The 72,089-nt window shown below is 40.5% G+C and overlaps 1 protein-coding gene and 1 pseudogene across 2 annotated transcripts; both read right to left on the bottom strand.

Annotated features, from left to right (window-relative positions):
* Window positions 1-16,793: 16,793 nt before the first annotated feature.
* LOC306652166 (PR domain zinc finger protein 8-like) lies at window positions 16,794-19,821 on the bottom strand. Its single transcript, XM_079125198.1, has one exon. It carries the CDS (start codon window positions 19,568-19,570, stop codon window positions 17,510-17,512), a length of 2,061 nt encoding a protein of 686 aa, XP_078981324.1. The 5' UTR covers window positions 19,571-19,821; the 3' UTR covers window positions 16,794-17,509.
* Window positions 19,822-39,349: 19,528 nt separating this feature from the next.
* LOC306652167 (olfactory receptor 2T33-like) lies at window positions 39,350-40,316 on the bottom strand (annotated as a pseudogene). The gene has a single exon. The product of its transcript is annotated as an olfactory receptor 2T33-like (transcript).
* Between the last annotated feature and the right edge of the window lie 31,773 nt (window positions 40,317-72,089).

The following is a 72,089-nucleotide window of genomic DNA, read 5'->3' as shown; positions in this document are numbered from 1 at the left end:
CCCACTGGGTGGATGCCGACATTCACAGGGCGTGAATGCTGGGGCTGCTGTTTCCACTCTGCTCTTCCCTGCACTTAAGTATTACCTCTTGTTAAGAGGGTGGAGGGTCAAGGCCAGGGTCAGGGCCTGTCACTCAGGAGATGGGACTGTTCCCTGTGCTTCCTGCATTTCAGTGCTGAATAGGCACTTCCTCTGGGACTCAGTACCTTTCTCTTTATTCCCAAATTCCTATCTCAGAACCAAGTACGGATAGGTTTCCTGATGTTAAATAAAACTCATAAGGCCACCAATTTGCCTGAGCTCCTGTACTAGGCCCAGAGGGCCTGACCAAAATGGTAAAAGTTTCAGGACAAATGCCAAAACTAAATTGTTTAGAGAAATCAAGGGAGAGGATATCCAATGCCAGACAGGCAGTTTTAGCCTGCAGGATAAGGAAGTCCTTCACTATGCCTTTGCAAGGAGGCAGCTTTGGTGTGACCAGACTGGCCTGCTCCTGTTCTGTTCCCACTTCCCCCAGCCCCTGCCTATCTGTAAATCCTGTGCCCAGACCAGGGTTCTCTGAACCTCTTCTGGTTCCAAGGGTTGCCTGATTCATGAATTCTCCCTTGCTCAGATACACCTTTAAAACTGATTTTGTCTCAAGTTTTTATCTCTTCTTTAGGTTGGGGGAAGAGGGGAGCCCTTGCTGGCAATGTCTCAGCTGAGCTGAATCTCAAGAGGATGTGGGAGAGCAGGAGAGGCTGTGTGGCAGGCCAGAACCAGGGGTGGCTCTGTGACCAAGCCCCAAGCTGCCTGCTGATGCTGAGGCCTCAGTCCCTGTGACTCCAATAGAGCAGGGCCTTTCAAATGCCCAATGTTGGAAAATGAATCCAGGGCTGGGGATGTGGCCCAGGTAGAGCACTTGAACAGCATGCTGGGTTTCATCCCCAACACCACTGCACTGGAGAATTCAGTGTAGGATACTTTATTGGAAAGGATTACTGATTATTGCAAGGGAGATGGGGGAAGTGTACTGCAATGGAAAAACCCTCTGAATTTGAGGTCTGTAACTGCCTCTGGTTAGACAGAAGGCTAGCTCTTACAGGAGGGGCAAAGGCCTGGGAGCAACCAGGTGTGGGAAGTGCATGAGGATGGCTGGTTGGGATAGATTAGACAGCTCTAGCTGGGGGGGCTTACCTGTGAAGGGCTTTGGAACGGGCCGTATCCTGCTCACAGGAGGCCGGGTTGAACTCAGACCTGCAGGAAGGAGGTGAATGTGATGGGAAATTCCATTGACAAGTGCCTTGTGTCCATTTATCAGTGGGCACCACAGTTCCGTTAATCACATATGAGACCCATGGGAATCTGGAGAGTCACAAGATAACAGGTGGGGCATCCATGGTTTCCTCTAAGTCAAGCCATCAAAACTGTACTCAAAGCCCACAGAGGGTGCAGTGGTGTTTCTTGACCACCTCCCCTTTCAGGGGGTGGGAGTCTGGTAAAATCCAACAGGGCCTGGGTCCCTTTTTGTTCAAGAGGGTGTTGAGCAACTCAAAGGAAGCCCAAGTCTCCTGAGAGGGAAAAGCAGTGCAACGCTGGGTTTCAGAAAGTCCAAGAGCAGGCTCACACTCCTCTCAGCAACTGTGAAATTCATTCAGGTCTCACTGACCCAGGCTGCAAGGTGAAGTACAGAACCAACCAATTATATTTTGAGTTTCAGCTATTTTTTAGTATAGACATTCTTCATGCAATATTTAAGATTCAATCTACAAAAATCGTTGTTCATTTGAAATTCAAATTGAACCATGTGTCTTGTACTTGTATCTGCAAAATGTGACAGCCCTGCCTTGACTGGATTTCCAAGTTACCCTAAAAGGCCTTCTTTAGCCTTCTCTCTCCTGAATTCCCTCCCTTCACCAAAGCTTCTCTCCACCCCACTTTTCTTCAAAACCACCAGGCCTGGCTCCTTCCTTCTGTCCTTGGGACCCTCCTTTCCAGCCCCCATCCCAGGTCCACCAGGCAGACCAGAGCTTCCTTCCATGGAGAGGCTTGTGTATGCTGGGATCAAACACAGGGCTGAGCCATGTGGCCAAAGCCTTATGGCAAAGATTCTAAGGAACAGCCCTGGAGTGTTGCTTTCTGTGCTGCAGAGACTGAAGCCGGGCCTTGCACTTGCTAGGCGAGCATCTACCACTGAGCCACACCCCAGCTCTTGCTTTCATAAATGCCCTGTGCCTCCTTTGGAAGCATCACTAAAATTTTCTCATATGCAGTTCTCACAGTAACTGCAGAGGGTGAACATGAAGCCCATCTCACCAATGAGGAAATGGAGACTCAGGTCTGGTGACCTAGAGTTCCTCACCCAGGCCTGCAGCAAAATTAAGATTTGAACTTTGAATAGAATATCCAAGTCTATCACAATCTGATAAAAATGCAGCTCACATGCATTGGTGCTGCCCACAGCATTCCCAAGGGTGGTCAGTGGCAAGGGCCTTTGACAAGTCCCTCCACCTTTCCTGGAAAAGTAGCTGCCTGCGTGAGCTCCATGACAACTGGCCTCCTTCCTTCCAGGATATAATTAGACACATCTAATCTATTATCTTGTTTGTGCTAGAAGTGTCACGCCAGTGACAGGGCTGTACTTCCCATGAGAAGCTGCATCTGGCCTTCCAGGTAGCAATGCCCTTTCTGGAAGGCCAGGCGGAGCAGTGGTCTGGGTGATTTAGATGGTCCTCAGTTCACTGTCTCTGAGATCACCAGTGATAAAAGGTGCTTAGGAAACAGTCTGGCTTTCTGTTGTTCTGAGTCTCTCAATACTGTGCAGACAGGAGTCAACTGCAGCCTTGGTAATCACATCGCATGAGGGCAAATACAGACTAACATTTAAAGGTCAGACTTTTCCCCTTGAACAAAAGGGAAGAGATTTCCCCACCTGGCCCCCACCCCTCTTCTTCCAGAACTTCCCTTCTGGGAAAAAAAAAAGAGTTAATAAAAAGTCCACACTTTTTTTTTAGTGACTGAACAAGTCTCTCCCAGACCCATAGCTCATGGCTCACTATCTTTCCTCCAGGATCCCAGAACCACCTCTTGGAACCCTTATTGCCCAGGAAGCCAGACCTTTCCTGGGATATGGGCCTGACTTCGGCCATCCCCTGACCACTTCCTCTGAGACCACCCAGCAGGCGATTTCCCTCCACCTCTGCCAGCTCATTAGCAGGCTGCTGTGATGCTGCTGCATGCTGGTTTAGTGTGCATTTTGTGCGATTGTTTTCCTTCCCCCTTATCTTCCTAGAGGGGCTTTCTGGGCTGGGAGGAGGTTTTAAGTATACTTCCCCAACAGGAGACTGGTTTTATTCAGTAATCAGCAAGGTCTATGGAGGCTCCTCATTGCATCTGGCTGCACCTACGTCAACAAGAGGCTTCATAGATCCAACCAAGCATAGTACAGAGCCCAGGTGACCAGACTACATGGGATCCTGACCTCTGACACTCCTGTTGGGAAACTTCCCTTATTCTGGAAGCACCAGTGAGTCCATCAACAAGGCCAGTAGCCAGGATGGTACGTGGCCTACATCTGGGAAATGACAGGGCTGCCCTCACTGAGTTGGCCTGGAGTGGATACAAATGGGACTCTCAGGCCTGAGGCCTAAAGAACTGCTCCTTGGTAAGATGCCCAGGAGACTCTTGAACATCAGACCAAGAATGAAACAAGACGGGCCTTCTGAATAGAGAGGTAACCAAGGCAGTTATGTTGCCTGGTCAAAATGAGGGACAATAAAGATTGGTCTAAGCCAGGCTGTAACAGGGCCCTTCCTACCTGGTCTAATTTATAGCTTCCTTCTGACAAGAGATTGGCAAGATCCCTAAGTTTTCAGGGAAACCAGTTACCCACCCAGCCAGCTGGCTGTTAGAGCTTTTAGCTGGTCATTCTTTATGTATTTAGCTTGATAAGTCAAACTTTTAATTTTCCTATAAAAAATCTCCACTGAAACATAAGCTTCTGAATTGGTCCACTCAAGACTGACAAAACTATTTTTGGTTCTGGGGGTGAAACCCAGGGCCTTGCATGTGCCAGGCCAGCCTCTACCACTGAGCTCCATCCCCAAGTCTTTCTATTTTTTATTCTGAGACAAGGTCTTGTTGAGTTGCCCAGGCTGGCCTTGAACCTGCAATCCTCCTGCCTCGGCATCCCAAGTAGCTGGGATTACAGGGTGCTTACTGTGCCTGGCTGAAACAAGACTTTTAACACAAACTCATAATTAAGGTGGCTGGGAAGTCTCTTTTCATGCCTCAAAGAAAAAAGTGAAATGGACAGATTACTTAATGTGATTGACTTGGTACAGAGCCATGCAAAGGCCTGGGAAAAATTAGCAAGAAGTTCAAAGTTCAAATTAGCCCAGCTGAAGAAAAAAACAAAACAGAAGGGGAAAACAAGAGGAAACGAAGCGTGGAGTCCCTGACGCAGGGGTGGGGGAGGTCTGCAATGTATAACGCAAGCACTAAATGCAGACTGCGACAGATTTCAACAGGAAGTTAAGTCACAGGATGGTGGCACTGGGGCCTGGGGAGGGGAGAAGGGTGCTCAGGACAGCTCTGTCCAAACCCATAGGAAAGAAGCTGGCAGGCATGAATGAAGATGAGTGAAGAAGAGCCCTATATGCCCTATACCAGAGGCTGAGCTGCGTGGAAAAATAAAAAGCAGTGCCAAGCTGGGGGACGTGAAGCCTTATCTCCTTATAAACTCTTCTTTTTATCTTCCCCATCAATTTTCAAAAGGGCAAAGTTTTTTGGAACAAAGATGGTGTGTTCATCAGCAAAGGTACCTGGGAGGGGCCTTTGGATTTGTGGGGCTTTGCCTGTGACATTTTAAAAATATTTTTAATTGTAGATGGACACAATGCCTTTATTTATGTGGTACTGAGAATTGAGCCCGGTGCCTCATACATGCTAGGCAAGTGCTGTACCACTGAGCCACAACCCCAGACCCATGACTGTCTTGATAAGAGATGGCAACCAAGTTTGCCGGCAGCCTCATGTTGGAACTATGACTAGAGAAATATCCAAGGTGGGGACAGCCCTGCGCAGAAGGCAGGAAGGGCAGCGAGCCCTTGGGGGAGTCAGCCGTGGAACCTGGGCCTTGGTTCAGCTAAAGGAGGACTGCTGTCAGAAGGAATTTGGAGTCTTTCTTTAATTCAACAAAACAACCTAAATGTTTTGCTGCTGGCAGCTGCAGCCTCACGGCCTCACATAACCATTACATAACTTCCCACAGCTGACAGTCCATGGATGTGCGACTTCCAATGACTTACGGGTCTACTGTAATTACATTTGCAATAGCAGAACCCGTTTTCTGCTGTAGCTGTGTAATTGATCCAGAAAAATAAAAACAGAACCAATAATGATTTTTTGTGAGCCATGAAAAGCCCAAACAGGCTTCTGCTTGTGAGGATTGTAGAAGGCGATTTTTATAGTCCTGTTAGCAACTTAAATAACAATTTAAAGGGAAGAAACAAATCTACTCTTTGTTGAAAAACTAAGTGCACACAGGGTGGCCACCCTCAAGGAGATGGTGCAGAGGAGGAAGCAGCCCAGGACAGGGCAACAGGACCAAGCCAGGCATCAGGCGAGGCCCCTTCCCTGGGGACAGGAGGTCTCTTGTCTTCGTGGACATAGTTAAGGGACAGGTCTTCATGAGGAGGCAGGCTGTGTAGGGAGCTGTTGCCTATCATATCCACAGGACCATTCCCATGTCACTTATCTTCTGGACCCAGTGAACTCCTACAGCTGCCCCAAGAGAGATAGTGCTCCCCATGGTGGGATCTGGGGGCCCTCTCAATTGGCATGCCTGTTAGCACAGGAATTACTTCCAATTCACTATTGTATTAGGGGAAGAAAAGCCCTGCCAAGGTGGGCACAGAGGAGTCTGAGCTCCTGATGCTCCCTGAGGAAGAGCCCAGGCTTCCCCTTCCTGCACATAAGGCCCTGAAGACCCCACCAAGATGCCCCACAGAACCCTCTGGTTCTCCTGTTCCAGCTCCGCTTACCTGCAGCCCCCTCTGCATGGGGGGCTCCTCCTGCCACCTCATAAATTACTCTCTGACTTAAGATCTTGCTAAGTGTCATCTCCCCAACTGTTTCCTGGCCACCTCACCTAAAATGGCAAACCTGACTCCTTCCCAGCGTAGTGGTTTTCTTTTCTCCACAAATTACGAATTATTTCCTATCTTCCTGTGCTGGGAGAGATGTTCCCTGAGGGTGGAGAGTTGGTTTTTCTCCACTGTAGTCTAATGCAGCTGGCAGTAAGTGCTCAATTACACATTTGTTTAATCCATCAGAAAGCTGTTAAGCAGGCCCAGAGGGCATACAGCACTCTACTTAAGTGACACTTCCAGAACCGCCATTTTCTCCCACGTGCAACAGTCCTCTCTTGATGCACAACCACCAGCAATCTAAGCCACAGCGGCTCTGTGAAAACTCTGCTGTCTTGATATATACCTTTGGAGTATGAGCAATGTTGGTTGGCCTGAGATACAGGCAAGTCCTTAATATGCTGGTGTGTGCTGTGCTGGATTCCTCACCAGAGACACTTTCCCTGTGAGTAATCCACCAGTTGGCACTGTGAGTGTTCTGCAGGGACAGAATCATTACAGCATGCTCCTGTCCCCAAGTGCCTGAGCAGAAGGCAGCTGTTCCAGGGCATGATCAACACTTCCTGAGAACTGTGCATAACTGGGGCCAATGGATGGATTCCTAAGCAAGAGCCCCATCTTGCAGATAAATCTTTGGTATAACTTTCTGGTGAAAAAAAAATGTCTTGGCTTAAAAATAAATAAATAAATAAAAAACAACCCAACTTGTGTACTTTGTTTCCAGAGAGCAGTCTGGTATAGGATTCACACCCCCTAGTGGACAGAGAGAAGCTCACAGTCCTGATTACAACTGCTTTGGTTCAGGTTTTATACTTTTTTGAATTATAAACCCTGTTATGTCCCACAGTGATGTTTAATAGTTGAAAACATTTTTCTTTTTATTTATTTGTAACACTGGGTAATAAAACCAGGTGCACTAAGCTACACCCTCAATCCTTTTTAAATTTTATTTTGAGACAGGGTCTCACCAAGTTGCTGAGGCTGGCCTCGAACTTTCCATCCTCCTCCTCAGGCTCCCGAGTCACTGGAATTATGAGCATGTGCATCCAGGACACACTGCCACCCATTTTAAACATGTAAACTGATCCTCAGTCATGGCTAGGCCAGCAGGGGCAGAATCCATGAAGGAAAAGAAACTTATTGAGGAGTGGGAGATGGGTGGGAACCTTCCAGGTCACTGCTCTGGGTGTCTCAGGCCTCCCCCATTGGAGTCTGGACATCTCTCCCACAACCCACCAGGGGACAGAGCACACCAGGTCACAGGAGCCCATGACTACTCAAGAGAATTAATGAAGACAACAGTCAGGACCACAGAACAGTCACAGAGAAAGGCAGAGGAAGTTCAACACTAAGTCACCTTGGGGCAGCACCTGGGCGGAGGAGAACAGGACAGGAGGCAAAGGCCAGAAGCACCTGCAGGCATGGAGGCTTGTGGGGAGACCCAGGCTCAGCTCAGCTGTCTACCTCGGGTCAGTCATTCTGTTCTTGACCTTCTTCCTTGCTGTTGGCACTCTTGCACCCTAAGAAGTCCCAGCCCTAACAGAGGACTCACGGGATGCTAATGCTACCTGGAAGAAGCACTGGTGGTCCTGAATGGCTCCCCAGCACCAGCTGCTGGTTTCCTACAGCTGGTGAGTGAGCTGACATGCGCAGAGGATGAGCACCTTCAGGCAAACTGCCCAAAAAGACTGCACCAACTCCAGGAACACGCCTGTGTGTAGCCACAGCCATGACTTCACACTTCGAGATAGACAAGGCATGCCTGGAGCCACCAAGATCAATATTCTGCATGCAGGAAAAAGATCCCCCCACCAGAATAAGTCACTAACGGGCCGCCAAGATGGTCTATTCACACATCAACATGGGACTGCTGTTTCAGTAGGTATCACATCTCAAAGCACAACTTAGGTGCTCAGACCTCAGCTCTCTGCCTTGATGGCACATGGGCACCTTCCTGCTGATGACAGCACCTATCAAGACCTCAGGACTTTTCAACTGCAGCTGAGGAACTCAAACCTGGAGAACAGATGTGCTCTGAGCGCAGGAGACACAGCCCAGCGAGCAGGCCCAGGTCCCACCAGAAGGAGTCACACAACCTGCTCACCTCACTCCCTGGGAGAGTTGTCACCATCACCGTCCCCTTCTTAAGTAATCAAGGCACAGGCAAGTGACCTGCTGAGGTCACACAGCAGCTGGTGTGGAGCTGGGACTTGAAGTCCACATTCTACCTCAGTGCTGAGGTCCTTAGTAGGTCACCCAAACTAAAGTGTGGTTGTGTCCACAGGGGCTGCCTTGCTCTGCAGCACAGGTCCTTCAGGTTACTGACCAACTGCCATGAACCCACTGAAGGTTTACCTCATGGGACTGAAATTCTATTCCTGGCCTTGGGTGGACAGAGCCTCTAGGAGTTGAGGTGGACAAGACAGGAGCTAGCAGAGGACCATGAAGTCACTATTCAGAGCACGTCCATAAAAAGGAATGCAAGCAGACACCACAAGCCAGAGGTCCAGGACAAACCTTCTCCACTGCTACGTTGTCCCCCATGTGGGGACAGCATGTGGCCAGATGTCTACACTACATGCAAAACCAGAAACACGCAGCCAGATCATGGACTGGTGGAAGTGAGTGGTTCACATAACAGATGACCAAGCATTCTGATTCCAAGTGTCCCCCATCCCTACGACATTCCTCAGATGTGTGTGTGACTGGGGACAGGAAGGGAGGTGATGGTCGTGGTTCTGGTCTTGCTGGGGACTCCTGGGACAGGGGTGGAGAGGGGCAAAATGGTGGGGACAAGGGAGCTGCTCATGCCTACAGAAGGCTGGAAGTGCCCCAGGTGATATCCAGGTCCTGGTCAGCAAGCTAAAGCAAGAGGTCCATGTGGGTTGAAGGAACCTGAGGAACAGGGGCAGCAACCTTGGCCTGGCACAGCATTACCTGTCACCTTCCAGCAACTCCCACCGAAAGCGAGGCACTGACACCACCCAGGAGCACAGGGGCTGATGCCAGGGACCTTGGTTGTCTTCCTATGCACATCATCACCTCTCAACAGCTCATGTTCCTGGGGGAAGAAGTGTCCCGGTGCCCACCAATGGGTCCCAAGGACTTATGCAGGTGGTGAGTGCAAGTCACTCCCTGGAATAGCTAGAAATAGTGCCCAGTGTGCACCTCAGCCAGGCGCCCCTGTCCCATATGGTCACCCACAAGGAAACCACAAAGCGTGAAGAGACACCCTGGGGTCGCACTGTTTATTTAAACCCACAAGCAACAGTCATCAGCAGGTCGCCATTCACAACACACATGGCTAAGAACCAGACCAAACCAACCTGGAGGCCCTAAACCACAACAGCTCACACCAGCACAGAACCCACACGACCACAATCAGGTGTTCATCCAGCAAGCTGAGCTGGAAGAAAGGACACCTCGTCAGCTCTCATTCTACTTCGCCAAGTCTGAACACTTAATGCAGAAGGTGCCCTGGGGTTCTGCCCCATGAGGACCCTGCTTCCACCTGCCCGTCTCCTTCCAGGTCTACAGGTTCTGGCTGACCCAAGACTGGTCACCTACCACCCCATCATAGTGATAGTGGCATCCTGACCATCGCCCTCCAGGCTTTAACTGTGGCTCTTTCCTCAGAAACTTGCTGATCACAAAGTCACAACCAGCCTGAGTCTGCCTGGCAAAGTCCCTGCCACACATTCCCACCTCATTTTCCTTCCCCTCCGAGGCCATGCATTCTCCCAGCCCAGCACAAGCACTAGCTCCCCCACCTCCACACACGCTCTCACTTTCTGCCTTTGTTTCCTCAATTAAGAATGGCTTTGACCTCCTCCCAGTTCCCACTAAAAACACTCCTGCCTACTGTTCCACATACTTCCTGATGTCCACCTCGCCAGACTCCGAGCCCCTCAACCCAGGGCCGCCTGCACACCAAGCATGTGCTCCACCGCCAGGACCACTCTTTACTTTATACCCCCTCCAAGGCATGTGACACAATGCCATGCTGAAAATGTCACCTTGCAACCTGGGCTGACAACCAAACAGGCAGCCAGGGGAAGGATGAAACTGCTTCATGAAGGAGCAGGTGAAACTCCAGCCAAGAAAGAAAATACTAACAGTTCCACCAACAGTTACTGCCTATATTTCATATGCTAAAGGGAAAGCAAGAGGAAACCCCTGGAATTGGAAGTATCTCTGTCTATGAAGAGACAAGTTTCAGGAGATGCGAGAACACCTGTGTACTTGAAGCCCTAGTGAGGGTCACCATTCCCTGCCCAAGTGAGCTAGGCTACAGCAGCCATCAGGCATACTTTACACCAAAGGTAAGAAATCTGATCCCTCAGTCACACCAGCCTCACAGCAAATGCTTACTGGCCACGTGTGGCTAGTGGCTGCTCAAGACACCCTAGACAATGCCCATCATTGAAGAAAGCCCTGTTGAACAGCACTGCTCTGGACCCAGTGATCTTTTGAAAGTAAAGATTTACACACATCTTTCTTCTGTTTAAAACACATAATAGTATCCCTCTATTCTAAGGACAAAGACCAAAATCCTCACTGAGTCACCAGTCCCTGTGTGGTCTGGCTCTTCTGCACCTTTTTGGCTTTGCTTGCTTTCTGGGCTAAGATGGTCTTCTCCATTTCCTCCTCCAGTCACACTGGCTAGGCCAACTTGCCTTTGCACACACTTGCTTTCTGAGCAAAGTCCTATTTATGCAAAGTTCAGCTCAAGTCTCATCCTCAGAAATGCTTTCCAACCTCCATCAGGCTCCTTGGGATGCACTGTGCTTTCCTTCAGAACATTCACCTTAGCTTAAATTAACCATCTCTTTTTCTTCCACCTGGTACTGGGGAATGAACCCAGGGATGCTCTACCACTGAGCTACACCTGCAGCCTTTTTATCCTTTGAGACAAGATCTTCCTTAATTGCCCAGGCTGGGCTTGAACTTCCAATCTTCCAGCCTCAACTTCCCAGTAACTGGGATTACAAGTGTGTGCCATGGTGCCCCAGGAACTCCACCCTTCTAAGTGCGATAATTTAACTTCTTTTCCCCAATGGCCTGTAGCTCCCTGAGAAAAGCCTTGACTGTTTTATCTTCATATCCCCAACACTTCTCCATGGTGCCTGGTCAACATATCTGTAAACGGTTCAAAGAAACAAATGACAGCACAGCCCACGGTTTTGAAAACTACTTGCTCTCCCAAACAAGTTACAGCTTCCTCCCCTGGGCTAGGACTTCTTTTCAGTGTCATACATGATCATCAAGCTGCTGCTAGATTGGTCACACCTGTTGCTGCAAATTCAAACCCCAGGGAAGACTCCCCCTGGGAATTCACTCTAAGTCAGGGTGGGGCTGCCTTGTACCGGCTGCACAGACCACGGGGCAGGTGCAACCACACAGGCGCCTTTCCCCAGACCATCCCACTTCGGACACACTGTCCCCACGCTGCACGCACCTGCTTTACCCAAGCAGAGGTCACTTTTTGAAAACGCTCAGCAGAGGAGGGAAGACTCGCTGCATGCCTTCGCCTCACCGCCAGGGGCTGGATGTTTCTCACTTTCTGCGGAAACCCTGGGGAAGAGCAAAGCAAAGGTTGAGGAGGACGGTCGCGTGGATGCTCACACCCTCCAGCAGCCCGCTCCACCCCGTGCCCGCTTCCACCGCGCCATCCAGGTCCCAGGGGCTGGGGGGTGGGGGGCGCGGCCCCTCCGTTCTGGTCCCACGGGGAGCCGCGGGTGGCAGGGGCCCCGCGAGGAGGGCCTGGGGTCTCGGGGACCCCGGGCCAATGGCAGAGGGGGCCACAGCCATCAGGAGGCTAGAGCGGGTCCCTGCCAACCAGCCGCCGCAAGTGTCTCCACTTGCAAATCATGAAAATGAGGAGGAGAAGGAGGAGCCCCCAGAGCAGCGGGAGTGCGCAGGCAAGGTCAGCCTGGGGGTCTCTGTTGCTCTTCATGAAAGCTCTTTATCCCTGTTAGTGGAGTGGCTCAGGGGGGCCCAGAAGGGCTCTGGCAAAGCCCTGTGGTCCCAAGTGACTGAGTGTCCTCCCTCCCTCAGAGGCTGAGGGTTCAGTGGGGCAGCAAGCCCTAAATTCTGATGCAAAGCAAAGGAGTGCCTGCCTGGAGGTCACAGCTTGTGGTCGCCTCCTTTACCCTCAGAGCACCCTGCCAGTTAGCTGATCTTGCTCTTGCTTATCACTCATTATAGGCCAAAAGGCTAAGCGACCTGCTTGAGGTCACCCTGAAAACAAGGAATAGGTGAGGGTTTTAAGCTTCCAGCTCCCCAGCTGCCCCACCATATGCCTGACTCAGTGATGTCCTTCATGTCCCCTCAGAGGCCACACTCCAAATCAGCCATAGGTTCCTATCCTGATGCACCAGATTGGCCTCCCTCCCCTAAGTTCCCTTCACCTTGGGGCCCATCAGCTTGCTCAGGGTTTTGGCTGCCTGAAATGCTGGCCGGTTCCTGTAATGACCCATCCCAGTTACCCAGCCTGGTTGCCTGAGGCTGCTCTTCTGGGGTAGGGCTGTGGGGATGGTGTGTGGTTCTCCTTTTATCTTTTTAGATTATTACCCTAACATCTGAAACTCAAGGAAGTGAAAGTTCTTGCATTAAATTTGGCTTATTTACAGGGAACATTTACATGATTTTACACACATACTATTGATTTGCTAAATAAACTCTTTTCTGTCACTACAGAGAAGAGCGGCAAAAACCATTTGCATTCACATGTAGCAGACCTGTTTGCAGTTTTATTTGGGATTATGCTTTTTCTCCTGCCTTATATTAAAATATAGTGGAGAGATTTACAAATTACTTTGACACACCATGGAAAAGACAAACTAATTCAATGAAAATGGACTGGTTGGATTTGTTGAAAAGAAATATAAAAAAGAGGAGATTATAGCAGTGCTGGTAAATGATTGAAACTGGAGGACCTCATGCAGAGTGAGACAAGCCAGACACAGAAAGCCCAGAAAGCCAAGGCTCAAATGTTTTCTCTCCTATGAGAAAACTAGACCAAAAAAAGTGGAGAAAAAGGGGATGAGGTTCCATGAATATGGAAGGGAGATCAGTGCAATAGATAAATGGGAAAGAGGTGAGAGAGGATGAGCAGGAAAAGTGAGCAACTGCAGAATGAAATTGAACAAATTATGCTTTGTGCATGTTTGAGTACAACACAATGACACCTGTATATGTGTCTCTAAAGCACCAAAAATAACAATAAATGGAAGGGAGACTGGTAGAGTAAAAGAAAGGGAATGAGGGGAGGGAGGAGAGAAAGAGGAAACACTTGGCACTGAAATGGATTCAGGGGTGTATGATTATGTGATTATGTTAAAATGAACCCTACTATTACGTATAGCTATTAATGCACTAAGAAGACATTAAGTATTCATGAAACTTCAGTGTTTTTTTTTACCTATTTTTGAGGATAACTCATGACACTCTTTTTGTTGCTACTAAATTGAGAATATGTCAACATGTGAAATAAGCATAAAATCGTTTGGTTATTATTCAAAACACAAACTTTGAAATATTAAAAACAGAAAGTGTCTGGCACATTGGAAGCCTTCTAAAACACAAGTACTCCAGAGAGTGGCAGATGAACATTATCACAATCAAAGATTTATCAAAAACAGGTTATAGGAAGCTACATGCTAAAGGGTGATGGGATATTCAAAGTACAGGATGGATCATTGCACCTTGACTTCTAGTCAATGAATAAAAACTGAAAAACAGGAAAAAAATAGTATACATTTTGGGCTTGGGAGGTAGTGTTGCCTACACCTGGATTTTTGTTTTGAATCACATGGTAAGGCTACACACAAACTACTGCCTTTAAATTGAATCAAATAGGAAAATAAGTAGCAAAGGGATCACAAATAATCTCCATGCTATGTCAGCCCTGTAACTTGGATCACAGATTGCTAAAATCTATGGTATTAAAAGGTACTATTATTTGGGAATGGTGTCTTATGTCTTTTATCATACACCACAGTGGAAAACCAGAAGTCAAATACACACTCACATTGGGAAAAATATGCCTTTTGAAACATAAACCTTGCCATTCTACTGGATCTTGCCAGACACAGAAATCTCATCACAGGGCAACCAGTGTCAACATAGCCATAACTACAGTGATCAAGGTTCCCTCCTCTCACCAAGCCATCAGACTCAACAAATCTAGTACAATACATAGTAAATTGAATAGCCTGCATTCAGCATTGAATGAGCAAAATTGGAAAAATTGGGCAAACATGAGCAGGCAGTTCATGTCTTCATTTGTCTGCTGCTATTTCAACAGCATCCTTCACCTTTATCTCACATCTGGTACCACAAGGAGCAACCCAGCAAGAGAAGGAACATCCCTGAGTGCCCTTCACAGTAGGAGAGCAAGGTGAACACCAGGAAAGGTGACCTGTGACTCACACAAGGGGAGTCTATAGTGACAAGTGAGACAGTGCACTTTCAAAACTAATTTGGTTGTTTGCTGTGTAGGAAGAAGGCAGCTCAAGGATAGAGGTCATTGCCACTTGTGCACCAGCAGAAGTGCTTGGCTAACTGAAAGAAAAAAGATGGTAGCATGGGTAACAGAGGTCTGGTTTCGACACATGAAGAATTACATATTCAGTGGAGAGGAAGCAGGAAAACATTTTACTTCCTGTTAACACATAGTCTGAAAGGACAATAATGACCAAAAAACCCCAAAAATGGTTCTGTTGTCAATGTCCTCTACCCTGAAATCAACCTTGGCTATATTCACAGTGTGGACATATCAAGTGAGCAACCATTCTGGCAAAGATGCAGGCTATGTGTAGGCCAACAGCACACACTCCAACTCTCCAATGATGATGTGTTCATGCCTCTGGAGACCACCTGTCAGCACAGAGAGCAATGATGGCTTCTGTTGTGGAAACATCCTGTAAAGAGGCTGCCCAGCCACAATGGAGATGAATTAACTACATCAAATCTTATCAGCCATGGCAGAGCTAGATTCATTCTCAAGAGAACAAGCATAGATTCTGAGTATGGTGTGGCATTCCTTGGTTCACAGAGCATTGGATACATCAGTATACTGGATTGGAGACCCCTTCACAGTAAAGGAGATGCAGGAATGATATGAAATCTCAAGAGCTAATGGCTACATCAAATGATGAATTACCAAGAAACTGACATCTATAAAGCATATTAGAAGAATCTTTGAAAAGCAAAATAGGCATAGTTTAGAGACAATACCCAGAAATGAGAATAATCATCTAAGACAGTAAATCTTTTGAACCAAGATTTTGGTTATAACCCAGTGTCCTGAGAAGGAAGAATGCATGTGTCCAGAACACCATGGCCTCATTTGTCATCCCTCACCTTGGCCTTGTGGGAGACTGTGTTTCTTGCCAGACATATACAAATATGTTTATAGGGTCAGTTGATTTTCAGTGATTTTAACCACAGGCAGAATACTAAAAAATTCCAATATTTTTCTTTACTTCCACCCCACTCAACCATAGCATATTTCAAATTTTAAGAGTTTAACTATTTCATTTCCTGCATAACAACAGGCTATGTGCCCCACATGGCTTGGACATCATGACCATCAACAATGGCATCCTTACCCCATCTTGAGGATGTTCTTCCAGAGTAACTCTAAAAAACCTCTTTGTCTCAGGATCCTCAGAAACTGGAGCCTGACATAAAGCATGTTGTACAACTGCATTGAAGAGAACCATCTTAGTGAGCTGAAGTGGAAAAGGGGTTCAATCTGGTAGTTTGGGGCATTCCCAGCTAAGCACCACTAGGGGTGACTAATGGTGACATGGGACACTTTTGTGTAGGAACCTCCCCCTGGGAAGCATGAAGTGAGGAAGTTATCCACAGGTCTACTCTCCTGATAGTACGTTTCCCACTAGCATATGTCTGATCACCAACCGTGCCCAGTGTTTGAGGAAGCACAGAGAGGAAACATGGAGAGCACTTTGTAGGTAAGAGGTGAGGCTCTATCAATATAATTGCTTAATTACAGTAATCAGAGAAATAAAAATTAAAGTCACAAAGTAATTAGAAACACAGTCAATTTTAAATTTCTTTAAAACTCTGTAATGCCTTGAGTTATCTGAGAAGCAACTGTCATATCTCATAAGGGACAGTAGATGTCTAAATTGTTACAAACTCTTTATTTAGAAAAAATATGTAGGTGCTATGTTGTAATGTGCACAAATATATACCCCAAAATGAAATTTTAGTTTACAACCAGTAACAAATTTGTTGCATGTAGATCCTGGGAGATGATGAAGAGTCTTTCTGGGTTCATTAAATACCATCACTTTGCTTTCATGATGAGTTGTTACAGTGCTTCATATATTTCAGAAATGCATCCTGTGTTTTGTGTGGAAATAATTTATTTCCATTCAGAGATAGTCTTTCTGGCACTTCTAAAATTGTGCTAGACTGATAAGATGCAGGTGAGCCTCCTGTGCATTTGTTGACTTCAGAAGAAAACCACCCACCTTCCAACAATTCAATGTGAAATTAGCTGTGACCTCTCATATGAGACCTTCACTTTGTAGTGGTTGTGTCCATTCCTACACCTAATTTTTTGACAGTTTTTATAAAATAATGTTGAATTTTGCCAAATGCTTTTCTTTTTTTTCTTTTTTTTGCTTTGAAGAAAATAGTCATTTATTGTCAAAGCATCCAACATACCCGGATAAACTATAAAGTTTAATAAATCTTTTCAGGGATAAAAGAAACACATAACTATTCAAGACTCCATTTCACTGGCACAAAATTACACTTTGTATTAAAAGGAAATACATATTTACATAATTGATGACATTCTTCATTGAAGTCCATAATCATTTCATGATACATGCACTTCCCCCTGGAAACTAAAATTGAATGGTGACCCCCTTTTTATCTGTTTTGTTTATTTTTGTAAGAACACAAGCTGTCATCAGGAAATGCAGAAAGCATCTCACCCTCCTCCATTATTTATATCTAAAATAAATTTTGCGCTTACATATAATTATTACATCTAAACCGTAAGTGCTTAATAATTTAAGTAGAAACGTATGACAAATGCATCAATATGTTGCAATATATGACATTTTAAAAAATGTACTTTTGTTTTTGGGTAAGTGAAAATGCGTGCATTCAAAAGAAAACTCCCTCCATCAAAAATCCACCATCGTGTGTGTGTGTGTGTGTGTGTTGGGTAAACATTGAATGAGAAGGCTCCTGGGGTTGGGGCACGTGTGCGTGTGCCCCTGTATGTTGGTGCAGTGTTCTGGGGCACAAAGAAGTGGTGGATGTCCTCAGCGTGTACTCCTGCAGGTGGCTTGACTGTGCCTGCGGGCGCGGGGAAAGCCAGGGTCCTTTCCGTGTCAATTATGGGAGGTCATGTGCCTAGAGAGGTGGTGGCGCTCCCTGAAGGACTCATTGCAAATGGGGCACTTGAGTTTCTCCTCCCGCCGCCGCTTCACCAAGGGCTCCATCGCATACTCCTTTTTGTGGTGCGACCTCATGTGGTACACCAGGTCGGAGGTCATGCGGAAAGAGGCGTTGCACTTGGCGCACCAGTTCTGTGCGGGCAGACACAGCGAGGTGAAGGAGGGCGGCAGCAGCGTGAGAGCCGAGGGCAGCTGCAATTGCAGGGGCCCAGCGGCTGCTGCAGCAGCAGCTGCGGCCGCTGCCGAACTCTTGGGCCAGAAGGCTGTGGCGTAGAGGAAGGGGCTCTGCTTGGGCAGGCTGCCACCGCTACTCGGCAGGGCCCCGCAACCTCCGTTCAGGTCCGCGGCCCCCTGGAGCTTCACCGCCAGAGGGTCAGCGGCGGCCGGGTAGAGTCTGGTGGGACCCACACCGTCGCCGGGATGGCAAGGGTCGAGCGCGCCCAACTTCTGGCCCAATACCAGCGGGGACAGCTGTGAGAAGGAGCGCGCCGGCTGCGAGAAGGCGCTTTTGCGTTCGTCAGACGCGGCGCCCTGGCCACCTCCCGCACCACCTGAACCTGCTGACCCCGCGCCGCCCCCTGCGCCGTTGCCTCTCGAGCCGCCCAGCTGTGGCACCGAAGTGAAGGCGCTGCCCCGCGCAGGACTACCGCCCTCCAGCCGGCTGGGCAACGGGCCCCCGGGCCGCGGGGCCAGCAGCTTCTCGGAGCCCGCAGGAGACGCCGCCGCCGGCGTGGAAGAGCCGCCGCCGCCACCTGCGTCGTGATCCTCGGCAGTGGTGCTCCCGCCATCCACAGTCGCCTCCTCCTGCAGGCCAGCCCCACGGCCCGCCTTCTTCACCTCCACGAAGGCGCTGCGCTTCGCCTCGCCAGTCTCTGGGCTGGGTGGCGCGAAGAGGCGGCCGTTTTCTTCCAGGCCGAAGTAACTGCCAGAAGCGCGGTACTGCTGCGGCGTGCAGACCAAATCCTCCTTGGAGGCTGGCAGGGGCCTCTCGGCGAAGCGGGCCCGGCCCCCCACCAGCCCCGCACCGCTGCCTCCGCCGCCCTCCGCGGCCTCCTCCGGGAATTTCCTTTTCCCTTTGCAGACGCCGGTGGCGATGCCGTCGGGACTCAGCTCCGCCTCCTGGTGGCCCGCACTGCTGCTGCCGTTGCTGAGACTTTGGGCCGGGGAGCAGCTGCTGCCTCCCCGGGAGTTTTCCAGTTCCCGGGCCAGGTTGTGAAAGTCTGTGGAAGGCTTTGCGCTGCTGCCGCCGGCGGCGGCCGGTGGGTTGCTGCTGTCCGGAGAGGGGGCCGGGTAGTGGTGGATGGGGCCAGCCTTGCAGAACTTGGGACCCGGACCCAACGGCGTCTCCTGTTGCTGCTGTTGCTGGTCTTTGCCGCCGCCTCCGCCCCCGTGGTCTTTGGTGCCCACGCCGCCGCTTTGTTCATCGTGGGGACTCATATCGGCGCTGTGAAGTCTCTTGGGGCAGCGGAAACGCAGATGCGCCACATAGGGGAACTCAAACTGGAAACGTTGGCTGCATTCCAGGCATGTGTAAGGGGACGACCCATTCATTTTGTTGTGGGATCTAGAGGGGCAGAGTAAGAGTAACTCAGTCAGTTCTTTCCCGTACCAAACTAGTAATTCTTCATCTTTGGCAATCCTGCGGAGAGAGCGGTAAAACAGCTGTCCGTTTTTTATATAGGCTTCAAGGTTCTGTTCTTCTTTATCTCTGGCTGATTGGACCAGCCGCAGCCACATGAGACCTTCTGAGGAACCATTTGCCGCTGAGGTGTCTACCCGGAAGATATAAGGTACTGTTCTTTTGTCAGTGGACTTGAGAGCTATGAAAGCTATGCTGTCATACAGGGAAGTATGGCTCAGAACACAGGGACCAAATATAGCATTCTCAGGGATGTCGCACGTTGTGTAAACGCTGGTAAAAATATCTGTTAGACATTGTTGGACAGCCTTGGCATCTCCATCCCAGATGCCTCGCTGGATGCCTGAATCCTCCATCACAGGAATAAGGTCAGGATTGAATCGCCCGAAGAAGGCCACCTGGACCGGGAAGATGCAATCGAATGTTTCTTTTTGCCTATTGTATCAGTGTATTTCCATGTCAAGAGGTGTTGGTGTTGTTGTCTGGTAGGCTCTGCCTAAAGAGAGGAGAGATGGAGAGAGGAGAGAGAAAGATAAGGGGAGGGTAAGGAGAGAGAGAGAGAGAGAGAGAGAGAGAGAGAGAGAGAGAGAGAGAGAGAGAGAGAGAGAGAGAGAGAGAGAAACGGAGAGAGTTGTACAGATGGACCCGATGCAGTCCCAAATGCTTTTCTGTAGTGATTTTTTTTCTTTTGATTCACTGTACACAAATGGGGTACAACTTTTGTTTCTTTGGTTGTACATGAAGTAGAGTCACACCATTTGTGCAATCATACATGTACATAGGGTAATGTACATGTTTGTCTCATTCTATTATCTTATCTACCCACCTTCCCCCTTCCCATCCCTCATTTTCCACTATACAATCAATACTTCCTCCATTCTTGCCTCCCCATTCCATTATGTATCATCATCCACTTATCAGAGAACTCATCCAGCCTTTGGTTTTTTTGGGACTGGCTTATTTAATTTAACATGATATTCTCCAACTCCAAACATTTACATGCAAATGCCAGAATTTTGTTCTTCTTTATGACTGAATAATATTCCATTGTATATATATACCACGGTTTCATTATCCATTCATATATTGAAGGACATCTAGCTATTGTGAATAGTGCTGCTATAAACATGGATGTAGCTGAGTCACTGTAGTATGCTGATTTTAATTCCTTTCAGTATAGGTCAAGGAGTGGGATAGCTGGGTCAAATGGTGGTTCCATTGCAAGTTTTCAAAGGAAACTCCATACTACTTTCCAGAGTGGCTGCACTAATTTGCAACTCTACCAGCAATGTATGAGTATACCTTTTCCCCCACATCCTCACCAACATGTGTTGTTGATTGTATTCTTTATAATAGACATTCTAATTTGGGTGAGATGAAATCTTAGGGTAGTATTGATTTGCATTTCTCTTGTTACTAGAGATGTTGAATATTGTTTTCATGTATCTGTTGATTGCTTCCAGATCTTCTGTGAAGTGTTGACTCATTTTCTTAGCCCATGTATTGACTGGGTTATTTGTATTCTTGGTGCAAAGTTTTCTGAGTTCTTTATAGATTCTGGAGTTTAGTGCTCTATCTGAAGTGTGTGTGGCAAAAATTTTCGCTCACACTGTAGGCTCTCGGTTCACATTGTTGATTGTTTCCTTTGCTGAGAAAAAGTTTGTTTTTTTGTTTTTTTGTTTTTTTGGTTTTTTTAGTTTGAATCTATCTCATTTATTGATTCTTGCTTTTATTTCTTGTGCTTTGAGAGTCATGTTAAGGAAGTTTGTTCCTAAGCCAACATGATGAAGATTTGAACCTACTGTTTCTTCTATTAGGTCAGTGTCTCTGGTCTAATTCTGAGGTCCTTGATCCATTTTGAGTTGAGTTTTGTGCAGGGTGAGAGATAGGGATTTAGTTTCATTTTGCTGCATATGGATTTCCAGTTTTGCCAGCACCATTTGTTGAAGAGGCTATCTTTTCTTTGTTGTATGCTTTTGGCACTTTTTTCAATATGAGATAAATTTATGTGGGTTTGTGTCTATGTCCTCTATTCAGTACCATTGGTCTACCTGTCTATTTTGTTACCAATACCATGCCATTTTTGTTACTATTGCTCTGTAGTATAGATGCAGGTGTGATATTGTGTACCTCTGCTTCACTCTTCCTGCTATGGATCGCTTTGGCTATTATGGGTCTCTCATTTTTCCAAATGAATTTCATGATTGCTTTGTCTATCTATATGAGGGATGTCATTGGGATTTTAATTAGAATTGCATTGAATCTGTATAGCACCATTGGAAATATGGTCATTTTGACAATATTAATTCTGCCTTTCCAAGAACATGGGAGATCTTTCCATCTTCTAAGGTTTTCTTTAATTTCTTTCTTTAGTGTTCTGTAGTTCTCATTGTAGAGGTCTTTCATATCTCTTGTTAGATTAATTCCTGTATTTTATTTTTTTTTGAGGCTATTGTGAATAGGGTAGTTTTCCTAATTTCCCTTTCAGAAGATTCATGAATTATGAATAAAAATGCATTAGATTTATGAGCATTGATTTTGTATCCTGCTACTTTGCTGAATTCATTTATCTTTTCCAGTTTTCTGGTGGAATTTTTTGGATCCTCTAAATATAGAATCATGTCATCAGCAAATAGTAATAATTTGAGTTCTTCTTTTCCTATTCGAACCCCTTTAATTTTTTTAGTCTGTAATTGTTCTGGCTATAATTTCAAGCATAATGTTGAACAGAAGTGGTGAGAGAGGGCATCCCAGCCTCTTTCCAGATTTTAGGGGGAATGCTTTTAGTTTTCCTCCATTAAGAAATATGCTGGCAAGAGACCCAGGCCCAGATCATGCCAGTTGGTGAGACTTCCACTCGGGGAGGCAGGCCCAGAGACCCAGGCCCTGAGCAGCCCAGCCACAGCCCATGGTATAGCACCTGTGCTGCTGTTGAACATCTGTCAACACGTGGAGGCACCTCTTCCCACTAAAGGGATTATACCACACCTGGAAGTCACCATCCCTAGAGGAGCAGCACCCTTCTTGGGTCACCGCATTATCAAGTTACTTCCAGATATCAGGCTACTGAAGACTAGAAAGTTTGAACAGTACTGTATAGTTTTATTGTAGATTGTTTTATTAGTAGTAATATTATAATTATTCCTATTATACCTACTACTTTTCTTTTCTGTTAATATTTTTCTCATCCTCTCTATTTTCCTCTTATCTATCTGTCTCCTTGTAGACTCTTTCTCCCTTTTCATATGCTAACAACCAATTTCTTTTAATTCCACTTTTGCTACTCCTATGACATAGTACCTCTATAGACTCACTTCTTATCTCATTAATGTTGTATCCTTCATCCCTCCCCATCCTTTTTGTCCACCATTAGAAATTGTAGTCCTTATGTCAAGCCTATTGGTTATGCTGTAGATAATAATCAAACTCATAACTTCTGTTTATTGAGAAAATATGGTTAATATCTTAAAAGGAACTATGTGAGTTAAGAATGTTGTTGGTATGGTGTGATGCTGATATTGATCTCTAACTTCAAGGTGAGGTATTTGAAACCTGCAGCGACACTATAAGTCTACAAGGGGGAAACTGCAATACCTCACATTTGTACTCCTACAGGGGAAGATACGTGAACAACATGAGAAAACAAGGAAAGACGTGAACAACATGAGAAAACAAGGAAAGATAGTTTCCCAAACAAAGCAGATGCTATATCAATAAAATCCAATGACAGCATGGTAGAAAAACATCATAGAGAGAGTTCAGAATGTACATAATTAATATGATCAGAGAAGCAAATAATGAGATAAGAGATCAAATGCAAGCATTGAATGATTGTACCAGTAAACATTTAAAAGAGCAAATGCAAGAAGCAAAAGATAATTTTAATAAAGAGATAGAAATTCTGAAAAAGAAAAACAAACAGAAATCTTTGAAATGAAGGAAAAAACAAATGAAATTGAAAACTCAATAGGAAGCATAACCAACAGGCTAGATCACTTGGAAGACAGAACCTCAGACAATGAAGACAAAATATTTAATCTTGAAAACAAAGTTGACCAAACAGAAGGTGGTAAGGAATCATGAACAGATCCTCCATGAAAAGACCAAATTTAAGAATTATGAGTATCAAGGAAGGCATAGAGATACAAACCAAATGAATGAACAATGTAGTCAATGAGATAATATCAGAAAATTTTCCAAACCAGAAAAATAATATGGAAAATCACATATATAAAAGTTACAGGACACCAAATGTACAAAATTATAACAGATCTAAACCAGGGCACATTATAATGAAAATGCTCAACATAAAAATAAGGATAGAATTAAAAAGGCTGTGAGAGAAAAGCATCATATTACACATGGGGGAAACCAATATGGATATCAGAATATTTCTCAGCCCAGGCCACAAAAGTTAGGACTTAGAACAACATATATCAAGCTCTGAAAGAAGATGGATGCCAAACAAGAATCTAAAATCCAGCAAAACTTACCTTCAGATTTGAAGATGAAATAAAATTCTTCCATGATAAACAAAAGTTAAAAGAATTTACAAATAGAAAGCCAGCACTACAGAACATTCTCAGCAAAATATTTCATGAGGAAGAAATGAAAAACAACAATGTATGTCATCAAAGGGAGGAACTTCCCTGAAGGAATATCCAATTAAAGGAGAAACCAAGTCAAGTTAAAAACCAAAATAAGCCAAACAACCAGGGATACAGGTCATATCTCAATAATAACCCTGAATGTTAATGGCCTAAACTCATTGATCAAAAGATATATTGGCAGATTGGATTAAAATGAAAGACCCAATAATATGATGCCTTAAAGAGACAAATCTCATATAAAAAGATACCTGAAGACTAAAGGTGAAAGGATAGGAAAAAACATACCATGCACATGGACTCAGTAAAATGTAGAGGTTTCTATCCTCATAACGGATAAAGTGGATGTCAAGCCAAAGTTAATCAAAAGAGATAAAGGACAGGGAAGCATAAATTGGCAAGACATGACAATCAGAAATATTTATGCCCCCCAAAATGGCACATCCATGTATGTCAAACAATCCTTCTCAATTCCAGGAACCAAATAGACCACAACACAATAATACTAGGTGACTTTAACATACCTTTCTCACCATTTGACAGATCTTCCAAACAAGAATTGAACAAAGAAACCATAGATCTCAATAACACAATCAATAATTTAGACTTAACAGACATTTATATAATATTCCATCCATCAATGAGCGAATACACCTTCTTCTCAACAGTACATGGATCCATTATTGAAATGATCTTTTGCTTCCTGAATTTGCTCTTCTGTTATTTTTGTGCTATCATTCATTGCCTGCATTTGCTCTCTTATCTCATCATTTGCTTCTTGGATCATTTTAATTATGTACATTCTGAACTCCCTCTGACATTTCTTCTCCTATGCTGTCATTCGATTCTATTGATATAGCATCTAGGTTTGTTTGGGACACTTTCTTTCCTTCTTTTCTCATGTTGTTTATGTATCTTCCACTCTAGCAGTGTGAATCTGAGGTATTGCAGTTTCCCCCTATAGACTTATCGTGTCCCTGCAGGTTTCCAATACCTCACCTTAAAGTGAGGTCAATATTAGCAGACTAAACAAGACTATTATTTCTTCATTGGATTATTTGCACACATTTTTCTTTTCTTTTTTCTTTTTTTTAAACTTCTTTTTCTTGAAGAGCTTGGGATTGATCCCAGGTGAACTCAGGATCTATTCACATTAGGCAAATGCTTGACCACTGTGCTACAACCTGGCTCCAGTTGTGCACTTTTGAAAATGTTAGGCCACTGTCCTTTTCTGATCTCTTTCTAGGTACTCTGTTTTGTACCTTTGCCAGTGTGTCCATCTGTTCATTAATGTCACGATCACTTTGTCTGTACATGGTAGTCCTTGATACAGGAATGGTGAACTTGCCTGTGAAACCATCTTGGCCTTAAGCTCTTGGGAGAAGGAGTGGTCAATTATGAATTTGATGTTTGATTTTTTTTTACTTATTGACCGATAATAACTGTTCATATTTATGGGGTATAATTTGGTATTTCACCATATTTATACATTATGTAAAGATCAAGTCAGGTTAATTGCCATAGCAATCATCTTACACATTTATCATTTCTTTCTTATGGGAATCTTCAAAATTCTCTTCTAGTTATTTTAAATACAAAATGCATTATTTGTTAGCTGTGTTTGCCTCACTGTGCATTAGAGTATCAGAATTATTCTTTTTAACTAATTGCAACATTGTTGTCATTGACTGATACCTGTCTGTTCCCTGCCCTACCAGGCTCCCCAGTCTCTGGCTACCATATTCTGCTCTTAGTTCACATGAGCTCAACTTGCTTAGAGTTCACACAGTGAGATCATGTGGTATTCATCTTTGGCATCCTGATTTACCTCAATTAGCATAACGCTCCCCCATCATCTATGCTGCTGCAATGATAGGATGACATCTCTTTGTTAAAAAACAGTATTTCCTTGTGCCTGTGTACCATGTGTCTGTCACCATGGATTCACTGATGAGGGCCTCAGTGGATGACATTGCCTTCCTGTGAATAGTCCTGGAGTGGGTGTGGGCATGCAGATGTCTCTCTGATATGTTGACTTGATTTTCTTAGGATGTATTGCTGGGTCGCATGGGTGCCCTACTTCTTTATTCTCTCCTATAAAGGCTGCACTAATCTGCCTTCTCACCAGGTGTGTGCAAGAGTTCCTCTTCTCCCTCACTAGCATTTGCTATTCTGAGGTGAGATGATCCTCATGGTAGTTTTGAACTTTATGGTTAATTATATTGACTGTTTTCTCATATATCTGTTTACAATTTTTTTTTGAAAAATGTCTATTCAGGCTCTTTTTCCATTCTTTAATCAAATTATTTTTTGTTGCTATTGAGTAGTTTTAGTTCCTTAGTCCTTCCAGAGAATAACCCCCTGTAAGATTTCTGGTTGCAAACATTTTCTTGTCTATTTCTCTAGTCTATCTCTTCCTTCTGTTGTTTTTTTCTTCATTGTGCAGGAGATTGTCAAATCAATGTTATCCTATTTTTAATTTTTTTCCTTTTGTTAATCTTACTTTAAAGATTTTTCTCTCAGAATCCTTGCTGCAACAATATTATGATGCCATATAGCATTTTTCTTATGACATACACGTTTTACAGTTTCAGGTCTTACATTTAGGTCTTTTGTCCATATTGAGGAGATTTCATTACACAATGACAGGAATTTAGTCTCATTCTTTTGCATGTGGATACACAGTGTTGTCAGTAGCATTTATTGAAGAGACTATCCTTTTTTCATTTTATATTCTTGGCACCTTTGTGGAAAGTCAGTTGGCTGATGTATTTCTGGGTCCTCTATTCTTTTGTATTTGTTTCTATTTATGTGACAGTAGTATGCTACTTTGGTAACTGTAGTTTTGCAGTCATTTTTGAGGTCAAGGAGTGTGAAGACTGCAGTTTAGTTATTTTTGCTCAAGATTGGTTTTGTTATATGGGACTTTATAATTTTATACAAATGCTAAGTTTATAAAATATTTCTATGAAGAATGACATTAGAAAATTTATAGACATTACATTGAATCTGTAGATCTCTCTAACCAGATGGACACTTTCATAACATTAGTTGTTCTATACATTATCTAACAATATCCTTTCATTTATTTTATCCTCTTTAATTTCTTTCACCTATGTTCTATAAGATTTCTTTTTAGAGATTTTAAATCTTCTTGGTTGAACTTATTCCCAGTTTTTTTCTTTTTTCTAGTTGTTGTTAAGTTTTCTTTCTTGACCTCTTTTCCAGGTAGTTCAATATTAGTATATAGAAACACTACTGATTTTCTTCTCTTTACTTTTTTCTTTCTTTCTCTTTTCTTTTTTTTTTCTTTGTGTGTGTGTGTGTGTGTGTGTGTGTGTGTGTGTGTGTGTGTGTGTGATGTATCTCTGCTATGAATCGGTTGTGTCTTTGTTGGTATTATTTCTGGAAGACCATTGATGAAAACAGGGCATTAAAGATTAAAGTCCCCTAGGTCATGGCATTTCTCTCTCTCCTGTTAGTTAATGTTTCTTTATGCTGTTGGGTAATCCAGTGGTGAGTGCATGCATATTTACCATGGTTACATCCTTTGTATTGACCCCTTCATCATTATATAATGTCCTTGTTCTACTTTCACATGTGTTAATATTCCTACTAATGATACAAGTGGCTTGAATCCAGCGATCACTATGTTAGAGTATTCTGTGTGTGTGGCATTGCTCATATTTGTCTGTGGGTTGGAACTCTGAAGTCTGTGTTTATTTTGTTAGCTTAGTTTTCTTCCAGTCTGAAAGCCTTCTTTAAGAATTTCCTGTAAGAATATTCTGGTTGCAAATAATTGTCTGTGGTCCTGTTGTTTGAGATGCCTTCATGTTTCCTCTAGTCTTCTCAAAGAGTCTTGTAGGTACAGCAGTCTTTATTGGCAGTTTCACATCTTTTTTTCTTTTCTTTTTCTGTAATACCCCTCCTGGCCAATGGGTTTCCACTGCACGGTCTGATGCCAGCTGTGTTGGAATTGCACTGTGTGGCTTACCTCTTCTTCTTGCTGCTTTCAGGACTGCATTTGACTAGTGTGATTAAAATGCATCTGATTCGACTCTGATCGGCGACCTTGGGCCTCTATATACATAAACACTATGTCTTTCTTCAGGCAGGGAGAGTTTTCAATTATTATTCCTTTTATTAATCTTACTGTTGTTATTTCTACAGGCACTTTGGGGAGCACCAGTGACTCACATCTTTACTCTTTTGATACCTCATAATCTCATTAGTTTTCTTAATTTCTTCTTCATTTTTTCTGCTAATTTTTAATTTTTTTAATAATGTTTTTGTTTTCACTAATGCTCCTTGAGGAGTTCTGCTGCTTATTTCTGCTATTAAATATTCATTGCACTTATTGTATCTTTTAGATCCAGAATTTCTGCTTGCTTTTAATATTAATTAATTAATTAGAGGTTCTGGGGATGAAATTCAAGGCCTCATGCATGGCAAACTCTCTACCACTGAACTACAACATGCTTCCTGCTTTTTTATTATTTCAATTTCTCTGTTAATTTTTTCTGAAAAAAATTTTCTGAAACATTGCTGTTTTTTCAAAGTCTTTTGATTTTTCTTACAACTATTTCTAATATTTTTTTGTCCAATTCTTCTTCTGAAGTTGATTAGTCACTTTTCTATTACTCTGACAAAATCCCGCAAACCACAAGTGAAGAGACAATAGTTTTGTTTTGGTTTGTAATTTCAGAGGTTTTGAATCATATGTGCTGGGCCTATCACTGTGGGCTGTGATAAGGCAGAATGTCATGGTGGGCAGCATGTGGCAGAGCAGAACTGCTCACCTGTGACAGTCAAGAGCAGAGAGGGAGAGGGACAGAGAGGATTGGGGAAAGGACACCCCACCAGAGGCATGTCCCAGACACCCACATCTTTCAACTCTGCCCACTTCCTGGAGTTTGCACCACCTCCAATAGTGCCACCAAGCTGGGGACCAAGCCTTCAGCATCTGAGTCTTCTGGGGACATTCCAGATACAAACTACAACAGAGTGTTTAGAATCTTGCTAACACCACATATCTTTCATTAACTGCTCTTATATCTTTTAAATTTTCTTGTGTGTATATGTGTGTGTGTGTGTGTGTGTGTGCATGCACATGCTTGTGAATTGGCTATTTCCATTTTTCCATCCTGAATTTGCTTTTTGACAGGTTTTCTCAGCAAGCTGATTATTGTATTCAACTCAGCAGTAGACTTCCACTGAGCCCAGGTTAGAAGTGATGACTCTGATGTGATGCATTGTTTCCCATGTACTGGGAAAACTACAGAGGGCAACAGGCTGTGTGAGGGATCCAGTCAGTAGCAAGTTCAGAGAGTCTGTGGACTGACCATGTGCATGTTAGTGTCATAGTCCGGAACACCTGCCCTGGTACTGTGTCCCTTATTGCAGAGATGGGGAGCTGCTGTCAAGTTCCATGTGAGGGTTCTTGGGACCCTCCTTCCTGTCTTTGTCCCTAGCTGGTCCCAGGTCATTCAACCCCACAAGTGCTCATGGTGCTTTCCATGGACCAATGTAGGACAAGTCTCCTGCCAAGTACTTGATTATGGGAAATCTGAATGACTATTTCCAGCCTCCTTCACCCCATGGAGAAACCATGAGTATAGGAAGAATGTTGTGGTTTGGTTGTGACATGTTCCCTAAAACTGCATATGTGAGACAATACAAGAAGGTTCAGAGGTGGAATGATTAGAATCTTACAGTTGTTATATAAACAGTGGATTAATTTTCTGACTTGGATTAACTGGGTGGTAACTATATACAGGTGGGGTGTGACTGAAGAAGGTGGGTCACTGGGGGTGTGCCTTAGGTGTTTATATTTTGTCCCTGGTGAGTAGAGGTCTCTCTGCCCCCAGGGTGCCATGACCTGAGCTGCTATTCTTTACATTCTTCCATCTCCCCTTGGGTCCAGAGCAGTGGAGTGAGTCATCCATGGACTTAGAGCTCTTAGAGTCTCAAATAAACTTCTTTCTCTAAGTTGTTCTGGACAGGTATTTTGGTCACCATGAGGCAAAAACTGACTCACAGCAGGAATTTTCACATATGGTACCATCCTCAGGAGGGTTGTTGTGATCACAGAGAAACATCACATTTACTGTACAACTAAGGTGTGTTCATCTTTGTGGTCTAAGGACCACAGAACTTCAATGTGATGTTCTGGCTTCCTTAGTTCTGGTGAAGAAAATTTCTGTGCATCAGTGACTGTTTAAATTGATGCTTCTTTGAAAGGATGATCTCTGGTGGTTCTACTACACCATCATGGTCCTAGAATTAGAACTGACAACGTTTAGTGAAAATGTGGATTCCTAGGCAGTTCATTGTTTTACTCATCATGAGGCATTAGTCCTGGAAGCCAGGTATTCTAGGTACACTACCAAAAATTATGTTGCAGTTCAAGCCTTAGACATATAGCCCATGTTCTCATTAGTGTCTTGTTATAAAGAAAACAGATTCTTATTGAATTTATGCAAGTAATTATATTATTAGGAAAAGAAAATTCACTAAAGTTCCTGAATTATGTAGATTTCAGGTAGAGAAAGAGGCAAATGTTTCAATTTTGTTTACAAAAGTGCAACTTACTAAATTACAGTAAATTATAGATGTACTAAATGAAAACAGAAAAACTTTCCCTTAGACCTGGAAAATAAAACACTCAAATGAGGAACTAGAACCATTTCAAATTAAGAGTCATAAAATCACTATGTCATTAGCTCAATTAGTAATGTCTTCATTTTTGTTTGATGTTGGTGTGGGAGTTTCACAAAGTCACTGATTTCTTCATTAGTTTCATGAAGTTTTTATGTACACCAATTATGTGATACTGAGTTGTCAAAGACTGCAATTTTAGATTACTTGTCAGAGATTTTCATGAATCTCCTTAAAGAAAAAGCAATTTTAAAAAGCTGATCTTAAATACTATTTTAAAAGAAAAAAAATGAAACAATTAACTTTTTGAAAAAACTGAAATTAGTCTTACACATGTCCTGTGCCTGGATCCTCACAGAGAATGGCAGATGAAGGATAATTCATCTATTATTTCTTTAAATACACCTCCGGGCCTGGGCCTGTTCCCCTTCCTCTTTTTAAATTCTTCCTTTGTTTGACCTGTGGATGTTCTACATTATCAAAGGATTTCTTCATTTTGTAAAAATTATATTTTTCTTTTTGTTCCTCTGATGGGATAATTGGCATGTTCTCTTTGGAATACTCTGCCTGATTGTACACTTAGTCAATTATAAAGGCTGTATTGTCTATAACTTTTTTTTATTCAAATGCATGCTGTGTTCTTGGTCCTACATTGCTCACTAGTTGGTGTGGGGAAAAGGGAAGTTTCAAATATGTCTTGGAACTTCATAAGAGAAACTGAGCACCTAAAATCCAGGTGGTGATGGAGACTAGTACAAACCTAGAAAAGCTAATGTAGGAGTCAATTTTTGAATAAAATTCGTGATAAAGGAATCTGCACCATAGTATGATGAGTGCAATTGATATTCTTGAGGGCTTGTTTGGAGGTTCTAGAAGGGAGCTCAACTACTCCTATACTCTGGAATAAAGAAAGGTCCTCCTCTCTCAGGGAAGGCCATCCTCCTCGACCAAGGGTGCAGCTTCAAAGTAAACACACGTGGGGGAAAGTGGACAGCTGTCTAGTCAGCCAGATCAGACAAATTAACCAAACTTGGTGATCAGTGGGGTGACAGCTGTTGCAGGCAGATCACTCTCACCTCCAAAAATTGATACTTTTTAAAAGTAAAATATCCCACCAAAATTACATATCTGCTGTATGTTAATGTTGTCTAGGTTCTTCTCATGCTCAAAATCTATCTCTAATCTAAATTTATTATTTAAGGTTTTGGTGGTTCTATCATATGATCTGTATTTTTATTATGCTATTATGCATACAAGTTTTGAATATTAATTAATCTCAAACATCACTTGGCAAAGTGAAGAAAGTAAAAATAATAATATAATGATAACAGTAGAATGAAATATTTTAATGATTATAAAATATTAAGTCAGCAGTCAAATGATAGTGATAATGCATCATAAGTGATGCAAGAAAATATCCGAAGCCACCCTCTTCTACTGAGGAAAGACTAGTGAGCTGCTTACAGGACATATTTTGAGGGTAAAACTGAAATGATTTTCTAATATGATGAAGGAAGGCAAGAAGTTTTGTGTTTGCTGCTGTGGAGGTGAGAAACACTGGAAGGGGAGCAGTTTGTGTTCTTAAATCTGGAACTCAGTTTATAGTTTTCATAGATTCTGTACACAATAGAAACCAAAGTGTCATGTTATTCAAATGCAATGCATAAAACTTGATGTGTTTTGGTACAAAAAAAGATAGACACACAATTCATTTTAGGAAAATCTGAGTTAAATTTGAGTAAGTCCTGGTTATAAAATGTTACATAAATGTGATATTATTGCAATGACATATTTATATTGTATTACATGTACAATATATACTATTTATAATATGTATTATTTTATTTGTTCTCACAAGACACCTGTTGAGGTATGTGGAAATCAAGTGTTACTATTTCTGCAAACTACTGTCAAATGCTTCAATATAGAGGAAAGTTAAATAAAATATAAAGATTAAATTTAAGGATTACAAGGAGAATACATTGGTTTTACAAGCAATTCTTCTCTATATTAATACTGTATATTTATCAAACTTTTCTGTATGTATTACTCATATTCTCATATATTAATATTTTAATGGAAGATATTGAAGCACTGGGCATAAAATACAAAAGTAAAATTTTTGAAGAATCATGAAATAATGAATTATAGTTTATTAATTTATTACCATCCTGACATAATATCTCCAATTGAAATGATTAAATGAGGCATTTGGTATAACATTGAAGACAAGGAAAGAATCAGGGACACGGATATGACTGGACAGTCATCAAGTGCAGATGGCAGCTCAGTCTTGGAACTGAAGAAAACCAAGGGGGTGTCAGAGGGCAAGGGATTGAGGGCTGATCTGTGTAACTCAAGGTTAAAGGCCAGTTATATGAAAAGGATTCTTTAAGAATATTGCTAAAGAAAAAGGAATGATGGAAGAGGAAGAGGAAGAAAGGAAGAAAAGTGACCCATGAACACATAGCAAAGTGTTTAAGGAAAAAGTAAGTCATCAATGCATAAAATCTCAGCCAAGGCCAAGATTTTTACCTAATAATATTTAACAACATTTAGGAAATCAGTGTCCTTATCAAGTGTTATTTTGGAAAAATGCCTCAATGGTGCACTTGATATACCAGTATTTTTAAAATTTGCATTATGTATAGACACACTGTTTTGTTTAGCTTTTGCATTTTTGTGAGAAAAAGACCTGACACGAACAACTTTAAAAGAGGACTAGTTTATTTTGGCTCATGGCTTTAGAGGTTTAGTCCTTGATCAACTCCATAGCTCTGGGCCCCAATGAGGCAGTACATCATGGTGGAAGGGTGTGGTGGAGGAAAGCAGCTCTGGACATGGCAGCCCAGAAGCAGAGACAGACAGAGATCTCTGCTCACCAGAGACCACCAAAGACACACCTCCAATGACCCACCTCCTCCAGCCACTCCTTACTTGCTTACAGTTACCACCCAGTTAACCCACATCTATCAGTGGATTACCAATCCACTGATTAGGTCAAAGCTTTCAACACCCAATTATCATTTGATTTTATTTCTTGTGCTATGGGAGTCCTGTTGAGGAAGTCTGGTCCTAAGTCAACATGTTGAAGATCTGGACCTACTTTTTCTTCTATAATCTGCAGGGTCTCTGGTCTGATTCCAAGGTCCTTAATCCATTTTGAGTTTAGTTTCATGCAAGGTGAGAGATATGAGTTTAGTTTCACTCTGTTCCATATGGATTTCCAATTCTCCCAGCACCATTTGTTGAAGAGGCTATCTTTTCTCCATTGCATATTTTTGGCCCCATTGTCTACTATGAGAAAACTGTATTTATTTGGGTTTGTGTCCGTGTCCTCTATTCTCTACCATTGATCTACCTGTCTATTTTGGTGCCAATACCATGCCGTTTTTGTTACTATTGCTTTGTAGTAGAGTTGAAGATCTGGTATTGGGATACCCCCTGTTTCACTCTTCCTGCTAAGGATTGCTTTAGCTATTCTGGGTTTCTTATTCTTCCAGATGAGTTTCTTAATTGCTTGCTTTATTTCTGTAAGGTACATCATTGGGATTTTAATTGGAATTGCATTGAATCTGTATAGCACTTTAGGTAGTATGGCCATTTTGACAATATTAATTCTTCTTATCCAAGAACATGGGTGATCTTTCCATCTTCTAAGGTTTTCTTTAATTTCTTTCTTTAGTGTACTGTAGTTCTCATTGTAGAGGTCTTTCACTTCTTTTGTGAGATTGATTCCCAAGTATTTAATTTTTTTGAGGCTATTGTGAATGGGGTAGTTTTCCTGATTTTTCTTTCCAAAGATTCATCACTTATGTATAAAAATGCATTAGATTTATGTGCATTGATCTTATAACCCACTACTTTACTGAATTCACTTATGAGTTCTAAAAGTTTTCTGGTGGAATTTCCTGGTTCCTCTAAGTATATAATCACATCATCAGCAAATAGGGGTAGTTTGAGTTCTTCTTTTCCTATTCGTATCTCTTTAATTTCTTTGGTCTGTCTAATTGCTCTGGCTAGAGTTTCAAGGACGATATTGAATAGAAGTGGTGAAAGAGGGCATCCCTGCCTTGTTCCAGTTTTTAGGGGGAATGCTTTCAGTTTTTCACCATTTAGGATGATATTAGCCATGAGTTTAGCATAAATGGCCTTTATAATGTTAAGGAATATTCCCACTATCCCTATTTTTTCTAGTGTTTTGAGCATGAAGTGGTGCTCTATTTCATCAAATGCTTTTTCTGCATCTATTGAATCAATAACTGGGATAGATATTTTTTTCAAACTAAAAAGCTTTCTCTCAGCAAAGGAAACTATCAGCAATGTGAATAAAGAGCCTACAGAGTGGGAGAAAATCTTTGCCAATCATAGTTCAGATAGAGCACTAATCTCCAGAATCTATAAAGAACTCAAAAAACTCTATACCAAGAATGCAAATAATCCAGTCGACAAATGGGCTAAGGAAATGAATAGACACTTCACAGAAGAAGATCTACAAGCAATCAACAAACATATGGAAAAATGTTCAACATCTCTAATAATAAGAGAAATGCAAATCAAAACCACCCTAAGATTCCATCTCACCCCAAATAGAATGGCGATTATCAAGAATACATGCAACAACAGGTGTTGGTGAGGATGTGCGGAGAAAGGTACACTCATCCATTGCTGGTGGGGCTGCAAATTAGTGCAGCCACTCTGGAAAGCAGTGTGGAGATTCCTTAGAAAACTTGGAATGGACCCTCCATTTGACCCAGCTATCCCACTCCTTGGCCTATACCCAAAGGACTTAAAATCAGCATACTACAGAGATACAGCCACATCAATGTTCATAGCTGCTCAATTCACCATAGCCAGACTGTGGAACCAACCTAGATGTCCTTCAATTGATGAATGGATAAAGAAACTGTGGTATATATATACAAGGGAATATTACTCAGCCATAAAGAATGATAAAATTATGGCATTTGCAGGCAAATGGATGATATTGGAGAATATCATGCTAAGTGAGATAAGCCAATCTCAAAAAACCAAAGGTCGAGTGATATCGCTGATAAGTGGATGAGGACACATAATGGTGGGAGTGAGGGGTTTGTGTTAGGGTTAGAGTTAGGGTTAGGGAAGGGGGCAAGAATGGAGGAAGGAAGGACTGTATAGAGGGAAAAGAGGGGTGGAAGGGAAAAAATAACAGAATTAATCAAACAACATTACCCTATGTAAATTTATGATTACACAAATGGTATGCCTTTACACCATGTACAAACAGAGAAACAACATGTATCCCATTTGTTTACAATAAAAAAAACAATAAACTTATCAAGGTAAAAAAACACCAATTATCTCACCTCTGAAAATTCCTGCATTGTCTCACATGAGCTTTTGTGGGACACCTTCTTCTCTCTCTCTTGCAGACTGAAGAAACACATTTCACCAAGTTCTTGGCAACTGCTGTGTGAGTGGTGCCAGTGTAGTTGAATGGTGCTGGCTTTGAGGAAGGTTTTTTTTAATTTTTAAAATTTTATTTGTTCTAATGAGTAGTACATGAAAGTAAAATGTATTTATACATTTTGATAGACAATACATAAATGGAGTGTAAGCTCTCATTTTTCTGATTATACATATTGCAGGATCACATAGGTCATGCAGTCATATATGGACATGAGGTAATGATGTCTGTTTCACTCTACCATCATTCCTCCCCCCATAACCCTTCACCTCCCTTCACTCCCCTCTACCTAATATAAAGTAACTCTCTTCTTTCCTATCCTCCCCCCTTATTGTGAATTAGCATCCATGAGGAAGGTTTATTATAAAAGGAAAGTTTAAATGAGGGAAATTTTGTCCATTCACTTTCTATCTTGAATTGCCTTGGATGTTGAAGTGACTGAAGAATTTGTAAATAACCACTGTGTGACCAAGAAAGAGCTAAAGCTGACAGCAAATTGTGCTCCTACTATTAATGCTCTTGTACATTCTGCCTCTACCAGATTCTTCTTCTATAACAACAGGGATCTATAGAAAACACATCCATTGATACATCTGAAAGAAATTTTATGTAGATATTTATTAAGGAATTAAGGGCAGGAATGCTCCCAGAAAACACAGAAAGAAAAAAAGAAAGAAGATAAAAAAGAAAGAAAAGAAGGAAACAGACATGTTATTTTGAATACTATTTTGGAGCTTTATTTTTGATATCATACATTATTTTATTATGAGGAGATGACTGGTCTACAATAACATTTCTGTGAATATATCCCCATTTTCTAGGTAGCTGGCCAATTGTTACTAATATCTTAAATTTGCTTGAAGATAATGTTCATTCTGTGATTGATTATTTTCTTGCTCAATTTCCTCCTCAGACCAAGTCTACATGAAATATTTTGTCCTTATTAAATTTGTATGGCCTTACCATATGATTTTCTGCTCCATATGTTCTAAAATATATTTATCTGATGGTGAATTATTTTTACTCTCTTAACTTCTGTTACCAACTGTTTTAGATTCCACAAGGCATATCTCTCCCTTTCCATAGTATCTTCCGAGTCCATCCATTTTGTTGTAATTGACAAGATTTGGTTTTTTCTTTATAGTAGAATAATATTCCATTTTGTATATCACTACATATTCTTTTTAATTTTTATTGGCTGGTTTTAGTCATACATAATAATATGAGTTTATGCTTTGAGGATTTTTTGATTCTCCTTAAAGTTATCCGTAAAGTCTTTGACCTTTGCACAAGTAAAAATAAATGGAGCACTATTGACATCACATGGCTAAAACTTGGTTTACATTTGCAAAACAAATATTTTCTTTAGAAATTCTCCTTTCTTTGGTCCTTTATAAACTTTGAATATGTATTTTCAATTAGCTTTTCTTCAGATCTGTTTCTATATTCTGCTTAATTAATTCTGCTTTGGTTTCTATTCATTGCATTTTTTAATTTTCTACATTATATTGTTCAGTCATAGAATTTGTGTTCTGATTCTTTTTATAATTTTATTATATTAAATGTAACTGATAAATTCCTGTATTATTTCTCTATTTTCTTGAAGTTCATTGAACTTGTTTAAAGACAGCTCTTTGAGTGATTTTTCTGAGAGTTCACAATTTTTGAATCAGTCCCTAATGTCTTATTTTGCCCATTTGATAGTCATAATTCCTCAAATATTATTGACACTTATAGGTTTATACATTAAATAATTAGGTATTGATTCTAGCCTTTAGACTGAATTTGTGCTTGCATTTGTTCAAGTGCCCTTCAGAAGATTTTAAGTAAGCTGCTGACTGTATTCCCCAAGCTGTGGCCACCATAGTTATTTTATCACTAGCAGATGTTTCTAATTCCAGTGCACCCTGAGTGTTGTGATTACTCCAATGTTGTTGGCAGAAACTGTGGCCTGAGTGGACCTGAGCAAAACCCAAAGATGGCATCCAGGCTGTGGGAAGTCAGCCAGGACCCCAATTCTCATTTCTCATCCTAGTTACACAGAAGTTTCCTGCATGGACTGAATAGTTTCCCAGTTGCTGTGGGAGTGGCTAGAAATACCTGAGCCTCCTCCAGATTTGCTGCTGGACAGAGCCCAGTGAGTCTGTCTCATTTAATCAGACAAACATGAGTATTTCACCAGGTCCCTACACAGGTGGGATGTTTTCCCAACTGCAGGAAGAATTAAGACTTCCCTTATCCCCAGATCCATTGTAGATTGAAGGCTGGTGAGCCCATCTACTGATTCAGAACAGGGAATATCCCTCAGAAAAATTCTGCATAAGTGGAGTTTCTACTGTTTGCAGCAAAAGGGGATACATTTGAGGCTAAACACCCCCAGAATACACTGCAGAGTGGGTTCTCTTGATCCTTTGTAATTGACTGAGATACACATACGTCTCTGAAGTTGTCTACACAGGTGCATGCTGTAACTGCAGTGATGGGGGTGGTCCTCAGATAGACCAGCTGAGGATTCACCACAGGATGGAGACTGGTGAGTCTGCTGTGGATGCTCAGACATGGGGAACTCACTAGCTGCAAGAGGAAGATGAGACTAGTACAAAGCTTGATACCCAGCATGGGACTCAAGGATCAGCTAGTATCAAAGCTAATGGAACAGGATGGAACTACAATTTTTGTCCACTGGCATCACTGATGTCACAGGGATGTGAGCACTTTTGTTTGAGCACTTATAGGCATAGCTTCTCCTAGACCCTATCAAACCCAGAAGCACAATTGGGGGTCCTTGCACAATTCAAGTGGCTTGAATATGGTCCTGACTCTCAAAACAGCCCTCCTATGTCTTGAGATCCACTAGGATTTCACTACCTCCTGCATGACAACTGAGGCTCCCTTAAATGAACTTTTGCCATATGGGTACAGATTTCTTGTGTGGGCATTGCAGTGGGTAATCTTTTTTGTCCATCTTACAGATATTAGTTGCCAATGTTTTCCCTTGTATCTAAACAGTAATGTTCTTATTTGTCATTTTGGAGTCCCCATAAGTAGTTTCTGCAAATTCACAGAGATAGTAAACAGCATGGAGAATAAAATAATGGACAGAAAAATATATACTAAATAGGGAACAAACTCTGAAGGCATGATTTAATACTTTTATGTGACATTGGGAACAATATTTAATTTTCCTTTTCTTCATTTCTTCATCTAGAGAGCAAGGGGTGGTTGTAGGATATAACATTGCTTCTCATGGAGCTTAGCAAACAACACATTCTCAAAATTGATATATGTCAATGCAATTGATGCAATCATTAACTATTTATGATGCTGATATATAAACTTAACTTTCTCTTTATTCATTAATAAGTGGGGAATATATTTAAAATATCAATAAATTCAGGAACACAGACTTATCTTGAACAATAGGACTAACGTTGGTGGTGTTTAATATTTGCACATCTTCCCAGCCACATTTTCAAGCTTCCCTTGACCTCACTGTTCCTCAGGCTGTAGATGACAGGGTTCAGCATTGAGGTGAAGATGGTATAGAAGACTGACAGCACCTTATCTTGGATAGCTGATCTGTAGGATTTGGGTCTCATGTAGATAAAAATGGCAGCTCCATAAAAGAGCCCCACCACAGCCAAGTGTGAGGAGCAGGTGGCAAATGCCTTCTTGCGGGCTTCTGTGGAGCACACATGGAGGACAGCAGCCAGGATGAGACTGTAGGATGTCAGGATTAGGAAGATTAGCACAAGGAGCATCAACACACAGCAGATGTACATGACATCATCAAAGACAGATGTGTCAGCACAAGCCAAGTGCAGCAGTCTGGGGGCCTCACAGAAGAAATGGTCTATCTCACATCCACTGCAGAACAGGAAGCTCAGGGCAACAATGACCTGCATCAGCTCATCAGATGCTCCAAGCAACTAGGACCCCATGGTCATCCTCAGACACAGAGGCCAGTTCATGAGCATGGGATAGTGCAGTGGGTGGCATAGAGCCACATAGCGGTCATAGGACATGGCTGCTAAGAGGAAGCACTCTCCAAAACCCAGAGTTGGAATAAAGAAGATCTGCAAACCACAGCCAGCAGGGGAGAAGGACTTGCTTCTAGTCAGGTAGTCAGCAGGTAGTTTGGGCACAGTGGTGGAAACTCTCCATGAGGGAATAGTTGTTTCATGAGGGAATAGTTGTTTCAGGAAGATGAAACATGGGTGTATGGAGCCAGAGGTCCTGTTGAATCAGGAGAATCATGAGGGAATTGCCCATGAGTAAAGTGATGTCTGTTGTCATCACCACTGTGAAGAGAAAAAGATTCAATCTTTTGTGCTCAGTGAGTCCTAGAAGGATGAAGTTGGAGGTGGTGTTTCTCTTCTCCATAGTTTCAACCATTGTATCCTGTGGGAAAACAGATAAGTGAGCACTTTTATCACCCGAAAGTCTCAGTGTGACTGCACAGCTTCTGCACCTGATCTGGTATGAAATCCAGTGTTCTGATGTAAAGCCCTACTTCCCACTGTGCTTGCTTTTCTTGACTGGTCATTCCACTTCTTAGCTGAAATGTTAACCTCTTCACCAAGGTTATATATGTACTTCACATAAGATAATTATGCCAAAACAGTTCACAATATCAAAAGCTGTTAAGTATTATATATTGGTAAAGAGTTAATATTTCTATTTTTATATTACTTGTACCTCTAGTTTTTAGTTTTTGCTGTGTGTACAGAAACCAAAATGAGTCAGTTGAGGAAACACTTAGAAATCTGCCATTTAGATTTATTTGTGTCATATGTGATTTATATTCAACTATAGGAAAACTACACTATTTAAAATTAGTCTCTTCTTAAAAATAAACAAGAAGTAATATTTGTTTTACTGAGCATTCCAAGGGCCACAGACAGGAATACAAATTTTAAAAAACGAATTCTTTTGTTGAACACTTTTAATATCTCAAATAATTGATAGGTGCTTTCTTACTCTCATTAGGTGACTTTTACTTCTCTCATATTTAAGACTTGGATATACTCACTTATTCCCTCCTGCTCTGAAACCTCCAATGTTTGCACATCACCCCTTCTATGAGACGTAACATTCTTCCCAAGGTAGATTTGGCCTTGTGATCTGCCCTAAACAGTGTGGTGCTGCATGAAATACTGCAGACCTAGAGAGGCAGTGGACTGAACAGCTGTGATGTTGATCAATGTTCCATCTGACAGTGAAGACTGTATTGAGGAGGACGAGTGATGGGATAAGTAAACAGCGTCCAAACAGTTTCATTTCTATGGTGTCACTATGGGTCACAAAGAATCAAATAGATTTAAAAAGAAAAATATCTCATGATTTTGAATACCTAAATTCATTTTTAGTTACTACTTATTAAAACTGATAAAAGATTTCAGTAAAGTAGCAGGCTACAGGGTCACTATACAAAGATCATTACCTTATCTGCACAACAATATTGACTTGATGGAAGGTAGAGACAGCAGTCCTGTTCAGAAGAGCTATGAAAAAAGAAACAACTGGAAATATATTTAACCAAGTGAGGGAAAGACATCTACACTGAAATTCATGAAACACATAAAAAGGAAATTGAAGAAGAAGCAAGCAAACAAACGCAAAGGAAAGAGCCCCCATGGTTTTAGAGTGGAAGAAATAATACTGTTAAAATGTCCATACTACCCAAAGTGGCCTATAGATTCAATGCAGTCCCTGTTCAAATACCAAGGATAATCTGGTAGAAAAACTATCCTAAAATGTATATGAATACACAAAAGACAGCAATTAGCCATAGCAAATGTGAGCAAAAAAATATAACTAAAGACATCCCAGTACTTGATTTTAAAATTGAATGAACAGATTCACTTTCTTTGGACATTCAAACTTAAAATGTCAAAAAAAAATGAGCATGCCTTCATTTGGAAGGGTTTGCAGGTATAAAGTTGTTAAACATTGAGCATAAGAAATATGTTTTGAGTGTTTTCAATTTTTAATTCCCTACTGAAAACAAAACTTGTAAACTCATAAAGACCAAAAGAGCACATAGCTCTAGAAGCCAACCCCCTCTTTATCAGAAGAAAAATGCACAAATATACTGTTTTTCCTCCACAGAATATTAGACCTCTCACTGGCAAGGACAACTCAGCTCTATTTCATTTGAAGCTTTTAAGTCATGAAGATATCTGAACCAATTCTGTAGACATTGTCTGGTCATCGATTACTGCACACACAGAAAGGGTGGCAGTGCTCTTTGCTCTCGGGGGGTCTGATTTTGTTAGTACTCTGATGCTGTGAAAGTTCTTGCACAAGGACCTCACACACAGGTGGTTTGTGTCAGGGATCCACAGAAGGGCAGTGCCACATCCACCTCAGAAGCATTCAGATGAGAGTAGATAGAACAAACAGGGGTAATGTATCTCAAGAGGGCTAGCTCAAACACTGGATGTCAAGGAAATGAGTCCTGTAGGCAAAAATTGGGCAAAATAGGCAGAGATTTTGTGGACCCAGGTCTCTGTAATCAGGTTGACTTGCAGGTCCTTGTCAGTGTGTATGGTCCCTTGCTTTGCATGCTAGCTAAGGAGCCTTTCTTGCAGAATTAGTGCTGTCTGCTGACTCCTGGGCTGCAAAGCCTCCCTACAACTTCAAAATAAGACACAGCGACCCTGTGGCTGCAGAATTTACAGCTAGAAGATCACCAAACTTTGGGTGTTGCTAACTAGGCAGCTTTCCATAATTAACAGGGTATTGCTGGTGGGATATGAGATGATTTTAGGAATAATATTTTCTCTCTGGGCAGACTGTATCCTAAAATGAAACTAAAATCATAGTTTAAAAATTTTTTCATCATCATTTTATACTTGAGAGGGCAAGTTACTTAAATTTTATTTATGTTTTGAATTATAAATCTTCCAGACATATCATCAATGAATTAAATATTTAATGTATAGGAGAATTTAGAATTAATTTCCCAAGGCATTTTGTATATTCGCACAAGTTTTTTGGTTTAATTTTAGTTTTTAGTCTAGATCATATTACCATTTTCTCTACTGGTTCAAAAGTTTGAAAGTCAAAGGAGAAAATAATTTGATCATTAGAACAAATGCTATTGCAATATGAAGCTGAAATTCTAAGATTTGAAAAGAATGAATTTCTCATTCAAAATGGTTAGAATTTTTCAGAATAAATACTCTTAGAGTTAGAAGTAGAGAAATAGAGAAAAAAAGAGAAGAATTTGTATGTGAGAGAAAAAAAGAGGAAAAGAGAAACATAATATAGACATGTACACAGATCTGTGTCTAAATAAAATATCTTAATCTGAACTATGGCTCTTAAGGAGAAATTATAACAAGTAAATAAATCTTTGTTCTCCTATACTGTGAAAAAATTATGATGTATAATATCCTAATAAATTATGCTTTATTGCATGCTACAGCAGTCAGATAACTTAATAGAAAATAAATTTGAATGTATTAAATGTATTTCATTTACATAAATCACTGAAGATTGGTAATCTTCACTCTACTTTTTTTTCAAAGCATTAAATTAAGGATTTTCTGACATTATGGATAAATGGCTGCTTTTACATGCTAGTTGAAATCAGTATTCCCTAATTAAAAGGCAAAGGTAACTCTGAAAATTATGAGAATGTTAACAGATGCTAATGCATAATTCCTCTATAGGTCAGTTTGCAGATTAAATTTATTTAAAACTGTATGTATATACCTTAAAAGCGAGGGGAATTTTCACCTCCAGGAATAGGGGATAGATCCTTCCTAATCATCCAGGTTTGCAACCTTTACAGAAAGAAAGGGAGCTGGCTGTGGTGGCACATGCCTGTAATCACAGAGACTTGGGAGGCTGTAGCAGAAGGATCACAAGTTGGAGGTCAGCCTTAGCAAATTAGCAAGGTCCTGAGCAACTTTGCAAGACCCTGTCTCAAAATCAAAATAAAAAATATGATAGACTGGTCATGAAGCTCAATGGTAAGCTTGGGTTCAATCTTCAGTACTCGCCCCCAAACAGGAGAGACTCTTCTATTGTTTCAAAATTAACAATATATCTTGCCCTTGTTTTTTTTTTAAATTATCCATCTTAGGCTCATTATAAATGACATGAGGAATTTTGTATCTGTTGACCTCAAGAACATGTTCTTTATGATGCTGGAAGGTAAACTGATTCATCTCCCTATTCACACATGAAAACACATATCATTTTTCTAGATATTGGCCTTACATTCAACAATTTACATCCTGCCCTCCACAATAAATAAATAAATAAATAAATAAATAAAATTCTCCATTTTTTTTATTTTTTTAAATTTTTTTATTGTAAACAAATGGGATACATGTTGTTTCTCTGTTTGTACATGGCGTAAAGGCATACCATTTGTGTAATCATAAATTTACATAGAGTAATGTTGTTTGATTCATTCTGTTATTTTTTCCCTTCCCCCCACCCCTCCCACCCCTCTTTACCCTCTATACAGTACTTCCTTCCTCCATACTTGCCCCCCTCCCTAACCCTAACTCTAACCCTAACACTAACCCTTCCCTCCCCCCCATTATGTGTCATTCTCCACTTATTAACGATATCATTCATCCTTTGGATTTTTGAGATTGGCTTATCTCACTTAGCATGATATTCTCCAATTTCATCCATTTGCCTGCAAATGCCATAATTTTATCATTCTTTATGGCTGAGTAATATTCCATTGTATATATATACCAGTTTCTTTATCCACTCATCAATTGAAGGGCATCTAGGTTGGTTCCACAGTCTGGCTATTGTGAATTGAGCAGCTATGAACATTGATGTGGCTGTATCTCTGTAGTATGCTGATTTTAAGTCCTTTGGGTATAGGCCAAGGAGTGGGATAGCTGGGTCAAATGGAGGGTCCATTCCAAGTTTTCTAAGGAATCTCCACACTGCTTTCCAGAGTGGCTGCACTAATTTGCAGCCCCACCAGCAATGGATGAGTGTACCTTTCTCCGCACATCCTCGCCAACACCTGTTGTTGCTCGTATTCTTGATAATCGCCATTCTAATTGGGGTGAGATGGAATCTTAGGGTGGTTTTGATTTGCATTTCTCTTATTACTAGAGATGTTGAGCATTTTTCCATATGTCTGTTGATTGCTTGTAGATCTTCTTCTGTGAAGTGTCTATTCATTTCCTTAGCCCATTTATCGACTGGATTATTTGAATTCTTAGAGTAGAGTTTTTTGAGTTCTTTATAGATTCTGGAGATTAGTGCTCTATCTGAAGTATGATTGGCAAAGATGTTCTCCCACTCTGTAGGCTCTTTCTTCGCATTGCTGATAGTCTCCTTTGCTGAGAGAAAGCTTTTTAGTTTGAATCTATCCCAGTGGTTGATTCTAGCTTTTATTTCTTGTGCTATGGGAGTCCTGTTAAGGAAGTCTGATCCTAGACCAACAAGGTGAAGATTTGGACCTACTTTTTCTTCTATAATCTGCAGGGTCTCTGGTCTGATTCCAAGGTCCTTAATCCATTTTGAGTTTAGTTTCGTGCATGGTGAGAGATATGGGTTTAGTTTCATTCTGTTGCATATGGATTTCCAATTCTCCCAGCACCATTTGTTGAAGAGGCTATCTTTTCTCCATTGCATATTTTTGGCCCCTTTGTCTAGTATGAGAAAATTGTATTTATTTGGATTTTTGTCCCTGTCCTCTATTCTGTACCATTGATCTACCTTTCTATTTTGATACCAATACCATGCCGTTTTTGTTACTATTGCTTAGTAGTAGAGTTGAAGATCTGGTATTGCAATACCCCCTGTTTCACTCTTCCTGCTAAGGATTGCTTTAGCTATTCTGGGTTTCTTATTCTTCCAGATGAATTTCATAATTGCTTGCTCTATTTCTGTAAGGTACGTCATTGGGATTTTAATTGGAATTGCATTGAATTTGTATAGCACTTTAGGTAGTATGGCCATTTTGACAATATTAATTCTTCCTATCCAAGAACATGGAAGATCTTTCCATCTTCTAAGGTGTTCTTTAATTTCTTTCTTTAGTGTTGTATAGTTCTCATTGTAGATTCTCTTTTGTGAGATTGATTCCCAAGTATTTTATTTTTTTCGAGGCTATTTTGAATGGGGTAGATTTCCTAATTTCTCTTTCTGAAGATTCATCACTTATGTATAAAAATGTGTTGGATTTATGGGCATTGATCTTGTAACCTGCTACTTTACTGAATTCACTTAAGAGTTCTAAGAGTTTTCTGGTGGAATTTCCAGGTTCCTCTAAATATATAAAAATGTCATCAGCGAACAGGGATAGTTTGAGTTCTTCTTTCCCAATTCGTATCCCTTTAATTTCTTTGGTTTGTCTAATTGCTCTGGCCAGAGTCTCAAGAACGATGTTGAATAGAAGTGGTGAAAGAGGGCATCCCTGCCTTGTTCCAGTTTTTAGGGGGAATGCTTTCAGTTTTTCACCATTTAGAATGATATTAGCCATGGGCTTAGCATAAATGGCCTTTACAATGTTAAGGAATGTTCCCACTATCCCTATTTTTTCTAGTGTTTTGAGCATGAAGGGGTGCTGTATTTTATCAAATGCTTTTTCTGCATCTATTGAAATAATCATGTGATTCTTGACTTTAAGTCTATTAATATGGTGAATTACGTTTATTGATTTCCTGATGTTGAACCAACCTTGCATTTCTGGGATGAAACCCACTTGATCATGGTGCACTATCTTTTTAATATGTTTTTGTATGCGATTTGCTAAAATTTTGTTGAGAATTTTTACGTCGATGTTCATTAAGGATATTGGTCTGAAATTTTCTTTCCTTGATGAGTCTCTGTCTGGTTTAGGTATCAGTGTGATATTGGCTTCATAGAATGAGTTTGGGAGGGTTCCCTCCTCTTCTATTTTATGGAATACTTTGAGAAGTATTGGAATGAGCTCTTCTTTAAAGGTTTTGTAGAACTTGGCTGAGAACCCATCTGGTCCCGGACTTTTCTTTGTTGGTAGGCTTTTGATGACTTCTTCTTTTTCAGTACTTGAAATTGGTCTATTTAAATTGTTTATGTCCTCCTCGTTCAGTTTAGGCAATTCATATGTCTCTAGAAACCTGTTGATGTCTTTGAAATTTTCTATTTTGTTGGAGTATAGATTTTCAAAATAGCTTCTAATTATGTTTTGTATTTCAACCTGTCTGTTGTGATATTTCCTTGTTCATTCTGAATTTTAGTGATTTGGGTTTTCTCTCGTCTTCTCTTTGTTAGTGTGGCTAAAGGTTTATCAATTTTGTTTATTTTTTCGAAGAACCAACTATTTTGTCAATTTTTTGTATTGTTTCTTTTGTTTCAATTTCATTGATTTCAGCTCTGAGTTTAACTATTTCCTGTCTTCTACTACTTTTTGTGCTGTTCTGTTCTTCTTTTTCTAGGGCTTTGAGCTGTAGTGGTAGGTCGTTTATTTGTTGAGTTTTACTTCTTTTATTAAATGCGCTCCATGAAACAAATTTCCCTCTAAGTACTGCTTTCATAGTGTCCCAGAGATTTTGATATGATGTTTCTTTGTTCTCATTTACCTCTAAGAATTTTTAAATTTCCTTCCTAATATCTCCTGTTATCCATTCATCATATAATAGCATATTGTTTAATCTCCAGATGTTGGAATAGTTTCTGTGTTTTACTCTTTCATTTATTTCTAACTTCAATCCATTATGATCTGATAGAATACATGCTAGTGTCTCTATCTTCTTGTATTTGCTAACATTAGCTTTGTGGCATAATATATGGTCTATTTTAGAGAAGGATCCATGTGCTGCTGAGAAGAAAGTGTATTCGCTCTTGGTTGGATGGTATATTCTATAAATGTCCGTGAAGTCTAAATTATTCATTGTGTTATTGAGATGCATGGTTTCTTTGTTCAATTTTTGTCTGGAAGATCTGTCCAGTGGTAAGAGAGGCGTGTTAAAATCACCTAGTATTATTGTGTTATGGTCTATTTGGTTTCTGAAATTGAGAAGGATTTGTTTGACATACATGGATGAGGCACTGTTTGGGGCATAGATGTTTATGATTGTTATATCTTGCTGATTTATGCTTCCCTTAAAAAGTGTGAAATGTCCTTCTTTATCCCTTCTGACTAACTTTGGCTTGAAGTCCACATTATCGGAAATGAGGATGGATACTCCAGCTTTTTTGCTGAGTCCATGTGCATGGTATGTTTTTCCCCATCCTTTCACCTTTAGTCTATGGGTATCTTTTTCTATGAGGTGAGTCTCTTGCAGGCAACATATTGTTGGATCTTTCTTTTTAATCCAGTCTGCCAGTCTATGTCTTTTGATTGATGAATTCAGGCCATTAACATTCAGGGTTATTACTGAGATATGATTTGGTTTCCCGGTCATTTGGTTCATTTTGTAAATTTTGTTTATTTATTTGTTTGACACAACTTGTTTCCTCCTTTATTTGACAATTCCTTTAGGATAATTCCTCCCTTTGCTGATTTGCTTCTTTGTTTTTCATCTCTTCCTCTTGGAATATTTTGCTGAGAATGTTCTGTAATGCTGGCTTTCTTTTTGTAAATTCTTTTAGCTTTTGTTTATCATGGAAGGATTTTATTTCATCGTCAAATTTGAAGGTAAGTTTTGCTGGGTATAAGATTCTTGGTTGGCATCCATTTTCTTTCAGGGCTTGAAAAATGTTCTTCCAGGCCCTTCTGGCTTTTAGGGTCTGGATTGAAAAATCTGCTGATATCCGTATTGGTTTCCCCCTGAATGTAATTTGGTTCTTTTCTCTCACAGCCTTTAAAATTCTGTCTTTATTTTGTATGTTCGGTATTTTCATTATAATGTGCCTTGGTGTGGGTCTGTTGTAATTTTGTGTATTTGGAGTCCTATAAGCCTCTTGAACTTGATTTTCCATTTCATTCTTCAGATTTGGGAAATTTTCTGATATTATTTCATTGAATAGATTGTTCATTCCTTTGATTTGTTTCTCTAGGCCTTCCTCAATCCCAATAATTCTTAAAATTTGGCCTTTTCATGATATCCCATAGTTCTTGTAGATTCTGTTCATGATTTCTTACCATCTTCTCTGTTTGTTCAACTTTGTTTTCAAGGTTAAATATTTTGTCTTCAATGTCTGAGGTTCTGTCTTCCAGGTGTTCTATCCTATTGGATATGCTTTCTATGGAGTTCTTAATTTGGTTTATTGTTTCCTTCATGTCAAGGATTTCTGTTTGGTTTTTTTTCAATATCTCTAACTCTTTATTGAAATGATCTTTTGCTTCCTGTATTTGCTCTTTTAACTGTCGATTGGTGCAATCATTCAATGCTTGCATTTGCTCTTTCATCTCATCGTTTGCTTCTCTGATCATTTTAATTATGTACATTCTGAACTCCTTTTCTGTCATTTCTTCTGCCATGCTGTCATTGGGTTTTATTGATGTAACATCTAGATTTGTTTGCAGCATTTTCTTTCCTTGTTTTCTCATATTGTTCAGGTATCTGTGGACCACTGAGATATTGCAGATTTCCTCTATTGACTTACAATGTCCCTGAAGATTTCTATATATATCCCCCCTTAGCCTTCAGTAGGCTGAAGTCTTGGAGGAAGTTGATAATGCAGTGCTCCACAAAGAAGCTGCCTCTCTAGGAGTGGTGTCCTTCAGGTGGGGTATAATCCCTGCTAGTGGGCAGAGGTGCCTCCACTTGTTGACCAATGGTCATCCAAAGGGGACCTAGGCTGTGGGCTGAGGCAAGGCCTGTTTGGGCCTGAGTCTCTGGTTTTACCGTCCTTGTGGGGAAACCTCACCCAGCAGGGAAGACTCACCCGGTGGGGAGGTCTCGCTGGTCAGTTCCCTCCTAGAGGTTCCCCTCAATTTACAGCTACTGCCTGGACTGGGCTGCCTTCCTCTGCGAAGTTCCCAGGGGCCCGGCCCTGCCTCCTGGGCCTGGGAGCCTCACCCTTCGCAGATGAATCTCCTTAGGCTGCCCCTCCTCAGAGAATCTGCCCGCAGGCCTGGAACCTTCGCTCCACCCTAAGCCTGTCTCTGTGCGGCTCTTCCACCAAGAAGCCTCCTAGATCCTGGGACCCTGCTGTGCACCTAATCGCCTGGCTATGCGGCCCCTCCTCTGAGCAGCCACCTGGGGCCCCGAACAATCGCTCTGAGTCCCAGAGACCCGCCACAGGCCTCTTCCTCCAGACAGCCGCCCAGTATTCTGGTGTGGTCACTAGGAGTCCAAGAAACTCACTTTGTGCCTCCTCCTCCCACCAACCACCCGACTCACTCCAAGTTGAAGTGACCCTCCCCGTTCCTCCTCCTTCTCCAGATAACCCCCCAGGTATTCAGGAGCGGTCGCTCTGAGTGGCTCTGAATCCACATGACCCGCTGCATGGGTCCTCTGGGCAACCGCCCGGAGCTCTGGTGCGGCCACTCAAGACCAAGCGACCCACCACGCTTCTCCTCCAGGCAGCCCCCCTGTGTTCAGGCGCTGTCACTTTAAGTCCAAACTACTCACCACTCGCGTTCTCCTCTGAGCAGCCGCCTGGAGCGCTAATACAGTCACTGCGAGTCCAAAGGACCCACCGCGCTCCTCCTCCTCCTCCTCCTACTCCTCCGAGCAGGCCCCGGGGTTCAGAAGTGGTCTGAGTTCTAACAGCTCGCCACGCAGCCCCTTCTCTGGCAACCGCCTGTAGCTCTGGTGTAGTCACCCCGAATCCAAGTGGCCGCGCTCCTCTTCCTCCTCCTCGTCCTCAGGGCAGGCACCGGTGTTCAGAAGCGGTCGTTTAGAGTCCAAACAGCTCGCCGCGCAGCTTCTCCTCCTGCAACCGCCTGTAGCTCTGGTGCAGTCACTCCTAATCCAAGTGGCCACGTTCCTCCTCCTCCTCCTCAGGGCAGGCCCCGGTGTTCTGAGTCCACACCTCCCCTGGGCTCTCCTCGCCACTCCTCCCCTGGGCAGCCGCCGGAGCCCCAGTGGTTGCTCCGAGTCCCAGCGCTGTGCCGAGCGGCCTCCTTTTCGGCGCTCCCAGTTGTCCAAAATTCTCCATTTAGAAGCAGCCATGTGATTCTGTGAAAAAAAATTACTAACAGGAACTTAATCATTTTACCTAACTGATGGCTCTTACAAGAAGATTTTTGGACTTGATGGGTCTGAGTGGAAATAAACTGCATCTTACATTTTCAAAACATTATGCAAACAGTTAAGGGGCTTCTTTCCCATCATTTGTGGATGCAGCTTTACAAAGTTTACTTTGTAATTCAAAATTCATGTGTAAAATACAACCAGATACATAAGTATATGAATCATTTGGAATGACTTTCTAAAATACTAGAAAAATAAATATCAACCAAATCACACTCACCTTCATAGCAGAGGATCATAGTTGGGTTGCATATATGTTGTGATGTAATCTCTGACAGGTGACTGCAAACATCCGCCTTAATCATCATTGTGGACTCTCACCTGGGCTTCTGGCATCATGCCACATTGATTAGGAATCCCAGGTGTCCACTGAAAGCTTCCTCCACATAGGTACACCTTCCCAAGAGTACTGACACTTTGAAGGCAAATCACCTTTGGCTAGGAACAGGGTAAAGGAATGTGAGGCAGTAATGAGCTCTCTGGATTTACTCCAGGGTAAAGAGGAAGGGAAGGTGTAGAGGTACCTGTTAAGAAGAGCAAATACCATGAATTGTGCCTGGCAAAGCTGGCATCTGCTCAGTGATGATCACTGGGCTCAACAAGCATGACTTAACTGCATGAAGTAAAGAGATTAAGCTTTTGCAACTGTATGATGACAATGCAGGTGGATTTTGTTCACTCAGTATCTCTAAATGCTAACCAATATGCTCAATATTTTACATGCATTTTATTTAATCTTACAAACAGCTTTTGATTGAGTAGCTTGCACTTTTCACAGAAATGCAAGCAATGCTAGTAATTTTAAGAAACTACTATTTAATCAGCATGACATATCTTAGTGGAAGAATTTTGGCACTTAAATCACTTAAATTCTCAAAACTGAAGAAGCACCCAAGTCACTTTAATCACTATTTAAAAGTGCCCTTTATGGAGAAAAGATAGCCTCTTCAACAAATGGTGCTGGGAGAATTGGAAATCCATATGCAACAGAATGAAACTAAACCCATATCTCTCACCATGCACGAAACTAAACTCAAAATGGATTAAGGACCTCGGAATCAGACCAGAGACCCTGCAGATTATAGAAGAAAAAGTAGGTCCAAATCTTCATCTTGTTGGTCTAGGACCAGACTTCCTTAACAGGACTCCCATAGCACAAGAAATAAAAGCTAGAATCAACCACTGGGATAGATTCAAACTAAAAAGCTTTCTCTCAGCAAAGGAAACTATCAGCAATGCGAAGAAAGAGCCTACAGAGTGGGAGAATATCTTTGCCAATCATACTTCAGATAGAGCACTCACTAATCTCCAGAATCTATAAAGAACTCAAAAAACTCTACTCCAAGAATTCAAACAGTCCAGTCAACAAATGGGCTAAGGAAATGAATAGACACTTCACAGAAGAAGATCTACAAGCAATCAACAAACATATGGAAAAATGTTCAACATCTCTAGTAATAAGAGAAATGCAAATCAAAACCACCCTAAGGTTCCATCTCACCCCAATTAGAATGGCGATTATCAAGAATACGAGCAACAACAGGTGTTGGCGAGGATGTGGGGAGAAAGGTACACTCATACACTGCTGGTGGGGCTGCAAATTAGTGCAGCCGCTATGGAAAGCAGTGTGGAGATTCCTTAGAAAACTTGGAATGGAACCACCATTTGACCCAGCTATCCCACTCCTTGGCCTATACCCAAAGGACTTAAAATCTGCATACTACAGAAATACAGCCACATCAATGTTCATAGCTGCTCAATTCACAATAGCCAGACTGTGGAACCAACCTAGATGCCCTTCAATTGATGAGTGGATAAAGAAACTGTGGTATATATATACTATGGAATATTACTCAGCCATAAAGAATGATAAAATTATGACATTTGCAGGCAAATGGATGAAATTGGAGAATATCATGCTAAGTGAGATAAGCCAATCTCAAAAAGCCAAAGGACGAATGATATCGTTAATAAGTGGAGGTTGACACATAATGGGGGGGAGGGAAGGGTTAGAGTTAGGGTTAGGGAGGGGGGCAAGTATGGAGGAAGGAACTACTGTATAGAGGGTAAAGAGGGGTGGGAGGGGTGGGGGGAAGGGAAAAAAATAACAGAATGAATCAAACAACATTGCTCTATGTAAATTTATGATTACACAAATGGTATGCCTTTACGCCATGTACAAACAGAGAAACAACATGTATCCCATTTGTTTACAATAAAAAAAAAAAAAAAAAAAAAAGTGCCCTTTAGCACTATCCTAAACTAGATTTTGGTGCTTTGACAGCCTAAAAACTATTCACAATTTTGTCTGACTAGTGTATTTGTTTTGTTTTCTTTTGCTTTGCATTTAATCCTGTTTCTATTCCTTACCCATTTTACAATCCTGGATAAACATTGTAAATGAACTTTAAGTTCCTGTTCTATCAAATGTGTATAATAAAATTGCTTATGTTATAGCATTAGTAGGGCAACTAAATAAAATGCTATAAGCTCCTTAAAAGAACATATGACCTTCTCCATTGATGATTATTGTTCTCATTCTATGATTGTTTAAATGAAAAAAAAATTAATAAACATTTTGCTGATTCTGGCCTAAATATGGTGAAAATTGATCTGAAACAGAAAATAAGGCAAAGTTAATGTAGCTTCTTCTTCAATGTTATGCCAGAACATTAGCAGGTCCACTCAAATATTATTTAGTCTGTTGGGTGAATATGTCTGTGCTTTATTTGTCATATACTATTAATTAGAGTTCATGACTTCTGAACTTCCATGCATATTTGGAAAATATGTGTATTTGTGTCAGGTCAAAACACAATCTCTCTATATTTGTCTATGCATGAATATCAAATATGCATGAATGTTTGCATTATATGCTAAAGCAATGAAGAACATTCATTAACTTTATCCTAATAGAAATACAAACAAAAGCAGTGTGAAGGGTTTTTTCTCCTGACTTCAAGTATGCGGTGCTTCCTCCAGTACCAGCTGCTGTCCTGTTGCACAATTCAATCCAACTGTGACCACCTGGATCTGGCAGCACTGTCCACGTATGGATGTTTGAGTCCCACTCTGTGTTCTGAAGCCAGACCCTGTGATCAGGTTCAAGCTCCCCACATTTCTGCCTGTCTGGATGCAAATTTAGAGGTTCCACAATCAGGGTTGAAGCCAGGGATACTGATAAAGGGGCCCATTCTCATAGGTACACATTGAAATATAGCGTCAAAATGCACAAGGCAAACTGCAGAGCTGAGGAGGAGGAGAAGATGAACTACTATTGACAGCACGAACTTCAGCACCCCTCCATCAGTTCTGAGTTGATCCAGGATGCAGATCAGTATCAGCACCACCAGCAACTGGATATAAGTGAGTTCTATGGACTACTTCATGCAACGAAAGTGAATTAAAAACTTCACAAGTCCACACAGAGCAGTCACAACAGAGACAGCATTCTGGCTCATAAAACAGAATTTAATGAATTTAAAAGAACAGCAGCTCTATGACAATGTTTCCTTTTTAATACTCTGTTACAAAAGTAAGTCTAAATTTGAAAAAATTTAGTGATAGAAGGTATGCTATTATACCACAATGGAATTAAAAGAAGTTCTATGACAACATTTTAGTTTTAGGATTCTATAAAAAGTAAAACTGAAAGTGAGGAAGAAAAAGTTATACTGTTGGATATCAATGGATTTAATAAGAAATTAAAAACTTAAAGATGGCTTAGTAACTCCCAAATGCTAAAAACTAAGAAGCATACTTTTAAATAACACATAGGTCAAAGAAATATCAAGAGTATTTGAAGGATATTTTCAACTAAAGATATTAATTTTGTTTGCCTCATAAAATATAAGGTCAAAATTCACAAGTAGCATTGTTAATGTGGTGAGAGATGAGAGAAAATAATCAATCAACATAACATATAGATGCTGTAGACTCTGTTGCTGTAGTAAAATATGAATGAAAAACTATGACTACTTTCTTTACCCACACAGTTTCACTTCCCTTTACCATTTGCAAGATTCTGAATAGATAAGTTTCTTTAATTAATGTATAATGCAAGGCTTCATTTCAGCTAGACTGGAGAGATTTGTTTTCAAAACTGATGTGTTTTGTCAGTGACTAGGATCATTTCACAGGAAGAACTGCAACTTCTGAATTTCAAGCACAATGTCTTGTACCCCAGGTGACATGGATCCACTTACTCATGGCAATTTAGAATAATTAAATTGGCAAACACAGTAAGTCTGTTTTCCACCTTCTGGTTCAGCAGTGTGGGAAGCCCAAGGAGATTTGGAAGAGTTTCAGATGCTAATCAGTCAGGTCCATTTCCAGTTCCTATGTAAACTGAGTATTTCTCCCTTGAATATTTGGTTTGAACAGCTTGTTAGATTACATTTTATGAACTCCATGGATTAGTCAGCTTTTTATTGTTGTGACAAAATAACCTATAAGAATATCTTAGAGAAGGAAATGTTTATTTTGTCTCACAATTTCAGATGTTCTATGTTTGATCAGCCAACTCCATTGTCCTGGTTCAAAGGTGAGGCAGAATATTGTGGTAGAAGGTGTGGCTCAGCTTGTGGTAGCTAGGAAGCAGAGAGGGGAAGGGCCCACAGGGAAGATAAAACCTTCTGGGGCACACCCCCAGTAACACACCTCCTCCATCCATGACTCACTTGCCTAGAGTTACTACCAAGCCAGTCCATTCAAACCAGGATGGACTGATGAGATCAACTCTGATAAATTCCTATATTAACATGCATTTAGGGGGACACCCTATATTAAAACCATAACTTTCTACCCCTGGCTCCTGAAAGCTCATGTCCATCTCAAAATCCAAAGTGCATTTGGTTCATTTTTAAGAATTCCATGTTCTTCACAGTTTCAGCTCTGCCCAAATTTGCAAATCATTGAAATTTTCCTTATTCCCATCTAAGAATAAGGTGAATTCTTGACTGTCAGCTCCTGTGGAAATCAAAAGCATGTTATACATATTCAATATGCAGTGGCACAGTGTGAACAATCCCAATCCAAGATGGAGGAATGGGGGCAAGATAGAGAGACAGGATGGGACCAAAGCAACACTGAAACCCAGCCAGTAAACAGGTCCTGTGTCTGCACTGACAGAATCTAGGAGATTCCACATGGTGGAGAGAAATGCTGTCCAGAAAACCTGGACATTCCTGCCACTTTAGCCTTTCCTCTTCAGCCCATGTGACCTCTCTTTTAACCTGACCCTCTCTGTAGCCAGCAGCTTTTCTCAGTCCACAGTTCACATTATTGGCATCTCTTTGTTTAAATCTGAGGTGTCCACACATCAGTTTGGCTTCCTTCCCATGGCTCTCATGGACCATCCAAAGAAATTCTTACCTTGTCACATTTTCCAGGCAAAATTGAAATCCTGATGGAGGGCTTCAAGACCCTATTAGCTCTAGCATTTTATATTTTTGAATAACCAGCACCACATGGTTGATGCCAAGGTCTGTCACCAGTTCAAAGAGTGGTTGAGTTCTCTCAGGTCATGGCTGAAGTGGCTTCTGTATGCCCGGAGAGCTGAGCATTGTAAAAGAACTTAGGCAACCCTGTGCAAGCAGGTGCCCCATGGTCTCCTCTCAAAAGAATTTTTCATGCTATACATTTCAGCCTGCAAAAGTGTGATCTTGCAAATTTCTGAGATGCTTTCAAGCCATCTTTCCTATTGTTTCTGTGAAAAGTACTTAGATGGAATTTTTCCAACAGCAACACCTTTTTTGGCATCAGTTTACCTGAAATTTTATGGCCAAACTGCAAGTTTTCATAATCCTCCTTCTCTGCCTTCTGTTCCTGATTCTCAGTAAAACTTTGTAAAAGCTGTGAGCAAAATCCATAGCACTGCCTAAAAACTATGTTGCCTTAAATTTTCACCACCAGATTAATTAGCCCACCACCATTAAATTAAGTCTCTCACAGTCTCAAGACATGGGCAAAACAAAACATGAATGTTGTCTAGTCCAGTTTTCAATACAGACCCATTCACCTTTGAAACCTCATGAACAGCCTTTACTGTCTTCATTTTGGGCTTCTAAGTTTCCAATGACTATCTCATTCAACTTAGCTTACAACATTCTACAACTGCTGCAGCCTGGATCTCCAAACTGTTCCAAAGTCTTCCTGCAAATGAGCTTCAAATGCAACAGAAACAAATTGTCAGTCTATTCACAACAATGACCCAAATTCTCTGTACAACTTTTTCTTTCTGTGACCAAAATATCTGAAAATAAAAACTTAGAGGAGAATTTTCAGATGTTTAGTCTATGGGCAGATAATTCCATTACTCTGCGTCCAAGGTGAAGCAGAACATCATGACAGAAGGGAAGTTGCTCACATCATTGCAGCATGGACTTCTTCACCCTGTTCCCCTCCTTTCTAAGACACTGCAGGGAAGTTACACCCTTCAGGGAATACCCACAGAGATACATCTCCTCCTTTCATGCCCCACCTGCCTACAATTACAACCTTAAGAGTTCACTCAAACTAAGATTGATTGTCTAGTTTACAGTTATCAAAATCTGTTAAGCACATGTCTGAACATTCCTATGTTAATAGGAGCTTCTGGGAGACACCTCACACTCAAAGAATGATATTAAATATCATAGGAAAGAAACAAAAATACATTATGTGTCAGTTTTGTGAAATACTGACAGCAATTACTTCTGTGTTTATCATTTGATAATGGGACCAAGGTTGGAGAAAAACACACTATTACTACATATTGTCATAGATTTAACTCATATATTGCAGCTTTGAGAAACACTGCGTTTTCCCCAGCTGGTACCATAAGAGAATTTTACCATGTCTTTTCAATTGTGTACTGATATATACTCCTGGGTGATGGTGAAAGTGATGAGAGGTGACTTACATGGGAATGACTCTACTGCCCATGTGGCTTCACCAAAATCTGCCTGCTGGCCAGAGATCATACTCTAGAGGATTCCATGGATAAGGGCATGCGTGCCCAAGAATGCAGATTCTTGGACTGTGCTACTGTCCAATGAGTCAGTTGCACAGGTTGTCAAATACAAGGACTAAAACATGTGCTCATCTTTTGGGGAACAAGCTGATGTCCTCTATGGCATGGAAGAGTCCCAATGAGCCTGCCTCCACATGTAACCCCAGACATTGATTCAGTGAATGAGTCTGTATCAGAAGCTAAAATTTTGTCTCTACTGCTGAAAGGCAGGATATTAATCAAGTAAATCTTGAAAAAAGTAGCATATTGGTAAAATGAGGGAAGACCTGAATAGACTTCTCAATGAAATATGAATGATAAGTCTATGAAAAATGCTCAATATCATAAGTCACGAAGGAAAGGCAAATCTAAACCACAGTGAGATATCATTTAAAACAAGTTAGAAAGTGTTTTATGAAAATGCAAGAGACTAAGATAACAAATGCTGATATGGATGTGAAAAAAGGGTAAATCTTATACCCTGTTGGTGATAATATAAATTACTACAGCCATTATGGAAAACAGCTTGGGGGTTCCAAGAAATATTAAAACTCTCACAGGATCCAGAAATCCTACTACATAGTGTAGAACCAGGAAAACGAGGTGACTATATCAAACAGATGCCTGCAAGTTGAATGTAGCACTATTCACCAAGGCCAATAAATGGAATCAGTCAAGGTGTGCAACAATAGGTATATGGATAGAGAAAATGCAGTACCATAAAGAGAATGCAGCAACATGGGTGGTACTGGAAGTAATTAAGTGAAATAAACCAGAACTGAAAAGCAAATGTGATGTAGTATCACTCAATTGTAGCAATTAAAATGTTGATCTCTTAGAAGAATGGCATAAAGTAGTGGTGATGAGACTGGTAAGAAAGTGGGAACAGAGAGAGAAGAAAGGGAGAGAAGGAAGTGAGAGGAGGAAGTGAGAGGAGGAAATGAGAGGAGGAGGAAGTGAGAGGAGGAAGTGAGGGAGGAATGAGAAGAAGAAGTGAGAGGAGGAGGTAAAGAAGAATTAAGGGAAGGAGGTGAGAGGAGTAATAAAAGGAGGTCAGGGTAAAAACAAGAGGAGGAGGAATAACTTTAATTTTTTTCTTAACAGTAGGGTAAAGGCTGGGTGCAGTGACAGATGATGTGTTTCAAAATATCTAGAACAATGTGAAGCTTCCAAGACACTGAAACAATTATTGTTTGAAGAATAGAAAGTGTTTATTGCCCTGGTTTGCTCATTGCACACTGTATAAATTCATAAGATCACCCAGAAAAATGAATCAGAATTGCATTTCAACAATAACAACAGATTATCCCTGGTGAGATCAGCCTCATCCTGATGAGCTCCTGCCCTGACTCTTTCTAAGCCACCATAGCCACTTTCTGAATGGCCCATGGAGTAGGCAGCAAGGGACCTGAGGGATCGCTGGCATTTCCGGGAGAGTGCAAGTATTTAAACCAATTAGTGGAGCCCTCCATGAAAGTTTTCCATAGTGAAGCACTTAAGAACATAATCACATTCCTTAGGGGCCCATTTACATGTGCCTTTCCAAAAAGTCATCCTTCTTCATCTTGCTGTTCCTGGCCACTTGCCATTGGACACGCTGAAGATCTGGTTACTAATGTGTACCTGCTTCACTGAGTCCCTTATCCTAGTCTCCCACTCTTCCAAACTCTGCAATTGCCTGTCATACCAAGTTCCCTTGTGCTGGCAATGTCTTCTCTGAAGGATCTCTTTACCCTGGGAAACCCAGCCTCACCCACCCATTAAGTGTGAGAAATTTCTCCTTGCAGGCTAAGCTCCCAGATTCAAGTGAACACCCTCCAGAGTAGTCTCTTCTACTCTGTCTCCCTTCCTTGATCACATTCTTGAAACACCTTACCCATAATACCCATATCATTCCACCTCAATCATGAACAATTTGTAGCTCCACAAATAGTTAAAGGTGCTCCCTATGTGACATCCTTTGATTTTTCTATTGGTTTAGAAAGAAAGATTGGTTTCCTATGACCACATTTTCCTCTAAAAAATGTTTACATGACTATGAGGAGGATACAGTGGAAAGAAAGATGGAGAAAGGAGATGAAGACAGAGAGGAATTCCATGCAAGAGCAGGAGGATGGACTCAGGCAAGTTTAGGACCACCACCCAACCATCCTTGGAAGCTTTCTGAATGTGGGGCACAGCATGAAGAAGGCTGAAGCATTTAGAGGCAGGAGAGTTGGATAAGGTTTCCCCACCAAATTTCTATTTTCTTCAAGTTGAGTCAAGGGAATGTGCAAGGGTTTGGACAGAGTGTGCCTTACTAGAATATAGAGAATATTTCCAGTCCAATATTCCTCCAATTAGTCTTGTTTACAGGATTTGGCAACAAATCCTTAGTAAATAAGTTTACTTACTAATGCCATAACTATACTTCCCAGCTCAGTCTTGTAGTGACCGATCTGACAGGCTAGAATTGTCTCTGAGTCTATGGCCTCATTTTATCACAAGACCTCTGAATCTACATTCCACTTCAGTGAATGCTGAGTGCATTAGTATTTTCATGAAAAGCCTTTCTAACTCTCAAATAGGAGGAAGTATTTTATCATAGCATAATTTAACTTAGTCACAATCACTAATAAATGACTATGGAAACTAGAGTGTAGGAGGTAATTGCTCCTACTACTAATGTAGTCATTGTTCATCTGAAAACTTGTAAGAGCTGCCTGCTTCTGGTTGATCCCTATGTACCCAATTTACAAAACCATAGGATTTGGGTGAACACTAACAAATAGCTCTTACAGTTCTCCATCCTGTTCAGTAAGAGCTGGGTTTCTCCCACCTACGACTAATTCTGAGAAGCAGGCAAGAGCTGTAGAGATGAGCAGGTTGGAGGATTTGTTTTAAGTTTGAACTGAGTTAATCTTCAAGTCAGCAAAGTCAGGTGAAATGGCCTAGGCTTCTATCCTTGTGGGCTTGGACACTGGGGATCAAAGGAAAAGGAGGACATATAAGTCTTGCTGGAGGAAGACTCTGCCCACCAGATGCAGCAGCTCCTCTTCCAGTACCCCTGTGTAGAATCTGAGTAAGTGTGAAATGTGTTACTGTGTTTTGGCTTAAACAAGGATATAGCAAAGGAAGATGTGTGGACAAAGCAATAACTTAGGGGAGTGTTGCATGAGGGAGAAGAGCTTTGTGATTTCAGAATAAGAGAATAGTAGAGGTGGGAGCAGGGAGCACTGAATGTGTTCTGAGAATTCCTTCCTGGTACCTTTGGTTTCTCCTGTCAGGAGAGCTTGGTGAGATGACAGTCTGCTACTTAATGGCAGGACCTAGCTGTTTAGCCTGGCAGAGAGTGACCATGGCTTGGGTTTGAATATTTTTAAAAAAATCCAGTGGACTGTCAGAAGATGATGTTCAATTAAAAATTACTTCTCTCAAAATACCTACTCAAGAACTTCCGACAAGGTGATCAAGGTGAGGATTTTGAACCATGTTGATTTTGTTTAGATTTAATTAATGAAAACATTCTGGAGATGTGGGTTTCCTATCATAAGGAAACATATTCTCATGCACAGAATATATGCTATTACATAACAACTTGAACAAACTAAAAATAAGCTTAAGTGTAAAATGACGTGATGGAAACCTGTGAAAATTCTATCATTAATGCTCTCAAGGGATACAATTCTAGTTGAGAAAATAGATTTCTCTGGGACTGAGTCTTCTCAATGTTTAAAGTATGGAAGAAAGAGAATATCAACACATACTCAAGACTTTATGTACTAAACATAGAGTTCACTTAATTCCACTTTACAGTTGTCATGAGATTGTTGGGATTTGCTTGGAGAAATTTTTTGCTTATTGGTCTTGGGTTGTTCTTAGTAGTTTTTAAATGTACATTACTTTAAATTTCTTTCTTGCATGTAATTGCTCTAGCTAGAGATTCAAAGACACTATTGTATAAAAGTGATGAAAGAGGGCATCCTTTTCTTGTTCCAGTTTTTAGAGGTAATGTTTTCATTTCCCTCTGTTTAAGAATTATGTTGGCCTTGGGTTTAGCATATATGGCTTTTATGATGTTTGAGGCATGTTCCTACTATCCCTAGGTTTCTAGTGTTTTGAACATGAGGGGTGTTGCATTTTGTAAATTTCTTTTTCTGCATCTATTGAGATGATCATATGATTATTGTTTTTAAGTCTATTGATATGATGAACTACCTTTATAGATTTTTCTAATGTTGGAACAACCCTGCATCCCCGGGATGCACCCTGCTTGATTTATGTGCACAATCTTTTAAATGTGTATTTGTATGTGAGTTACCACAATTATATTGAGAATTTATGCATCTAAGTTCATCAGGGATATTGGTCTGAAGTTTTCTTTTCTTGATGTGTTTTTGTCTGGCTTTGGTATCAGGGTGATATTAACCCCATTGAATGAGTTTGGAAGGGATCCCTATTTTTCTACTTCATGGAACAATTCAAGGAGCATTGGTGTAGATTCTACCTTGAAGAACTTCCTTTGTAGAACTCAGCTCAGAATCCATCTAGTACTGGACTTTTCTTAATTGGTAGGCTTTTAATGATGTTTTTGATTTCATTACTTGAAATTGTTCTGTTTAAATTGTGTATAGTTGAAACTCTAGTCAGAGCAATTAGACAGAAGAAAGAAATTAAATACATACAAATAGGCAAAGAAGTACCCAAGTTATCATTATTTGATAATGATATAATCTATATTAAACAACCCAAAAAATTCCACCAAAAATCTTCTAGAACGAATAAATGAATTCAGCACAGTAGTAGGATATAAAATCAATACCCATAAATCAAATGCATTCCTACACATCAGTAATGAGTCCACAGAAAGAGGAATACAGAACACTAACCAATTCACAATCATCTAAAAAAAAATTTGGGAAACAATTTAACAAAAGAGATGGAAGACCTCTACAATGACAATTACAAAACAGAACACTAAAAAAAAGAAATTGAAGAAGAACTTAGAAGAGGAAAAGACCTCCCAAGTTCCTGGATAGGCAGAATTAATATTGTCAAAATGGTCATACTACCAAAAACATATACAGATTTAATGCAATTCCTATTAAAATCCGAATGACATTATTCATAGGGCTAGAAAAAGCAATCATGAAATTCATCTGGAAAATTAAGAGACCCAGAATAGCCAAAGCAATCTTTAACAAGACAAGTGAAGCAGGAGATAGTGCAATATCAGACCTTGAACTATACTACAGAGCTATCATAATAAAAACAGCATGGCATTGGCACTAAAACAGACATGTAGATCAATGGTAGAGAATAGAAGGCACAAAGACAAACCCCTGTAAATATGGGTATCTTATACTAAACAAAGGTGTCATAAACAATCACTGGAGAAAAGATAGTTTATGCAAAAAATGGTGCTGGGAAAACTGCAAAGCCATACATAACTAAATTAAATTAAACCCTTATCTCTCTCCCTGCATGACACTCAACTCACTGTGGATTACAGGCGTAGGCAAAAAAACAGACACCCTGCAACTACGAGAAGAATAAGTAGGCTCAAATCTTCACAATGTCCGTCTAGGTCCTGACTTCCTTAACAAGACCCCTAATATGCAAGAAGTTAAATCAAGAATCAATAAATGGGATAGACTCAAACTAAAAAGTTCTTCTCAGCAAAATAAACAATGAATCATGTGAAGAGGGAGTATACAAATTAGGAGAAAATTTTACCACATGCATCTCAGATAAAGCATTAAACTCTAGGATATATAAATAACTCAAAAATCTTAACCCCATAAAAACAAATAACCCAATTACTAAATGGGATAAGAAATAGAACCAGACATTTCACAGAAGAAGTCATACAATCAGTCAATAAACATTAGAAAATGCTCAACGATTCTAGCAATTAGAGAAATACAAATCAAAGCTACTCTAAGATTTCATCTCACTCCAGTCAGATTGGCAATTATCAAGAATACAAGAAAGAATAAATATTGGTGATGATATGGGGGAAAAGGTGCAATCGTACAATGTTGGTGGAATTGAAATTTGGTGCAAACATTGTGGAAAGAGTATGGAGATTTCTCAGAAAACTTGGAATTGAACCACCATTTGACCTAGTTATCTCACTCCTTGGTTTATACCCAAAGAACTTAAAATTAACATACTACAGTGACACAGCCACATCAATGTTTATATCTGCTCAATTCACAATAGCTAAACTACAGAACTAACATAAATACCCTTCAGCACATGAATGGATAAAAACAAGTCCTCTCTCCTCTCTCTCTCTCTCTCTCTCTCTCTCTATATATATATATATATATATATATATATATGATTATATATATATATATGATTATATATATGATTGAATATTATTCTGCTTTAAAAAAAGAATGAAATTCTGGCATTTGCTGGTTAATGGATGGAGTTAGAGAATATCATGCTAAGTAAAATAAGCCAAACCAAATCAAAGGCCAAATATTTTCCCTGATATGGGGAAGCTAATAAGCTAATTCACAATGTGGCATGGAATAAGGAATAATAGAGTTACTTTATATTAGGTAGAGGGGAGTGAAAAGAGGGGAAGGAGTATGGGGAACGAATAACAGTAGAGTGAAACAGACATTAACACTTCATGTTAATACTTTATATATGTGTATGACTGCATGACTAATGTAATCCTGCAATATGTATAATCAGAAAAATGAGAGAAAACACTCCATTTATGTATTATCTATCAAAATGTTTAAATGCATACTACTATCATGTACAACTAATTGGAACAAATAAAATTTTAAAAAAATTTTAAAAATGTTCATTGCCTGTTACTTTTGCAAAATAAGCTCAGGGCTCTACACTTGCTACACCTAATATTTACTAAACCCCAGGGTTTGGCTGTCTCTACATATTTGAGCAATGTGACTCAGGATGATCAAGGTAAATGCTAATCTTGGACTCAACATATAGTCACAGGAAAAGTATTATCCAAGGGTAATGTCCCCAAGAGTGTGGCATTTCACATATGAAATAAGTTCCTATATCCAATAAAGAAAGTCACTTCTCATTCATGGAAATAAACACTCCTGTCTAACTTGAATGTTACAGATCCTAAAAGCCTTAATTACAAACATATGGGAACTGAAAAGGAACTATACTCATTAATTTCCTGAAAACAAGAAATTTTTCATATTAGAAATAAATCATTATTATACAAAGTACCACCAAACAATTTTTATGATACTCTGACCAGTAACCAACCCAGCAGAGAATCTCATTGTAAACATGTTTCCCTTTAAAATTACTAGCATGTGGAATACATAAACTTGAACCACAGTATGTTGACTGCTTGGCATGGTCAGGGTTGTTGGCACCTTTCTTCCTCTGAAATTGAATATGAACTGAGCAAAGGAAAGAAGTGGTATCAAAAGAGGTTCTCATGTCTTCTTTTTCATGTGTGTATACTATTGATTGAATAAGAAAATTATCTAGTCACTTTTTATTAGTTTGGTCAATATTACTAATTTATTCCTAAGGCTATTATTTGGTTCAGTTAATCAGCACATCTGCTGAGATCCTACTATACATAGCTCCTGGGCCTGGAGACAGAGATGGAGGATTCAATCGGTCCTACCCTGTCCCTAAGTAGCACCCAGCTGTGTCAACATGCCCAGGCTTCAGGGGTCCCTAGCATGTTTGACTTCCTTTGCTCAACCCAGGGTAGCCCCGCTGTCTTCATTGCCTATTGCCCAGTCTCTGCCATGGGATCCTCCACTCAGCTCTCTGCTCAACCAGAGCCTCCTGTGTGATCTCCAGGAGGGCACCTGATCCATGCATGACATACCCACTGGTCCCCCACCCTGTCCAGAACAGAGTCCTCCCTATACATTTGCCCTGGTGCCTGGTGCTTTCAGAACACTCTTGTCTCTGCTGCTCAGCTGAGGACCCAGGCAGGCTCCCTCCAATACTGGTCCTGCTCTTCAGTCTGTGCAGAGTATTCCAGAGCCTGAGGCTTCCCCTGTACCTCCTCAGAGTGGTTCTCCATGCTCTGCCCAGCTGTCCCTCTGAAATTCCTTCTTACTTTATCTTTTTCTAATATAAATGAATATATAACCTCATGGTATATATTTGAACTGTGGTTTTATTACCTATATCAACCATTAAGTTTTAGCTACAGATTTTAGGATCTTGTATATTTTAATCACTAACAAGTCTATACCTAAGAGAACTGGCTTAAAACAGAAACAGTGAGGATATTTTTAAAGAATGAATGCATCGTAGTGATGGGAATTTTGTTTTATAACTTTTTCTATGAGGTCATGAGTTTTTGCTTCTAATAGTGTTAGGAACAGAGGAGCCTATGATCCCACCTTTCATAACTGCCCAGTGACTCTGCTCCTGTTGGGTTCCTGACCACACACTTCTCACTCTTGGCTATTTATCAATTATACAGCAATAAAAATGCATTCACACTTTTTATTACAATCTCTATTTCACAATTTTACTCACATTTACCGAACTATGGAAAAAAATAATCTTAAGTTGCTAAATGGGAATAATGGCAGTAGAATATTATTTGCTGTTTTTTTTCTGTTGAAGAAGCAATAATCCAAAATGAGTACCCAAATTAACATCTGGGATAGGATGTGACATCTGCGTGTGTTACAGATAGAAGAACACAAACATAGAAAGCAGAAAGTCAGACTGAGAATGAATGAGGGAAGAAGTTAAACATTTGTATTGCAAATATAAGAAATAACGAAATTACAGATAATGTGTATTTGGGAGAATGAATGAAAGAAAAAAATAATAATTTCCAGAACTGAGACAACATAAAGAGAAGAAGAGAGACTGTGAAGAGTTGAGGTGCAGATGCACATTCCTATATATACTTTTCTTTTATTTATTTAAATAATTTTAGGGGGAACTGGGAATTGAACTCAGCACTCAATAACTGAACCACATTCCCAGTCCCATTTTGTATTTTATTTAGAGACAGGTTTTCACTGAGTTGATTGGCACCTCACTTTTGCTGAGGCTGGCGTTGAACTAGTGATCCTCCTGCCTCAGCCTCCTAAGCTGCTGGGAATACAGGCATGTGCCACCATGCCTGGCTTCATTTTAAATTTTTGATTTGTGCTTTCTACATACACACAAAGGTGAAGTGTATATTTATATACACCCATAATATGATTTTGTTAAATTTATTCTGCATTCCCTCCCTTCGCCCATCTGTCCTCCCTCTGTCTCAATCTACTTCCTAATCTTCACTGATCTTCTGGATATATTTACAATATCAATTCCTCCCCTTTTTATTCCTATTTTGCTCAAGCTTCTACATATGTGATACAACACTGGATCCTTGATTTTCTGAGTCTGGCTTTTTTCACTCAGCATGATGTCCCCCACTTTTATCCATTTATAGACAAATTCCATAATTTTAGTATTCTTTGTGGTTGAGTAAAACTTAATTGTATATATATTCCATGTTTTCTTAATCTATTCTACGAATGGGCAACTGGGTGGGTTCTATGACTTGGCCATTGAGAATTATGCTGTTATAAACATTCTTGTGACTGTATTCATTCATTGACTTCAGTTTTTGGAGAAATACTGAGTAGTGGGATAGATGGGTCTTATGGTGATTTCATTACTAGTTTTATGAGGAATCTCCCTACTGCTTTCCAGAGGGGTTTCACTGATTTGCAATCCCACCAACAATGAAAGATTGTGCATTTTCCCCAAATCCCCAACAACATTTATTATTTGTTTTCTTGATAATTGTTCTTATGACTGTAGTGACATGGAATCTTAATGTAGTTTTATTTCGAATTTTCATGATTGCTAGAGATATCAAACATTTTCTCACATTCTTTCATGGCCATTTCTTCTTCTGAGAAATGTCTGTTTAGTTCTTTAACCTAATTTTATTGGGTTATTTGTTTTGGCAATAAGCTTTTTGCATTCTTTATATATTCTGGGGATACTATTACCCTGTCAGAGGAGAGGCTGACAAACATTTTATCCCACTCTATAGGCTCTTTACACTCTTAACCATTTACTTTGCAGCATCGAGTCTTTTTATTTTGATCAATTCAGCTTGTTTATTCTTTATTTTATCTCTTCAGTTTTAGGGTTTATATGAAGGAAGTCAGTGTCTGCATTGCTATGTTGGAGTACAGATGCTAACATTTTTCTGAATACTTGCACATATTCTGGTTTAATTTCTGAGTTTTTTATCCACTTTGATTTGGATTTTGTTCAGAATGAGATATAGGGATCTCATTTCAATCTTCTACTTATTTCCCAGCACTATTTGTTAAAAAGGTTATTTTTTCCACTTTTTTGCACCTTTGTCAAGTATCACATGACTGTAAGTATGTGAGTTTTCTGTGTGTCTTAAATTCCATGCTATTGGTATTCATTTCTGTTTTGATACCATTAATGTACCATTTTTATTACTATAGTTCTATAGCATAATTTGAAATCAAGTATTCTGATATGTTCAGCATCATTCTTCTTACTCAGATTCATTTTGGTTATTCTGGATCTCTTACTCTTTCAAATGAATTTTAGAACTTGATGATGTTGTTGTTCTGTGAAGAATGTCATTGGTATTTTGATGGAGATTGCATTGAATGTGTATACTGATTTTGACAATATTGGTTATGTTTATCCATGAACGCAGAAGGCCTTTCCATATTCTAAGGTCTTCTTCAATTTTTTTCTTCATTGTTCTACAATTTTAATTGTGAAGATCTTTCAACTGCTTTGTTAGATTAATTTCTGAGTGTTTTACTTTACTTGTTTGAGGTTATTGTGAATGGAATTATTTTCCTGATTTCTTTCTCAGCAGAATATCTGTTGGAGTATGTTGAAAAGCTATTGACTTATCAGTGTTGATCTTGTATCCAGCTACTTTGCTAAGTTCATTTATCAGCTCTAGAAGACTTCTGGTGCTAACAATGGTACCAATCTTTCAATGGTGGCAGTCTTTCAAATACCAACAAGGAGTTGGTATTTAAAAAAATAAATGAGATTTAAAAATTCTTAGCCAAATTATCCAAAATGAGAGAGGGAAGACCCCACACAACTCTACATGTTGAAGTATTATTGAGGTTCACCTGGGGCTAGTATATGTGTAGACTTAAACTGCTATTACTTGGCAGAGTTTTGAATATTGTTCAGCAGCAAAACCTCTACTCCATTAACTTGAACTTGAAAATGAGTGTTCTGATCATTTTCTAGTCCCTCTTAAAGAATGGGGGAGCCAGAAATACTGTAATCAACAGATGTTCAGTCTTAAAATAAATGTCTAGGAATGGTAGGATCAGATTAACATCAGCACCACTAAACAATCATGAATTAGAACAGACATGAAGCTGAAAGTGTTTACTATGTCATTCACTACATTAAAAATTACAACAAAATGAATGTGTTATGAAGTACATAAACCACATAATTCTATAAAATTGTGTATTTACTTTTTTTTATGTAGGTGCAGAGAGAACAGGGTAGGAAGGCAAGGGAAATTTTGAAACATTTAAAGAATGAACAGAGGAGAAACAAAAAATAAGTAGTAGATGGTGGTTATAAGGAGAGAGGAGTAGAACATAATTAAGAGCAATAAAATAATGAAAGAGAAGGAGGTAGAACAGGAAAGTTTGGCTATTAGTGGAGAAAGAAGTGAAGGAGAGGTAATAAGAGGGAAAAAATCAAGGTAGAAACAAATGAAGGTCAGATCAGAACAACACAAGCTTCATATAATTTTACCCCACCAAAGTCAAACCAAGACTAAATAATAAGTGGGTAAAGAAAGCAATTGAAATGAATGTAAAATTATATAAATATGTACATTCACTCTATCTGCATAGTGAGAACAAACTCATATACTCACAATCATTGAAAATGATAAACCATAACAAATAAAACAAAATAAAAAGTATAATTTAAAAGAGTAAGTGAATAGAGAATAAAAATGGTAAAAATATTTAATGAAAAACAAAGGACTTGTTTCCATGAAGGCAAACAAAACATTTTTCCTTGATGGACATTCATTGCTTTGCAGTTGGCCATTCATTGTATTTATTTTTTGTCTCTGTAAGGAACCTGCTGGTGGTTGTGTCCAGTTGTTTTGTTTTTCTCATAAAGGTGCCAGGTTTGGGATGGGGTTAGAGTGGTGGTAGTAATCGCAAGTTTTCCATCTCCCAGTATTGTATGGCACAGAATGGGGAGTGATAACCAGTGGTGTACTCCCATAGCAAGATTTGTGCAGAGTTCTAAACTGGAAGTTCCTGTAGTCAGGATTAGGTGTGGCTGACCTTTGGAACTCTTTTGATGGGTATTTGAGATTTGATCCATAACTTCTGTTGCTGGGAGATGCTGATCTCTACTGGACATCTGGGTCTCTGGGGCTTCCTGTAAATTCCACTTTTAGAATCAGAATATAAACCTCCACAGATCTCACATTCACCACCATGAATATGAATGACCTATGGTTATTCCTGGAATGTATAGTCACTCTTGTCTGATTCATTGCCATCTTCCCAGTAGCTTGCATGGGATTCCAGCAATTAGGATATCTCCTTGATATCTCAATCCTGGATCACCTGAGGCACAATTCTATCTGTTCCTGTTTCACTCACACTGACTCAGCACAATCACCCCACAGTAGGTGACTGCTATGTCAGGCTGGCAGCTCCTTCATGAGTGGACCTCCTGCCTCTGCTTGCTGCTGTGAGGCCACTTATAAATGGTGCCCTCTTTCAGTGACCCTGGTTCCCCCGAACTCTCAAACAACCTTGTTTGCCTTACACTCAGCAACTTTCCTCACCAACTCTGAGTTCATTAAAGTCAGCCTTCCTCAGTATTTTAGAATCTCTCCCACCTCAACTTTTCCATATTCTTTCCCTCTCTCTCCTCCTATGCTTTTCTTCCCCTCAGCAGTTCTGGCTGCCATCTGCCAAGCCAAAGCAAGTCTAAGGCATGACTTCTTATATTGTACAAAAAGCATCCAAATTTATGTGTCTCTATGCTTGTTTTCTTTTGATTTGAATTATTATTCACCATGAATTTTAGTTAATTCCCCTAGATCCACCTTTCTCAAGAGGAGTCTTCACCTTTTAAAATCGTGTTTTAAGGAAATGTTGGGAATAGCGCCCTTCCTCTAATGTGCCATCTTTCCTTCCATAGATTTATTTATATCTATGATTATTCTCCTGGCATACAATATGTAAAGAAGCTCTTTCTGCCATGGGGAGAGTTCCTACACTTTTCTTTCTTTGACCATTTCAAATTCTTGATCCAACTCTGTCCATGGTCCTTGAACTTCACAGAGACATTCATCCTTGATTTTAATCATCAGTGACTCATCTGAGCTGAATGCTAGGGTGTCTGCTTTGCTAAAATCTATGTTGTTAGTACCTTGTGCTTTTCAAAGGGCACAGGACTTTACAATCCAAAGCCTCACTGACAGGCTCTATATACAACGTTCACTATATTCTCATTCTTTCTAAGCTACTTGTTTGTTCAGTTCCATGAGCTATCAGCCACACAACTAATTCCTTCCTGGATATAATTCTGAAATCTGTGCTCTTTCCACATTTCACCAAACCATGCTCATGTACTGTCTTGAGGTCCTTTGATCCTAGAATGAGATAAAACAATCTATTTGTTATTTGATCTGGTGATATCTTTTATTAATCCTATTTCTTACAAGTGCATTGTTCTTGGTGTGTATATATCCAGCCTGATTCCTCTGTGTTTCTGAAGATTTTATGGACCACCACATATCTTTAAATATGTTTCTTTTTTTAATTGATGGAGATTAATTTATTTTTAATTTTTAAAATTTGTTCTTATTAGTTATATAATTCTGTATTTTTTCTCTCAACTAAGAACTCTGACTGATACAATCATTCCAATGTCAATTTGAATATAACTGGAAAAAAGTGTGGAAAGTAAAGGCAGTAATTATAATGAAGGAGAGGCATAAAGATATCTTTACATACTTAGAAAACAGAGAAAAGATGATTTTACGATTGTTTAGAGTGGTAGCAATGGAAT

Source organism: Sciurus vulgaris, assembly GCF_902686455.1.
Source record: "Sciurus vulgaris genome assembly, contig: HiC_scaffold_137_arrow_ctg1, whole genome shotgun sequence".
Lineage (NCBI taxonomy): Eukaryota > Metazoa > Chordata > Mammalia > Rodentia > Sciuridae > Sciurus > Sciurus vulgaris.
Note: the sequence above shows the minus strand (reverse complement) of the source record. Positions and strands in the feature narration are given on the sequence as shown.

Excerpts from the sequence above, each read along its gene's own strand:
- LOC306652166 (XM_079125198.1), bottom strand. The coding sequence starts at position 19,570 with ATGGAGGATTCAGGCATCCAGCGAGGCATCTGGGATGGAGATGCCAAG.